Consider the following 71,273-nt stretch of genomic DNA (forward strand, 5'->3'; position numbering starts at 1 on the left):
ACACTAAAGGAATTATCAGTTGTAACTATACATGCAACTCAGCGCCAGGCAAACTTTGAAGCATTTTGAATATATTCATTTTCTACTTCGACTAATTGGGTTATTAGCTACTCAAACTGAAAGTCTAAGTGGACGCTGGACAGATTATCAATCAAATGTAATTAATAGCAATCAGCATACCCCAACCACAGCAAAATCATCTCGGTCTGAGACAAAGCAAAGTTATGTGATGTTAGAGTTTCGGACGCTTGTGAAGAAAAACCAGACACTTACACGGCATTAAATCAGGACTACAGAAAATCATACTAAAAAGCATGATACGCACTGGCAGTAACGCCCCTTGAGGGAAGCACTCTTAAGAGTACAACCACTCCAAAAGGTAACTGCAAAAATAGGGAGAGGAGGACAGAAGGGTTGTGAGTCTCTCCCTTCTTGTACAAACCAAATACTTCCAAAGCATCTAAAGAGCTCTGCTCTCACAGGCCGTTCCTTGGAGCTGATGTTATCACTTTCTGGCTTTTGCAACTGACAAAATTATTCCAAAACCAAGCTGCGCAGGACTTACCGGAGGAATTGCTAGGTGTTTTCTGCTTCCATTTCAGCCACAAGTTTCTGTCTCACATTTTAACAGACATCGGATGAGTCGGGTGTTTTCTCGGTCAGTTTTGTAAACCATCCTGAAAATTTGAAAAGTTTGAATTTGAAAAGCTTGCTGCTTAGGAAGAACCTCGGTCCTCAAATATTTGAGCCCATGTGCAACCTAAAGTACTGAACAGTCTCCCTAAAACCACGACAACGAACAGGGCTTAGAGCACCCTCTGTCAGCGTTTGCTGGTTCAAACATAGAAGTGAAACAGAGAAGTTAAATACAGTTCATTGACTGAACTGTCAAAAAAGGGACATATTAAGAAGAGCACACCCTAAATATCTGGTAAATACAGTCCCCCTTTTAAGGCAGATTCACCTCTCATTAATTTTAAACTATAGTTTAAATTCTCAGTTAACTGTTTGCAGTGGAAAGATTGAACTCCTGATACTCATGATGAAATTCCCTTATTTAATTTATACGTATATTTAAAAATACGTGCATAAGAATGTTTAAGGTGAAGGTCTAAGACTCAACAGCCGCCCTGCCAGTTACACATCTGGGGAACGGTGGGGTTAGTCTATTTAATAACTAAAGGAATAAAGCTAACTGTGACCCTTGTCAGTTTGAAAAAGTTAAAGATTTTTCATTTGCCATAAATCTGAGAGAGCATACCAACTACATGAATTTGTCTTTAAAAAAAAAAATAAAATCCTTTTACAATTCTAGCTAGAAAAATCCCAAACTGTGCAAACTGTAATCACAAAGCCGAGTGTATGTGCTGTCACATGCACAATACATATGATCCGTTAGACTTAAATGCAATTGTAGGAACACTCGGAACATAACAGTGATACTGGATGGGACCAAAGGTCCATCTTTCCCAGGATTCTGTTTTGGAGCACGGCCAAAAGATGATGTTCAGGGAAAAGGGTAAGAATAGCTCAAGTATCAGAAATTTGCAGCTCAGGGATCTCCTAAATCAAATTAATAGTTTTCATATTTAATAACCTTCATGGATTTTTCTTTCATGCTTTAGCCTTAGGTGTGTGCTACAACACAAGTTTAAAAAGCACAGATGCAGACATGCAATTTTAGACTCAAAATCAAATGCTGCAAGTGAGTGCAGAAAAGAATCTAGTGTTCCAGTGAAGTTCACTGCACATAATGGAAAATTCAGCAACTCCACTCTTGGCTGTCAGTCAAAACTCCTCCTCCTCTACGTTCTGCCTTTTAATTTCTGAAATAGCAACTGAACAGGAGCATTTAAACCCATCTTCAGCAAAAATCAGGAAATACAAACAACAAAAAAATAATCCTGGAGGTTTTACAGTCACAGAAGTCTCAGACTCTTCTATTAATCTCTCCTTTTTGAATGTCTGACTACCCATTAGACTGGTAATTACCCATTACCCATCTGACTACCATTGGACGCTGTCAGTTCACCAGGGCTCTTCTTGGGCCGAAGCACGCAGCCGTAATATTCCTCACTCCTTAAAGACCAAAACTGCTCGGGAGAACAACCCTTTAGAAAAACAGTGGGACGAGTATTTTACAACACCCCTGAGAAGCAGGAAAAGCTCCCCGATGGGGAGTTAATCACAACAGGAGTCACACGTAAGTATCTGTAGAGGGCAAAGCTGCGGGTGGAGCCCTGGGCTCTCCGTACTCACCTGCAAGAAAGCCCAGCAGGAATCAGCCCAGCAGCCCGCGGCAGCCCAGCCACGTGCAGAGGGTGCCCCTGCTCCTGGCCATATGGGCACCGGTGGCCGTCAGCTCTGCAACCTGCACAGAGGGCAGGCAAGCAGCTGCCTTCCTCCTCCTCCTCCTCCTCCTCCTCCTCCTCCTCCTCCTCCCTCCCACAGCCTCAGGGCTGCCCCGGCTTCAGCGATTCTCAGCTCTCCTCCTGCCCAACCAGCCGTAGGCCTTGGATGATGATGATTTGATTTTCTGAGTGCAATAAAACACGCCCGTTTCTTTGTCTCACTCCCAAGACAGCTTGTTTGTAGCTGTATGTGTATCTCAGCATCAAATATGCATCTAGCCTGTACACCAAGCAATGCATAAGGGCTAATTTCTCCTAATTATCAGGACTTTCTGGTTTTGAAAGTTCCTGTTTTAGGCTTAATCACAATCAGTATTTGTTCCAGTGGAAGCGGCCAAGAGATGAAATGGAGGAAGGGAAAAGTTGTTTTCTCTTTACCAAGGAAGCACTGAATTGCTCCCCTTTGTAATCCGTGGTTACATTCATCCTTGGCAAGTGATGAATACTTAGAGCAGGTCAGAATATAATTGAGATTAGCCAATGGAGCCACTTCAGACGTCATCCAATTTGCTACTGGGAGAAGCTGCAAAATTATTTCTTGCATTTTCTAGCTTTTTGCATTTTGGATTACAAGGTTTTTAGGATTAAGTTTCCCTTGTCTAATTCAGCCAAATCCAGCACCCCATGGGAAAGGACACATCTTCAGCCCAGGGAAGAGTCAAGATACCTTCACAGAATCATAGAATCATCGTGTTTTGTACAAACTTACCCTGGCCCTGCACATCACTCCCTGCTGGTGAGTTCCTGCACAGCTACACGGAAGCCAAGCCTGATCTTTCTGGAACTGAGGACCTGCCCATTTGAGACCAGTTATCTGGCTGAAGGGAGGACAGCTTTTCTGGGAGCCTGGACATGCTCTGAGTTCTTACCACTCACTCCAAAAAGAGTCCAAATTAGATACATCTTGCCAAAGAAATGGCAGTGCTCCGAGTATCAAAACTCTCTTAAATAGACTAGGTTGAGCTGAAAATATTCAGAAACAGCTGAAAAGACTGGTTAACGTCCTAATTACTTCATTAAGGTTTTTCAGAGATCAGAGAAGAATTACACCACTTGGGCATTCTGCACCAGTCACAGACACTGTCTTAAGCGTACATCTGGATGGTTTTGTTCAGACCCCCCATGCCCCCCAGGTGCCCGTACAGAACAGATATGGCCCTCTGGAGGTAGATGAGGAGGGAACTAAGGATACTGATAAAGCCCCATCCAGGGAGTCGCCAAAGCAGCCAGCTCCACGCATTAAGACTGCTGCTGTGAAGAGCAGGAGGAGGGCAATAGTCATAGGGGGGTCCATTCTGAGGGGAACTGAGGGTCCCGTATGCAGGCCGGACCCTTCCCACAGGGAGCTCTGCTGCCTCCCTGGGGCCCGTGTTAAGGATACAGCCAGGAAGCTTCCTGGCCTGATACGGCCCTCCGATTATTACCCTCTTTTGATCGTACAGGCAGACAGTGAGGAGCTGGAGACCAGAAGTCTGAGGGCAATGAAGAAAGATTTCATGGCCTTGGGACGGCTTGTCAAGGGTTCGGGAGCACAAACTGTGTTCTCCTCTGCCCTTCCAGTTGTGGGGACTGATGAACGGGTGAACAAGAAAATCGGACGGATCAACACCTGGCTCCGAAACTGGTGCTACGAGCAGGGCTTTGGGTTCAGTGATCATAGTTTGATCTGCAGGACGCCGGGCCTGCTCGCTAAGAATGGGAAAACCCTATCCCAAAAGGGGAAAAGGGCACTAGGCTGAGAGTTAGCAAGGCTCATGGACAGGGCTTTAAACTAGAAATGAAGGGGGAAGGGGATAAAACCAGGCCCACTAGTAATGATCCTAGGGATAAGGGGCCAAGGATGGGGGTGAAAGCGGTAGCCCACGTCAAGTGCATCTACATGAATGCACGTAGCATGGGCAACAAACAGGACGAGCTGGAAGCCGTTGTGCATCAGGACAGCTATGAGGTAGTTGCCATCACGGAAACGTGGTGGGATGACTGTCACGACTGGCATGCTGCGATGGATGGCTATAAGCTCTTCAGAAGGGACAGGCAAGGAAGGAGAGGTGGGGGCGTGGCTCTGTACATTAGGGAATGTTTTGATTGTATAGAGCTAGATTCCAGTGATGGTAAAGTCGAGTGTTTATGGGTAAGGATGAAGGGGAAGGGAAATAAGGGAGATGCTGTGCTGGGAGTATGCTACAGAACACCCAACCAGGATGCAGAGACAGATGAAGTATTCTATAAGCAGCTGGCTGAAGTCTTGCAATCGCCAGCCCTTGTTCTGGTTGGGGACTTCAGCCGGCCGGGTATCTGCTGGAAATATAACACAGCAGAGAGCAGGCAGGCTAGGAGGTTCCTCGAGTGCACGGAAGATAACTTCCTGACACAACTGGTAGGTGAGCCTACCAGGGGAGGTGCCTTGCTAGACCTACTGTTGATAAACACAGAAGGACTAGTGGGAGATGTGGTGGTCGGAGGTCGTCTTGGGTTTAGTGATCATGAAATGGTCAAGTTTTCAATTCGTAGTGATGTAAGGAGGGGGGTTAGCAAAACCTCCACCTTGGGCTTCCGGAGGGCGGACTTTGACTTGTTCAGGACACTGGTTGAGAGAGTCCCTTGGGAGACAGTCTTGAAGGGCAAAGGGGTCCAGGAAGGCTGGACGCTCTTCAAGAAGGAAATCTTAAAGGCCCAGGAGCAGGCTGTCCCCAAGTGTCACAAGTCTATAGGGCAGGGAAAATGGCCAGTCTGGATGAACAAGGAACTTCTGATGGGACTTAGGAATAAAAGGAGGGTTTACCACCTTTGGAAGAAGGGACAGGCAACTCAGGAGTAGTACAGAGATCTCGTTAGGTTATACAGAGAGAAAATTAGGAAGGCAAAAGCCCAGCTGGAGCTCAACTTGGCCGCTAACATTAAAGACAACAAAAATAGCTTTTATAAATACATCAACAGAAAGAAAGCCAGGGAGAATCTCCATCCCTTACTGGATGCTGGGGGGAAAGTTGCAACCAAAGACGAGGAGAAGGCTGAGATACTTAACGCCTTCTTCACCTCTGTCTTCAATAGTCAGACCAGCTGTCCCCAGGGTGCTCAGCCTCCTGAGCTGGAAGATAAGGATGGAGAGCAGAACAGCCCACCCATAATCCAGGAGGAAGCAGTCAATGATCTGCTTCTGTACCTAGACATACATAAGTCTATGGGGCCGGATGGGATTCACCCAAGAGTACTCAGGGAGCTGGCAGGAGAGCTCACCAAGCCTCTCTCCATCATTTATCAACAATCCTGGTCAACAGGGGAGGTGCCAGATAATTCGAGGGTGGCTAACGTGACGCCCATCTACAAGAAGGGTCAGAAGGAGGATCCGGGGAACTACAGGCCTATCAGCCTGACCTCGGTACCAGGAAAGATCATGGAGAGGATCACCTTGAGTGAGCTCTCACGGCAAGTGCAGGGCAGCCAAGGGATCAGGGCCAGCCAGCATGGGTTTAGGAAGGGGAAGTCCTGCTTAACCAACCTGATCTCCTTCTATGACCATGTCACCCGCCTTCTGGATGCAGGGAAGGCAGTGGACGTTGTCTATCTGGACTTTGGTAAGGCCTTTGACGCCGTCCCCCACAGCATTCTCCTGGAGAAGCTGGTGAATCATGGCATAGACAAGTTTACTCTTTGCTGGGTAAAAACTGGCTGGATGGCCGTGCCCAGAGAGTCGTGATTAATGGGGTGAAATCCTCTTGGCGGCCGGTCACCAGTGGTGTCCCTCAGGGCTCAGTTTTGGGGACAGTTTTGTTTAATATCTTTATCGATGATCTGGATGAGGGGATTGAGTGCACCCTCAGTAAGTTTGCAGATGACACCAAACTAGGTGGGAGTGTTGATCTGCTGGAGGGTAGGAAGGCTCTACAGAGGGCCCTGGACAGGATGGATCGATGGGCCACGGCCAACTGTAGGAGGTTTAATAAGGCCAAGTGCCGGGTCCTGCATTTCGGTCACAACAACCCCAAGCAGCGCTACAGGCTTGGGGCAGAGTGGCTGGAAAGCTGCCTGGCAGAAAAGGACCTGGGCGTGCTGGTGGAGCCAGCTTAATGTGAGCAAGCAGTGTGCCCAGGTGGCCAAGAAGGCCAACAGCATCCTGGCGTGTATCAGGAACAGCGTGGCCAGTAGGAGCAGGGAAGTGATGGTGCCTCTGTACCCGGCACTGGTGAGGCCTCACCTCGAGTGCTGTGTTCAGTTCTGGGCTCCTCTGTACAAGAAGGACATTGAGGTGCTGGAGCGTGTCCAGAGGAGAGCGACCAGGCTGGTGAGGGGTCTGGAGACCAGGTCATCTGAGGAGAGGCTGAGGGAGCTGGGCATGTTTAGCTTGGAGAAGAGGAGGCTGAGGGGAGACCTCATTGCCCTCTACAACTCCCTGAAAGGAGGGTGGAGAGAGGTGGGTGTTGGCCTCTTCTCCCAGGGGAATAATGACAGGACCAGAGGAAATGGTCTGAAGTTGTGGCAGCGGAGGTTTAGACTAGATATTCGGAAGAATTACTTTACTGCAAGAGTGGTCAGGCACTGGGACAGCCTGCCCAGGGAGGGGGTTGAGTCACCATCCCCAGAGGTATTTAAGAAACGTCTAGATGTGGCACTTCATCTGAAGGGCAGAGATTGTAGGTTGTTTGGTTGGACTCGATGATCTTAGGGGTCCTTTCCAACCATGAAGATTCTGTGATTCTGTGAAATGATAAGCATGTCCAGGTCTGTGATTTTTTTTTCCTGTCATTTCCCAACTGCTCATAAGCCATCACAAATTCTGAACAGCAAGGACTTTCACACCAACATATCACTTGACATGTACAAACCAGATGGAATTCCGCCTACAGAATTTATAAAGAACGAGCATATTGGTGTATTATTAGCATTTATATAGCACCACAGGTGTATGACTGGCACACAATAGACAGTAAAGTGACAAGGGCTTTTGCAGATTACTATCTAAATCAGACCTCACATGATGATAACATCAGTGGAGGAAGAAGGTAAGAATAGCAACAGTGAGAAAGTATAAAATGTATTTATTTCTATGCCTACATCTTTTTAAAATGATAAGGGCATCAGCTATGCTGAGGTTAAACAATAGCAGCAACCAAGCAGCTTCTACCACTTAAAATACAGTGCTAGTACTCTTAGTTATTGGTTGTGGCATGTTCTTACATTCCATGGATTGACCACCAGTGGAATATATTATGTTCTGTCTAAAGGCAAGTATAACACACAGTATAAATCTATGCCTTGAATTATGCGCCCTCCACAACAGGACAGGGGCAGGAAATAACATAAAAAGCTCATGTGTTGAGATAAAGACAGGGACATCAATTGCCAATTACCATCACGCTCTTCGTCAGGCGTAGAACGTCACATATGTATTGCTTGAACAGATTACTAAACAACTGCGCAATCAACTGTTTTAAAGCAAGCTGCTCTCCTTCTCACAAATTGTTGTAGGCCTACTCCAGTGTTGAATAAAGCCACATTCTGAAAACTCCTACTTTCATAAATTGGAAATTTGGGGTTCTTTCCAGCCCTGAATTCTTGAAACATTTATTCTTCTCTCTTAGCTGAATAAGGGATTACTTGCTGCTCCTTCCATGAACCTGCTGTAGCAGGTCCAGAGGAGGCCACGAAGATGATCAGAGGGCTGGAGCCCCTCTGCTGTGAGGACAGGCAGAGAGAGCTGGGGTGGTCAGCCTGGAGAAGAGAAGGCTCTGGGGAGACCTTACTGTGGCCTTTCAGTACTTAAAGGGGGCTTATAAGAAAGACGGGGCCAGACTTTTTAGTAAGGCCTGCTGTGATAGGACAAGGGGTAATGGCTTTAAACTAAAAGAGGGTAGATTTAGACTAGATACAAGGAAGAAATTTTTCACGATGAGGGTGGTGAAACACTGGCCGAGGTTGCCCAGAGAGGTGGTGGGTGCCCCATCCCTGGAAACATTTAAAGTCAGGTGGGACGGGGCTCTGAGCGACCTGATCTAGGTGAAGATGTTCCTGCTCACTGCAGGGCATTTAGACTAGATGATCTCTAATGTCCCTTCCAACCCAAACTATTCTATTCTATTCTATTCTATTCTATTCTATTCTATTCTATTCTATTCTATTCTATTCTATTCTAGAGTCAGCTTGATCTACTGTGGAGGCCAGTGCAAGGAATGACATTACTACACAAGAATTTTTGTTGTCCCTCTTGGATCATATCTATTTTATAGATAGATATTTGAAATTGCTTACTGATACATTGCAAAAGTACCCCTGAGCTATCTCATCTACACACTTCCTAGGAAGATGAGAAAAACAGGATATAAAGGCTAAATAAATACCATTCACCCAGGCAAAACCGAAGCTTTGGCCTGATAACAGAGTTTATAGATGCTGCTGGCTTCCCTTTTGGAAGGGGGAACAGGATGGAGCAATCCAGACGCTTCTTAAAGAATGTGGGGAGAGAGCAGCTAGAATTAATTTTTCCAAAAGAAGGGAGGAGGAATAAAGCCACTTCCTCCTATTCTGGCCTCCATTTTCCTCAGTGCCCGGGCTGTAAGTGGGGGTTCTCTTTAGCATTGCTTTGCTGCTCCTTTCTTGTCCCTCTCTTTTTGTTCCTGTACCTCCTTTGTTTTCTCCCCTTTGCTGGTACTACCTGTTCCAACATATGCAGCACAAGGAATGCAGCATCTATCCTGCATGTTCACTGTTTTCTGAGGCTTGGGACATGGCCTAAATAACCCACTATACACACTACAAAATCACAAAGCCAACATTGCAGTATCATGTCTTACAAACGCTCCTCAGAATAACTGGAGCCAGAGAAAAAGGAGCCTGACACGGTGAGATCTGAAGTACAGCATGCCTGGTATGGAAAGTCACCTCTGTGAGGAGGTGGAAGAAGCTGCTCCAAACCAAACCTCACCTCATTCTTCGCTGTCAATGAGCATCTCACTTAGCAGCCCAGGAGAGAGCTCGGAGCTGTAAAGACCATCAGTATCCCGTAAGACTCATCTCTCTCTCAGTCACTTCCCGACCAAGTCGAAACCACATCCATCAGCCACCCTATTCTTTCACAGGGCTTTTTTCCTGCTAGAACTAAGGTATTATCCGTGTGGGATGCTGCTAAGACTGCTTCTCTGACAATAGCTGGGTATTTTCTTCAATGCTGAAAATACCAACCTTAGCCTAAATTTAATCAAAGTTAATACTTGAGGCTGATGGGAGATAAAACCAGTTCTAAGTAGGCACAAAAATTATGTAAGACAAGCACTGTGAAAAGATTACTAGGAAAAGAGACTTCTTTTTTCTGACCAGGTGACAAAACTGAAAAAAGGTCCAAAACACAAACTCCTGAACATACAGTACTTCTTCAAATTAATATCACTATTAAAATTAGCAAGAAAATGATGATTTACTGCATAGGCCTTATATTGAGCTCCAGAAGGGTGAGAACTGCATATGTTGAGAGTGAAAACAAGAGTGAGGTTCATCTGAAGACAGCAGAACTTGAAGATAGCTACATATATTCCACTTAGTTTAAAAAAAAAAAAAAAAGTATCCCTGGTAAACTCAAAAAGCTCCAGAAATGGCGAAGATGCACATGCCAAATGCAAAACTAGCACGCTTCCGTGGAATGCATAATTACGTTAGGCAGCCAATTAGCAAAACCAGCAACAGTACATAAAAATACGTAATACACAGAACGAGGGCTTGCAAACTGTAGGTTGTAGCTGCTCAGCCACTGGGCCCCAAAGGTTATTATCTGCAGCAGGAAAGATATGCTGCTGTTGTGCTGCTTGACCTATTGTTTGACTAAAGGTTGAACCTGTGGCTTGAGAGATCAAAGGGCCCTGGTTTGTGGGAAAGGCAGCTCTTGCAGGAAAAATGGTAAAAGGGGAATGCTCAACCACAATTTCAAATCAGTAGATTCCTTCTGACTCTGCCAGTTGCACAGTCCCCCCAGAACTCTCTCACGGCCTCTGCCGTCTATCTGACTACCAGATTAAAAGGGTAGTCGATTTTGATGCTTTGAGTTGGAGCCTCTGTTATCTTGAACTTCAAGAGTCCATTATCAGATTCCAGCTAAAATGAAGTTTACATTGCTGGCAGCTGACAAATTCAGTAACATCCAAGATGATGCTGGACAAGCTAAGGATAAGAATCATAGGGGCTGTCTCAAGAGAAGTCAGCTCCAAGTGTCAGACTTCTCAGAATGGAGATCAGAAAAGCTTTGTGCTGGCAAGTGAGGGGTAAACACTCCCACCGATAGCATGGAGTGTAACGTCTTTGACTCAAATCCCTTTGATAAACGACTGGGTTAGGTCTTGGGGGAAGAGCTGGACTGAGTCCATCCGAGGATCTTCTTCTCTCAAAGTATTAAACAAAGCTCCATTTGCTTTTAAAATCCAACTGCTACAGATTGTGGTTTGCACTGAACAAGGATGGGTCAAAAAGCAGGCACAAATCTGGGAAAAGTCACTGGGCAATTTGAATCCCACCTTACCAAAACATCACGTAAGCCATGGTGTTACAGCCAAACTTACGGGTGCTTCCTCTCTCTGGACCAGTTAGCCCTGAATTTTGTGTGCACAGGAGAACAGACTCAATAGGAGAGAGAGAACGTCTGTCCCCGTACCCTACTGCCTGCAGTGGTTAGGGGACAGCCCACTGATTATTTTCTTTTAAATGGGTGTTGCTGTGGTTTAAGAGCGTAACTATCTCTACATTTTTTGCGGTGCTGGATCCTAACATTGTATATTATCTGCCAGCTATTGCCAAAAAGGGCCCTAAATAAACTTAAAGGAAACAATGCTATGGTTAGGCCAGAGAGTAAAAAATTATGTCTTCTGGACTGAGAGAAAAAGTTGCTGAGGAAGCTTACAGGTCATTTAGGGAAAGATCTCAACAGTTTTGCAGACTGGTGCTTCAGTTCTGGATACTTCTTCCTCAGCAATAGAAAAATATTATTTTTGTATCCCACCTGGTCAACAGAAGCTGTTTATCGCTGCCCCCCTCTGCATGGTGGATGCGTGTTATCATTCCCTTGATTGCTGCAGACAAAATCCTCTAGGTTAGCTGAAGATCTAAACCGACGATCTAAACTAACCTGACCAATTTTTTCAGAGGTGGATTTTCCATTGGCAAAAGGAGCAGTGGAACAGCCAGAAGCAATGGCAATGTCTCCCATCAGCACAAGTAGATTTGGGGGAAGACATGTCTCCGTGGTTTTACCCCAATCGCTTTCATAAAAATGTGAAAATAACTGAGCAGTAACTGTGGGTGTAAGAGCACTTCCCACTATCTAGAAAACTGGATTATTTTATGAGAAAGATCAACAGTTAAGTAAAACAATGACTTAATTTGTAACTTGCCTAAAGCGTTTTAATGTAAAGAGTACAAATATTTATGAATAAATGAGGTTTTATAGAAAAGAAAATATCTACCATGACATTGAAATCCATTAGATCGTGGGACCCTCTTCTAAGGCATGGCGGAGGCCTCAGCTGAAATGACAGATTCAAACTACCCAAAATATTTGCTGTGCAAGAGGTTAGTAATCCTGTAGTGGCAGAGTGGCAGATGAAGAGATCTGATTTTTTGATTCTTCTCTGTCTGATCTCGGTCGTCCCATTGTAGTCTTTTGAGCAGACTGTCATAAGAGTAAGCTGCACACCCAAATCAGAAATATAGACCCTACTAAGATGCTAATAATTTCTTATCCTTTCAAACTAAGGACATGACAAATTTTCTTTGCTTCTCATTGTCTTCGTATTAAAAATACCTTGATACAGACGAGGTATAGCAGGGGTAGATTTTGGGTAAAAGAATAAAAGTAGGTCTTCTTCTCGAAAGACATGATTTGTGAGATGATTATACGTCTGACAAGAGGTATCACCTTGTTTTTCCCCCAGTGACTAGAAGGCTTCTTGCTTAGTTTTATTTGCAAACAGCTGCAAGACTCAGCATGTGAAGAGAAGAACGTCATGGATGAGTATTCTGGGCTGGCTGCCCAAAACTTGTTATGATCATTACACATCTCTCACACAGTATGTGACGGTTTTCCCATCTTCATACGTGATTCTTTGTGTAAAAGGAGAGCTGAAAGGGCTATCTATAATTACACAACTCCAAGGCAAATAATAAAAAGTCAACAACAAAATTAGAAACCGATAGAAACATGAAATGACTTCTGGTTTCCTAACGCACTATGAGTAGTGCTATAATAATTGAGCTAGAAAAATTCTGAAAATAAATCCAGTAGTTAGCAATTCGTAAAATATGAAGCTGAGAGAAAACATGAAACTTTTGCACTCTCACTTCAGAGGTTATCCAAAGCCTGATCTCTCTGAATGGAGTACATTACCTCGTTAACATTGCCAAATGCATTCCGCTTGGGCTTATTATTTGCAAAGAAAAAGATTTTTTGGATTATGTGTTCTTTGTAATAATCTGCATAGTGTTTTTAAATGCTCCATTTTCAAGGCTTCTGCGAACTGTCATACGTAGTCTTCGTTGATGATTACGTTGTTGATATTTATGCTACTTCTTTCAGTGTCCCTGCTGCTGCCTGTACAGTGAAGGCTGCAATGGAAATCTGCCTCTTAACTTCTTCCCAGGCTTCATGTTGGTCAGCTTTGTTTTTAATGTCAAACATGGCATCATAGATCCCTGGGAATGATTCTCCTGCATACTTGTTATGGCTGCTTGGAGCAAAGATGACATGTCTGTGGGGAAGTTGGGGGAAAAAAATAACAATATTCTACATTAGGAAAATAAAACATATTATTTTCTGAATAAAACTAATCTGTTTCTGTATCATCAGTTAAATTCTTGACACTGAAGATCTAAATAAATAAGATTATTGTAGCAATAGTACCTACAATCTATGAAGCAAGAAAATAACATAAGCTAAATTATTCCATGTGAATTCCAGAACTTTATAGATAAGAAGAGTTGAGATAGAAGTTGACTAATGTATTCTCCTTTCCCTCATTTTAGATGAAATAGAGAGATAAAAAACCAGCCAGCTTCTTTTCTCACAGATATACACAATCTCCAACAGATACAGGCACGCTTTGAGGTAGGAAAGCTGATGCTTTAACAGAAGACTGTTCTCAACAGATTTTTAATCAGAAGCTACGAGGGGAACAAGGACTTTACATCGTAGAGTTCTCTTTCTACAGTTATTTTTTAGTGGAACTTTTCAGTGGAAAGATTCCTGTTCTGAATTATGCAGAGTGGTAGGAGGGCCAAAAAGCTAGACTTGGCTTGACTATTCTGCCTCTCAAACAACATTTACTTCTTGAACTGGATGAGAGAACTACTGAATTCACTTCACTGCTGTTGAAGTACTGCCCTCTACACTGTATTTGCTAGCATGACTGTTCTGCTACAATCAATCAAATTGTAGATACTTCAATTATACCCTATTTCACTTTCAAATCGTAGTAACGATCCTTTACCACTGAAATGACTTGAACTGAGTCCGGGGTGAAACTTTTAGATCTGTTTAGAAGCCCACAGAAATCAGTGGTAATAGGTTTACTGATCTGAATAGGCTTCCAACAAGACTTTTCCTCATTCTGCATAGTGTACCTCACTGAAGTTTTCCCTAATGTTGTCTTCCCTTTTCAATTTTATTTGTCCTGTTTAATCTACTTTTACCACGTTGAATAAAATCATTACAATTCCATTTAGAGACCTGTAAATCTTAAAGGAATTCTTATATGGTACTCAAGGCGGAAAGTGAAAAATAAGCCCTTCTTACCTATAGAATGGCCTGCCAGGTAATCCAAGGGGATCAATAAAAGCCCTTTCTAGAAACATGAGCTGATCATTTAGCGATCTGACAGCAAGTAGGCTAAAAAGAAAACGGAGGAATATGTTAGCTACAAAGTGTTTGGCCCACTCTCACCCCGTGCCTCCATGTACACAGCTCGGGATTTGTGAAGGACAGTAGATCCAGGATGTTGAACTTAAAGTGTAGGCCACGAGACAGCCCAAGTCAGATAACCTGCAAAACAGAATTATGCTGTTCTGTACTGTGAGACAGTCTGAAAGTCTCTTAAAGCTGTTTTTAAAGGCCAAGGAATAGTGTCAAAGAAGACAGAGACTTTCAGGCATTTTCTCTCATGTTGCACCTTATTCCTTTAGCTCGTTTTCATTAGGATGCTTAGGCAGACCATTCTCTTCTTTTGTACCACAGTTTTCTAAAGAACCTATTTTCCACAAGGCCAACCAGCTGCAAATTACTTCAATAAAATAATTTATTTTTATGTAAAACCACAACATCTGAGAAACAGGAACCTTGTGATGTTAGAATCATCTTTTGAATCATCCAAGAACCGTGTTTTTCCAACGTCAGATTGTAAATTCCCTAGAGCAGAGACCGTCTGTGTGCTTTGAATAGCTCTGAGCATACTACTGATGCTTAACAAATACAAGAACTGTGAAGAAGATTATACTGAATATATGTGGGTTTGGTAGTTTACATCCGAAGGAACTTATTGTAGCACTTCAAAGGCACTCACTAAGGAAAATGGTGACATTTATATCGCTGTAAGCCTGGAGTAACTACCATCAAGGAAACTTTTTCAAGTTTACATTGGTGTAAATGAAAATTGAAACTGGTTCGTTGGATTAAAGCTTAGATTTAGGCCATCCATCAATTAAACCATTTTGAAAATGCCACATACATGTCATATGTCATAAATGTCATATTTTACAGAAGAAATTTTTGTTAACTCATTTATCTTGAAAGTTGCTGCCATTAAAAAGATGGCTTTTATTCTCACTTAGTCTTCCATAAGGGTAAGCGTATGGCTAAATTATATTCTTCCCAAGAAATGTAACATACACATATGGATGTGTATGTTAACGGATAAAGGAATATGTTAATGTTAATGTTAATGTTAATGAATAAAAGGAAATGTGATTTCTCATTCTGGGCATGGCCTACAAAGAATAAATTAACAATTAAGTCAAGTGCCAATTAGACCCTTTGGCATAGGTGGTGCATAGAAATTTTGGGAAAGCTCATCAAAAAGCTTGCCACAACTACAATCACGGTACTTCATTGGTGTATTGTTTTTTTTCATTAAGTATTACCATTATCTTGAAAACTAGAGTGCTGGCAAAGGAAGAGCACAAGTCAACATTTGTTCTTTAATGGTAATCCAGTGACAAAATCCTAGGATGTGTTTCTACTTGGAGGGAGTTACACACCTGAGCTGGCTCTGCTCATGCTAACCAGCATTCTAGGCACATCCATGTACCATCCTGGCACTGCTCCTCAATTAAAACCTGACAAGAATTGACATTAATTACCTTGGACACTTTTCAAAGCTAATATGGCTAGATTCCCAGGCTCTGCAGTGTCTCTGATGTCCAGTAATTCAACATTTCTAGACTTTGTTTCCTAGAGTAACCAGATCCTTAGAGACAGGAACCCGTAAGGACCTATGAAACAAATGACTGACGTCATTTGTCGCCAAGGTTATTGGGGGGACTAAATGCAAGGGAAGACCATGCCCTCTGAGCCCAGAGGACTACATGGAGTATTTTACTGGAAGAAGAAAAAGAGTTAAACTTACTTATTGATATCTATTTGTTGCAGTCTCTCATGAAACCTAGCCGCAACTTCTGTAAAATTCTTCACAGCTGAAAACAGAGCATCTGGAGGGAGCAAGAAGGAAGCATTTAACTTCAAATTCTGAAGAAATCAAATTTCAAAATTCTTCAAATTTCAAAAAGCAAATTCTTCAAATTAAAGCTTTATCTTTCCCTGTGATCATGATCTGCCAATTCTCACTGAATAAAAATCAGATGACCCCCTATTCCTACATTAAAAACTATGTAATTCTGTGAAAATGTGCCTTGGAGACAATAGAAATCAGTATTGTTGTGAATACTGCTTATTGCTTGCTACCTAAAGAATGTACATAAATACCAAAAACTAGAGCATGTATTGCCAGAATCAGACTGTTTGGGTAGGTCTGAGATTTTATAAATCCCCAAACCTATGTTTTATTGGTATGTCCCTCCACACAAACATTTTTGAGAAAGTCTGAGTGTACGTGTCTATGTGTGTGTGCATGCACGCACACGTATCCGATATTGGTCATAAGCAGCCAAGTCCTAAACTGAATAGTATGTAATGTTGCCAATAAAATAAAGGCTTCTCAGGCAGGAGGCATATTGTGAATCCCTATAACATGAAATAATATTTCACATGCCAGCACAAGATCCCTATTGTTGCATAGGGATGAACCATTCCTGCGCGACCAAGCCCCGAGGCAAACTTCTCATGATGCTTGCGCTTCCCATCACATGCCCATAAACTGAAACAAGAGAACTTTTGACTGGAGATAACGAGAATAGTTTTAATCCTGAGAACAGTCAAGGACTGTGGTCCAGAGAGGTTCTGTAGTCTCTGTCCTTGGAGGTTTTCAAGACCAGATGGCATAAAGCTCTGAGCAACCTGGTCTGACCTCACAGCCGACCTGCCTTGGGCAGGTTCACCTAGAGACCTTCTGAGGTTCCTTCTAACATGTTATTATCCTATGATCAGTGTTGCACAGAGAACTACCCAACGCTTTTTTTTCAGGGACCAAGACAAAGATATTTTGTTGGCAACACTGGTGAACCGTGCACAGATCAAGAACATTCGACTCTAAGCGTTGGCAGTGGCATAGTCTCTAGACAGGCACGCTAGTGACAAAATATTCAAATTTCAAATTATTAGAGGGTGTGGCTCTTGTTTTATTTTCTGTTCATGCAGCACAAGGTAAATACCAGGTCACGACTAAGACATACATTGAGATAGAACATTGGTAGCATTAACAGAGGAAGAGTGTGATGAAAGACTGTACGTACCAAAGGATACATTGTATGTTGCCAGTTCCTCTTCATGGTTCCTTGACAAATTATAGATGATGTGAGCATAGGTGCTCACAGCTGATGCATAATCTCTACAGTCAAACGGAAGCACAACGGAGTTGGCCAATTCAAACACCAGCCCTCCCCGTACCTGAGCTACTGTCAGATGATTCTTGAAACTGGGATCATAAAACCTCTCCACAATTTCATAGGTTTCATAGACACTGTGGTAAACTGGATAGCTGCTATATTTTTCTACATTCTGAAACAAACCCAAACAAAACCATTACTCAGTTGTAACTTCCGCTTTGCTTGAAAACCTTTGCTGTGGGATTCAAGGCACTGTAGAGTTAAGTTTCAGGTCGCACTAATCCTATGCAGCCACTACAGACAGTCAAATGAGAAGAACTGCGCAGTGGTGGCTCTCTTAGATATCAACCTGTGGGAGATGAACAGTCATTTGGAGATGCCCCTCTCCACTGACCATGTGCAGAGCCTAAGAAGATAGCTAAGAACAGACACATAACCTTTAACCGGCTAAACAGAGGTGAGACTGCCCTGCCTCTCTTTGCTTGGATCTCAACAGTCGTTTCTCTTTGTGCCTTTGAATATGCCTCTTCAGAGGAAAAGGCCACATTGAGTAGATTGCTCCTCAAACATTTCTCAATTAGCCTCACCTCACAGTATGCTCCAGAGTCAAACCCATACTTTCCATAAAACACAAACCATTTTGAATTCAAAGCTCCATAAGTTATTACAAATCATTCAAAAGTCATCATAAGCCATTCATAAGCCTTCAAGAACCACAGGTAATTTTGAGCACATCCATGTACCCCGAGCAAAGTTCCTTTTGTCTGACTGACACCAAGTTGACCATTCCTATTTATTAAATATTTGTGTTGTAGTAGCACAGAGTTCTACTAATGAACTGGGACTCTACTCTGACACACTAAACTGAACTACTCCAAAAAGCTGGCAGTCTAAATGGCTCAATTACAGGTGACGTTATTCAGGCAGTTACAGGGGGGAGACAAAATTACTTAAGACACAGACTTACCCAATTTTTACTGTAGCGTGCTCTGCCTGAAGCAATGCCAAGACGTTGAAAAAAGACTTCAAAGTCATTGCCAGAACCCAGTTTATTTATTCTTTTAACAAGAAAGAGGAAAATTCCTTGAGCGACAATACTTAAAGTATAATTTTAGTTCACTTCCTAGTACTGTGGTAATTATTTATTCTGCAGTCGCAGTCACTAGTCTTTCCCTAGCACTCTCGTTTTATCAATATACCACGAATTGCCTGTGACCCCTACATTACATGCACCTCACCAACTGCATTCTCGGAGGAGCAGAGTCATCATTCTCAGGGGCAGAGAAATCAAACTCTCAAAAAAAGAATTTAACTCACTGTCTTTAATCATTGAGAAGACCCAATGACCTTCCTCTTATTGAACTTCCACTATCCGAAGCTCTCAACTCAGAGAAAACACAACTGTACTGGCATGGCTCCACGGAATAGAATCAGTCTTTGAGCTTCCATAGAGAAACTCTGGTAATTTTGAAGGACAGTGTTGTAAAACCTGTCTGATGTGCTCCCCAGCCACCCAAACTCAGAGGTGTTCCAGGAGGCTGGAGGCGAGTGCAAGGGAAAGCTGCTGTGATTAGCACCTTGTGTGCCTGCCGCTGGGTTGTGCATACAACCCTTATTTGTCTAAATCTCTGTAAACTACATAAGCACTTTACTTTTCATACATAAAGCTTCCTGTTCGTGCTACAAAGGCAGGTTCACAAAACTGTAGTACAATAGCGTATCAGCTGCAATCAATAAAACCCTGAAATTTTTACCAGCTGAGGATCACACCATTTCTTTTAGGAGCTCAGTTTTTCAAGTGGTATTTCTTTAAAAACCACACTCTGCAAGTTACAGTAACTTTTGGCATATCGTTTATTTTCTTTTGTCACTGACCTGGGGACGTCTTTGTATTCTCTTGATGGATTTTTTTTATACCAGCTCTCATAAAGAGTTTTTCCCTCAAACCCCTCATCAGGACTTGGTATCTAGAAAAAGTTTATTGTAAAAAAAGACAAAGGGTACAATTTCAAATGTTACCAATAATCAGGTAAAGTATACGGCTTAGGGCAATTAATAAGTCACAGTCTTAAGTCCCTTAACCTTTCTGCATTTCCACTGTAACATTTCAAATGCATAGCATTTTTCAGAGGAATAGTTTATTGGCTAAAAATAGGTAATTTTCAATGGAAGAAAACACAGGGAAATCAAAACATTTCAAGTCAATATCTACATTCTGATATTTCTTCATGAGATTTTCAGCCATTTAATTTAAATATCCAACATTAAAAAAAACCTCTCAAAACCAAAACTTTTTGTTTCACTTTGCCAGGAAATATCAAACAATTTTGTCTTGGTTTGATTCAAAATTGTTTCTACCATTTTAATTCACAAAAATTATTTTCATGGGTGCAGCAGTAACCTTAGAAGGGTAAAGCGTATAGTGCTTGGTGTTAATGTCATCATAGCTGCTACAGAGCTATCCATACCATAACCATCCTAAAGTTCATTCCTATCACCCTAACTACCTTCCAGATTACTGAGCAGGTTAAACAACGTGGGTATTTTATTTTTTCATCTTTCCTTTTTATTGGTCAGCTGCTGAGGTTTTATTATCTTTAATCTATTAAAGATTATTAATATCTATTCTATTATTAATATCTAAATCTACTATCTAAGAATCCGCAATAGAAATAAAAAATCAAACTAACATATTTGGTGTTTTGGTCATGAAGCTAACTGTTCATAGAACAGCGTTAACACTTTTTGCCACAGATTAACCTTGGATGGGATCACACAGGACCTCCTTCCCGATCAGCATTCTCTTCAGACATCAGCCACCAACAAGCTGCAATTACGCGCATTCTTCAGCCTTTGTCGCTGCTTCCCAGCTCCAGGATGGGTTATGAAACCATGTATACTGGTATTTAGGCCAACATTTGGTGCCCAAACTAAGACTTTGCTGACCTGACTTTCTGACTGTTCTGAATACCTGCACTTAGCACAGGTTACCACGGGAACTGCAGGTGATCTGCTCTTCTGCAGTTCAGGGCAGAAATATCTTTATCTGAGCACCTAATTTCAACAGAGTTAAATTTTATTTGTTGCTTTTCAATTGCCAGCAAATTATTACACTGAATTACTACATATCCTTTACCATTTACCATTACCATTTACCACCTACCATCCTGTACCAGTACAATGGCAGCTTCCAAGAGACAACAAATTAACAACCTTGGAAAAGACAGATGACTGAACATATACAAGCAGATGAAGACAGATCTAGTAGATTCACAGAATATATACAGTAGCTGAATGTACATTATATATATGTATATAAAACACCAACACAGAAAACTAATTAAATGTTCATGCTTTAATGCAGATGAACAGAAAAAAAAACCAACCAGAACTAAAAAGCCTTTTAGTGCCAGCCTCTAAGACTCACTCTCGAAGCAAGGAACATCTTACATCTAAGACGGTGAGGTTATTTCCTGAGAAAGGTCCCTACCTTTTAATTTTGTGTGCCACAAAAATATGTGTGAGAGCATTGTGTTCAGAGCCAGTGAAGCACATTGATCAAACCTGTCACATTATGCTAAAAACAACACTGTGGCAAGCCTTATTTCTTCCCCTGCCTAAAGGGAGTCAGAATCTCTCACTGCCATGGGCACCGTAGTAGTTGGACTGGGCAGCCAGGTTTGTGCTTGTTTCTGTCATCTGGCTCATGGCATTTTTTTATTCTTTTGTTCTTAGAAAGAATACTTTGATAGGAGGAGTGGAAAAATCCCCTAATCCTGAATAACTAATAATTTAAAGGTGTAAACTTGAAATCCCTTTGCTGCCCCTGGGAAAAAGCTCCAGTCACTTAACTATTGACTTACAAGGGGTACTGCAGTCAGAAAAGAAAGAAACATCTGACACTGTATTTTATACACAGAGCCCCATCCAGTAAGTGAGCACTGAACATGCTGGCTAGAAATTTCAAGCGGTATTACCTCTTTAGTAAGACTGTACACCAGTCTGTACATCAGTGGTGTGCAATCCACTCGTAGGGTGTAGTTTCCTGAAAAAAAGGAAAAATCATTTATTTGAAGAAGCAAGTTCTACTGATGCCATTATTTGTTAATAAGAAAGTGACTAGAGAACTACACTCTCTACAAGGAACAAGCTGATTCTCCCCGTAGAAGAGTTCTGGGATCTTGGCAGTGCATTTGGATTGGTGAAGATGAATTACAGCCCAGCTTTTGGGGCAACCTTAAGAGCTTTTCTTATGTCCCTATGTTTATTACGCATGTTCTAAGAGGAGAACCTGACTCTAAAGAGTTCCACAGAAATGCTGACAGGGATTCAACAGTTCTTGTCCCTCCCCATGACTTCCCAAATAGTGTAGCTACTGTAATGGACTTCTCCCCTGAAGCACCAGGAATATCTGAAGGATACTTTATGATTCTGGATCAGTTTCCCCCCACATCTACTCCCAGACTAATGCAACAACACTATCACATGGAAGCTTTTATGGATCTCCAAGCCAAAGTGCCTCCAAGTCACCTATATATACCATCACTACTCCGGTCAAAAACCAGTCAAAGCTATGTACCTTCGATGGAGGAATCTGCATTGATATACGCCACTCCTCGTGCTTGCAATACTTTGGCATTTTCCTATGAGAAGAAAAAGAGGAAGAAAATGCTGTGGAACACTTTTTTTTCCTAAGAACTATTTTCCCATCCACAGAAGTAAGAGCCGTTTCAGGGAAAGACATCACGTACTGCAGGGAAACATATATTCTTGGTAGTTCAAAAGGAAACTTATGAGTGTGTGTGCGTGAGTGTGTGTGAGTGCGTGTGTGTGTAAGGAAGAGAGAGGGAGGGAGGGACGAAGTGCTGCTTTCTGGTACAGACTTCTCAAGGATCTGCCACAGTGAAAGTTTCTCTTTGAACACTATTGGTTTACCTCAGCCCACTCTGTCGATCCTAACAAGCCAAATTCCTCTGCGTCCCAGCTTGCAAATATCACTGTTCTCCTTGGCCTCCATCCTGCAACAAAAGACCATGAAAACTGTATTCCAGAAATAAAGACTGCTTGTTACATGGTGACTAACATGACAACAAATGTCATTTGGGGGGAGTTCATCTTTTATCCCCATCTGTGGGGAAAGAGGTGTGTTTAAGGAACTTTAACACCAACTTTTTCACTATCTAATCTAATAATGGTTTGCTAATTTTGTAGCAATCTCACTTCTGCTTCAATATTGTGCCAAATAATGTATTCTTTTTCACTTCTCAGCTTTAACGGCAAGAAAATTTTCTAAAATTTAAAACTCTGAACAAGCAAAAATAATTGTTGAAGAAAAGCTTTTCTACTGGTTTTGCTCTGTCCAATTTAGTGGACGCTGCATACCAGTGTCTACTTTGACAGAAAAGTGTCTGACATCTTTTCATATCTATTACTGAACTTCTTCGACCTGTCTCACAAATGCTGGATTTCAAAACTTAAGGAATTCCCTGTAACTTTGACAGATCACCTTCAAAACAAAGATCTTTCACTTGAAGTGAAATCTGCATCCCATTTAAACTCAGGCCAAATGAAACACATTCTATTGCCCTGCCTCTGTAACCGCCCAAAGTTTTCTTTGAGGCTACTGGAATCTTCGTCTTTTGCTCCCTTGCATTCCAAGGGCAGTTTCCCCTAATACCCAATAAGTGGGAGGGAATGGAAAGAAAACTAAATGTCAATAGGTTTTAAGTGCAATGGTTAGGCAAAGAAAGCTCCTTTAGCATAGTACGTGAGCTGTCAGAGCTTCTTTGCGTGGGATGTGAGATAGGGAAATGGCATTTGCACTGACAGCAGCAGAAACTTGGTACAGCTGGCATTTGTTCTTATTCTAATGTAACTAGGCGTGAGGTATTTTTAACCGTTACCTCCTCCTATGTTTGCACAGCTCATTCTCTGCATTCCACAGACACGCTTTATATATTCTTGGGTCTGTCTCCAAACCACAGTCAAGTGCTGAGAGGGTTCTCGATGTTGCCTCGATGAAACTTTGATCAGTCCACCGCTGTATTGCTTTTACAGGGACACTGAAACATCCAGTCTGACCAGCCTCAAATACACAGCCATCAATTGTACTTAAATGTCATATTTATTTCAGTAGCCCCAATTTTGTGTTTTGTCTTCCTTTACGTGTACCTTCTCTTGAGTAGAAGTACCTCACAGATACGGAAGTTGTAACTGGAGCTAATTAACAACTGCAGAGCAGCGTGCTTATTCAAGAGATCAGAGATACAGCTGTTTAATTTTAAGCATGTGCTTAAATCCCAGAGAAATCAATAGGCACTGCTGAGAGCATTGATTTTGGTGTGCTTTATTCTTTCATTACATTACCTTTCCTTTTCAGTTTTCCAAAGCTCCTCACAATCTCGTGAACCACAGCTGCCCCACTCTGAGGATCAATGCCACCAAATACCCACGAGTCGCGGTGGCCTCCCAGGATGACATATCTGTCTAGAGAAATTAATGATGGAGGTTTACCTAGAAAAACTTTTTTCCTGCCATAGAAATGCTAATTGTAAGTAATTTCTAATTTTCCATGTAGGTATCAGGCAACAAAGCTTAACAGTTTATAATAACATGATAGGCAAAAGACATCTTAAATCTCCAAAGACGTTCTTCTGCATTTTCAGCCAGTGCTAAAGAATTTGTCAAACACAATAACTTGATCTCATAAAACCTAAAACCTCTTAAATTCCATGTTACTTCTGTTATTAGAAATACTGCACCTGTCCTCTAAAGATAGAAGCATCTTTCCATATTTTACAATAGTGTGCTTCATAGTGAAGTTGATCCACTAATTATATTATACAGCATGCCAACTCGCAACATTAAGGTGTGCTGAATGCAGTATTTCTCTGAATATATACATTGTCAATCATAAAAAGAGTTGTCCAATCACGATAGAGATGTGATTAATAAGGTGAAAGTCAGACTAGATCTCTGTGCTACCATAACATGGTTAAAGTTGTGTGTCAGGCAACAGGGAAGTGCTGCAGTTACAAGTTAAATGATGTTATCATCATCCTAAGGATGTCTGTATGTCTGGGCTTTCAGACTGTAAAATCACCCTGGTTACAAGAGAGTGTAAGACAGACAAAAAGTCAGTAGTGGTGGATGTGATGTCTTCAGACGGAATGCAAAATCCATTCCCCTGTGTTAGCAGGGAAGAATATCCACTTAAGAATATTCTTTCAATTGCGAAGTCACTTGCCTGAAGACAAATATTTCCATCTTGGTTATGACTCCCCATTGAAAATCAGCATTTACAGTGAAACTGCTGACATACCCTGAACCACACGAAAGCTGGTGCAATAAATATTTCAACTCCAATGATCATGTAGTGCAATATTTCAGAGAAAACTATGTTCTCCATTTCCCCCTTGTAACTATGAAGTGCGTGTAGAGGTCACTGGACGCTCGCATCACACTGAAGACAAATGACTTTACCTGGTTCCACTGTGCCTCTGATGGTACCGATCACATTGTAAATCCTCCTTACTTCGTTGTTGCTATGAATGTGCATTTTCACCTTTCTAGTGCATTGGGAAGAAAACCCAAAGAGAAAATCCACCAGATTAGATAAGAAAACATCTTGACGCCTTTCAAAAGTGTACAATATAAATTGTAAGGAAAGCATTTTGGCCAAATTTATCCTCCGTTAAACCAAAGTAAATCTGAAAAGATTTCAGTGTAGTTTTTTTCTGGATTTATACTTGTGCAATTGAGAACAGCTTTAGCCCTTGAAAGCTATGTATTGTTATTGATGTCAATAGGATTTACAAGGGTAACAGGCTCAGAACTCCAAATTCAAAGATTTTTTGCTAGCAGATAGTTTTTAAATTTGGAGAAGTGAAAGAAAAATGAAAACCATCTAATGTTAGAAAGATAAATAGTTCTCATCATCTAGAGGTTGGTGCAAATTAGAACTGACCCCAGCACAGGCAATATTGATGTGGCAGCTCAGGCAGCAGAAAATCAGACAACCTGAGTTGCAACAAGAGAATTTGTTTGTTTATCTACAACACGGCTGGAGGTGCAACAACTCATCCTCAAGGGCTGTCTGTATATTTTTCAGAAAGAATTTTTCATGTGGTATGACTAAGCCACAGGGAGGTCAAACGGTTCATATGAAGTCAGTACAATAGCTCAGCCAATATTGAAACACCTGGACTTTAGTCCTAGACTGTAATTACTAAATCAGGTTAAAAAAATCGGAAGCAATAAAAATGACATTGTAGTTAAAGCTTTTTTTTCTGGAAAACTTGACTCGTAGGTTAATACTGTTTTATATAAGGCAATAGGTAAGACCGGAAGCTGGACCTACATGAATTTTAAGAAGACAACAAATTCAGTTCTCAAAAAAATAATCAGTTTCATCAAATAGTTTGTCAAAGGTTAGATGCTTTTCAAATGTCACTGGTTAAAGACTATCTGGAAACTAAAGCAGTTCAGTCATATCCCTCCAATCGAGATGTACTTCTACTGAAGCTTTGCCGTGAGTGCAGTTCAGCCAAGGAAATGGTCATAATCAAAGGAATGACGCAAATAACCCCAACTACTCTACCTTTCGTCAAATTCTATTGCTCTACCTGTTCTTCTCTGATCCCAAGCATGCTTTCCTTATGAAACAAAACTGACCTTGTAGAATAATCTGTTGTGAAGGCAGGACCCACACTGTAAGATGCATTCAAATTTCCTTTCCAGCTACTATGCGGCGGTGCGTGTCCTCCCATATTACTATTATGAAAAAAAAATTATCATTATTAGCTACAGACATCTTACAATAGCACCAAACACGAATGAGGAACCAGGAATCACACTTTGTCAGGTCCCATGCACACCAGTCATCGTCTTTGTCTCATACAATTTATACTACAAGTTTCCACAGGAGAATAATCTGTCTTTTTAGCTACATTAATACTAATAAATTAACATAGAGGAATAGTCCTGGCCATTGAGATCAGGCTGGAATGGCCTACAGCTATCCTGTTAGCCTCCAAAGGTTTTGCATACAATCTGCCTCTTGCAAACGCTCCCTGGAATCTCCTGCTACGTTGAACTGGATTTGCTTTCGAATAAGCAGAGAGTAACTTGGGCCATTCTAACCGTTTAACAACATAGACAGTTTCTGTGCCTGGATACTGTTCGATCTGTCAGCACAGACAGAGTTGATGTGTTTCAAAGGTGTCTAAAACTGCAGAAATGTGACCAGTCCAAGCCACCTCTTCTTGTTCCATTGTCAAAGGTGAGATGTTTTTTTCTCAGTTAACAAAACTGGAAATGCAATAATTCAGTGGATCGCAATCACCCATACTTATTCACCTATTCTAAAGGATTTATATTTTTGACACGAACTTGTGAGAAACAAAAATATTAAAAAGTATGTTGGATGTTCTGGTTCTTATTGGGCAAAATATATTTATTGTAAATAAAAGCATGTCCTTTACTGCAAATGCATATTTTAGTCAAGCTTTACTCCACAGAACACTTCAGCATGTCTTTAAGTCCTTGGTTTATTTTCTTACATAAAAATGTGATAGCAGGAATAACCAGAAGTTATGATTTCTCAAGACAAAAGTTAAAAAAAAGACAGTATTTTTAGAGGATTTAGATTTCATTTCTAATTATGAAAACCAATTTCTAGAATTATTTACAAGTTATTGAAGAGAAATATCTAGCTACCTCATATTTATATATATTATTCTGCTCTACCACTACCAGTTGGCAGTGGAAAAAAGAGTTTTTTAACTTATACCTTTATCATTATGAACAGTTATCCTCATAACAGAGATGACCATAAAGCTTTAAAGAAAAGACAGTTTGGACATATATTAGTCCGTAAAAGCTTGGGAGGAAATAGGAAAAACACTAGAACAGTGCTAATGAACATCAGGTATGCAAAGACACAAATATAGTAAAATTCTGCCTCATATAAAAATATCTAGCTTTAATACTTCAGAGGAAACCTGCACTGAGAGACAAGATAGAATTAATTTTTTTTTTACTCCGTATTCAAACAGAGGCATCAAACAGAGCAGAATGATTGCTCATGTGATTTAGATGTAAAATTCCTACACAAATACACACGCAAGATTAAATTCACTTATTGCCCTAAACACTTACGCGCGGTGCTGTTGCCAGCCCAGGCGTTTCCTGCTCTGTACCTCTGCAGTTGACAAAGATGATTATTGCTACATTTTTAGGGGAACGATACACTTGACAACTCAATCACATCTTAGTTTTTTCAGAGAACTTCTTTGGTTTGTTGAGATAATTACGAATTCTAATGCTGCCCGCTGGCAAGCTGGTAGCCTGTCGTCATGTCACTTGCATGTTTTGTAAGCACACTCAGCTACATGTCTACTAAATCCCCCATAACACTCCAGAGTTTCCTCAGTGTCCTTATATTAGTTTGCTAGCATCGCTTCATATTTCTGCAGCACAATACACCTGATGAGAGAAAGCACACGCCTTCATCTAACGGAGGACAGTGTAGATACTGTCCTATCAAACACACACGGCAAGCATTTCCCTGGACAAATGAATGACTTAATTTGCGGTCTTTTTCACAGGATGGGTATCATGCCATCCTCAAAACTTATGCCTTTATTCAAACTGAGAGGCACTTTATAACTTCAGTATACCTGACTGATCATGATATATTGCAAATGATCCTGATATGACATCATTGCAAACGATATCTGATATGTAGTAATAGACAACATGTTTGCCTTCTATGGAGGACCTAATGGGAAACACACACTATTTCAACAGCTACGACAGAAGCACAGTGCAAGTCTTCTCCCTGTCTTTTCAAATACTCTCATAACTTTCAAAAAACAGTCTGCTTAAAATTCTTCATGTCTCCAGTACACTTACCGCAGCAATGACTCAGCATCATGATAGCCAATGGGATGAACTGGAATTTTTGGGAGACCTACAGCACTGTCTTTGTCTAATCGATAGGTGTATTCTGAAAGCAAAAGACAGTTATTTTCATATTTACAACTCTCAGAAGGAATCTGTACAATTCATAGCACAGTCCTAACACTGGAGTCAGGGATAATCATTTCACTTTCCTCAAAGTCAGGCTGACAGTTCTTCAGTGATTTCCTTCTTTATCAACATGTTTTCAGAGAAACACTAAAAATGTTCTCCAATAGTGTCTTCAGTCATGCATTTAGAGCGTTAGGTGAAGGTGATGAACCAGTGGGAAACAGTCATCTTCTCAGGAGCCTCAGCTGCAGCCAGGTGACGAGTCCCAGTATGAAAGATCTCCGCGTTGCCAGTGGGGGCTCTTGTGGAGGGAAAGCAGCCCAAATCCTGCAGAACAGGAAACTACAGAAGCAAAGCAACCTGTGGGCTGTGTAGGCTGGCTCCTTGCTGACTGACTGATGAGAAACAGGAAGAGAAGACTAGGGCTTCAGCTGTCCAACGCTTGTGTCACGATCTCTGGGCTAACTTGGGTATGTCTGTGAAGTTAAGCAGACCAGCACTGCACTGTGTAACTCCCTTAACATACCCTCGCTTTCTCTGATGCACCTTTTGCAGAAGTGGCCTACTGATGTGAAGCCCAATCTGCCTCTTCTGAGCAACAGAAAGACCAAGAAAAAATGTGGTTTTTTCCAAGGGAACGAACATCCCCATTACCTTCCCATCCCTTCCTGAAAGCAGACCCTCAGAGTATGACTTCTTCAGTGTCACTCACCTTTTGCAGGATAACCTGGTGTCAGAGGATCCCCTGCCCCGTTCAGGTTTAACACATTCCCACGCTGGGCTCCTCCGCCTGGAAGGTTCCAGCCGTTTGGATAGGGATCTACTCCTGGGGCGCAGTAGTCAGCAGGGTCAGAGTACAGAATAACTCCCTTGGCACCTGCCAGTTCAGCATTCTTCACCTGCAAAGCACATCTCCGGTCCCTATCCAGTCCTTTATAGCTTCACACAAGAGTTCAAGGGGCAAAAGAAAGTCGTATAAATTACAGTGATTATTCCTCAGGGCCTTTTACAGTGCCTGGGCTAAGTAAAGGGCCCATTACTGTCTCATAGCAAAAATTTCCTGAAAATATATATGTGGATATCAGGTTCCATAAGAAAGTAAAAGGTTTTCTGTTGCTCTGCATTTTAGTTAGGAGATAACTGCATTAACGTGGAACGCATCCTTCACACTACTACTACATAACCTGAGTTTATATTCTGTCATCCAGACAAATACAATCAACTGACTATCGAAAGGTACCCATCAGGGATGGAAAAAGCTGTATCACATGGATGCAATCTTATCTTTCAGTTAGTCATGTATTTACCTTGTTTACCTAAACGATCTCCTGAGATACCTCAGGCTTCAGACTACACAGAAACATTATTATTGGAGAGCTTGAAACTGTCTTTGGCTGTGAACAAGCCTAACTCCAAAGGGGCCTCTTCACGAGGCTTAGGTTTATTACAGCAGAAGCACGGACCTGCACGCTATTTTGGTTTTTAAAAGTGTTCTCACACGACTTTATTATTGTATAATCCTGGCTGGTAGAGAGTGAAAGAAAATATATGTCATTCTGACATCCCAATCTGTTTTGCCACTAGATAAGACAATGATGTATAGTGACTGAGTGACAACTAATCCTCAACAGTTTTAAATTTGCATATTTTAATTCAGAAACACTATAGCTTTTTTTCAGGAAATACAGTACTTGCCTTAATCCTCTATCCTATTCTTGCATACCATTCGGAAGTTGGAAAATCACAGTACAGTTCTCCAGATTTTATACAAGCTACCGAATTCTTCAGTATATAAACAGTCATTAGAAATGAATGAACAGATCATCCCTTTGTGTCAATGAGGGCATGTAATTTCTAAACCACAGGACAACTGCCCCTCTAGATACTAATAACTCTGAGGTGTTTGTATTTAATTTTAATAGAAGATTCATAGCCAGCAATACCTTCTTCAATTTTTAAGTCTTTTCCATTCAGATAGTATCTTTAAGAGTGGTAAACAATTTAGTGAAAATATTGTCTGAGCTAGAGTGTGAGTTACATGTCACTTTTCACTGGTGTGTGTACGTACGTATGTAAACCAGTGAGTTACCCACTTAAAAGCTCACAGGAGATTACCCAAGAGCATATAATAAGAGCTGGCATTCCAGCGAGGAGATTCAGTGTTTGATACCCTTAGGTAACTGAAAAATGCAAACTATAGTCCTGCCACAATTAGGGTCAAACTAATTTTTGTACAAGAGCCAAACACATTTAAATAACTTGAGCATAAGTATGCACATGATTATGTACTTTCCTATCAGGCCATGGAAACATGCAGAAATTTGTAGCTTAAAAATATTTATATGATAGGGACATTGAATAAACACATATAGAATTTAAAATAACCTCCGTATAGTTACAGTCTCTGCCTGGTGTACAGAAACCACTATGAAGAAACATAATATAGGCATCTTAAGGCACAGATGAACCAATAGGGAAGAACAGCCCAGTTCAGAGCTACAGTGCGCTTCCCAAGAATGTTAGTAATATTTTGGAACTCTTTCTAGTATGCAAATACGGAACATTTTCCAACTTATTAACTTTTATCCTATAGATGTATTATATGCGTATTAAATATATACTTTATGTCTTCTAAGAAAGAACCATCTTTGAGCACAGCGCTATGAAAAACCGTTAGGCTAAATTTTCCAGAACACTTTAGTAAGTGTTTCAGTCTCGTGAAATCAACTGAAGGACAGCACAAGTAACGTTTTCACAGAGAGGCATTACCTTATTTCCTCTGAAGATCTTCCCATATCTGGCAATAACAATCTTTCCTGTACAGTTAATTCCCATTTCACGCTCTAGCTTAAAGAAGTCCTCGGTGCGGCCATAATTCACATACACTAACTCACCCTGATCGGAAGAGGTAGAATTTGAAACAAGAATGTCAATGAGCATGTCAAAAGGAGGATGTGATCTAGTAAGAGAATCAGATGGGAACAACGACCTCTGGGACTGGCTCTGGTACGAATTCTTTTTTGATCATGAGACGATTAGGTAGGCAAGTGACTTCTAACGAGTTTATAGACTCCTACCATCCAAAGCTGCCAGACTCTGTCCTTAACGGAGAGTTAAGATAGGACTGCTGAAACAGAAACTTCGAGTAAGCACTCAGAGTGCAGCAATTACTTCTCTTCGTAGTCTGTTTAAGCTGTAGTCCGTCTTGGACAGATGGAGGTAATTCAGACCCAGAGGCCACAGTAAATATTTTATGCAGTAAACTAAATGATGCCAATATCCTATGAAATTCTCAGGACTCGATTATCATTCAATACAGCAGAAGCTACAGGACTGTCAAAATAAATACAACTTGCACATGAAAAAAGTATTCTTCACGATTGTGTTTCAAGCCTGTTATTCAGTACTTGATGCCTGATTCATCTTCCTTAATGTCAGTTACCTAAAGGTTGTGTGCATTGTCTAAGAAGGTCCTGTAGTGCACTCCATAGCCAATGAAGAGCTGGGAAGTCCTCTGAAAACTCACCCTTTCCAGGAGAACTCACCTCAATCCTGTTTCAAACACCTATTTTAGGAAGGAATAAACTGCCCTCTGGATATACCTCTCCTTGATTACACCTGAAAGACTGTTTTAGAGAAAATGCCTATAATAAGCCTCAAAGACTGATTAAGGGAAAATGCCTTTGATACCAGACAACTAAAATTAGGTGACAGGACACTTTTCCTTAGTGCATTTCTCCATATCACCAGAGACCTCCAGAGAGATCTTCAATTTAATTTCAAAAAGGTATAAACTTAAATCTCTTATACCGATAAAAATCGCTGACTAGATATTCAGGCGGTCTCACATTAAGAGCATTCAAATGTTACCATATATAGTCTCATATAACAGATTCTGGTCCTCTGTGTTCAGAGAATAATTCAAAAACACAAGGATTATTCTTGGGGAGGTTTTTCTGAATTTATGGAGTAGTTTTCCTTCTCAGTAAAGTCAAGTATAGCTCTATAGAAGTAGAGCTCTCAAGCTCTAAGTAAGTAAGCAAGTAAGTAAGCAAGCTCTACTTACTTAGAAGTATAGCTCTCAAGAACTTTGATCCATTTCTACCGCTTTCCAGGAAGTTGCCTACTTGCGAGACTACAGTTAGCCTGTGATGCGGGTACTTTACATCCTTCTCCCTTCATTGAACTCGGAGCTTTACGCAGGAATTGTTCGCAAAATTAATGAGGAGAAAGAGAACCTGAACTTGGCAAGTTCCAAATATCTCTCTCCGTAGCTTAGTTCTGGTTTTTTACAGAATGCCTTTTAACACAAAATACATGAACAGGCCTGGGAGAATTCAGAAGAGCCCTGAACGCACTGAGTATTCCCACTGCTGAGCTATATACATGCTCCCTCTTTGCAGCACACGTGCAGACAGCTGCTCACTGGAGAATGCTATTGCTAACAGCGCTAGCTAGGAACCTGGAGCTTTTGTCAAAGTTTTATGCAATAAGGTGAATATAAGCATCACATTTTGAAAAGACAATCTGTCTTTTCTTTTTTTTTTTCAGAAACAATGTTCTTACATCTAATTAAAATAAAATCATTTTCTAAAGAAGAAAGATGCAGCTTTCAGAATTTGTTTTTATTATTTCCATGACTTCACTTTTATTATTTCCCATATCCCATCACTCTCTCTCCAGAAATCAAATAAAGTGGTGAAGTTATTCTGCTTTCTTTGGGGCTATTATGTTATAACACAGTGCCAGAATCCGTGAATTTTACCTTACGTTACTGCAATTCTTGAAATACTCTAAGCTGTCATATCCTAGGGTACAGACTATCTGCTCGGTTCTCCAGCTTCCTTTGAGTATCTGAGGCAAATGAATACAGAATACCTTTTGTTTTCTGGACTTGCGCAGCTTATTAACAAACTTCAGGAAGCACATGACTCTAATACCGGGCTGTGTGAGTAAAAGCCTTGTTAGCAGGTTTCAAAGTCAGATCCAACTTTAAAGCAGAGACTGGACCAGATGACCTCCAGAGGGCCCTGCCAACCTACGTTATTCTATGTATAGAACGTATAGACAGGAAAGATGCTGAGAACAACAACAAAAATTTCTAATCTTACAAAATATTAATTGAAACCACTAATGATCACGGGATAGAAAGCTCCTGTTACACAGGACAGCTTTATAAAAGCAAGCCTGCCAGCTGGTACAAGATAGAAAAGATTAGTGTTAAACTCCAATCACAGCAACACTTTTACCGCCAGCTAGAAATGCTAGCAAAAGCCCTTTTCAAGCATACCGTACACTGTGCAGTTATACCTGTCAGTGTGAGCCTTGGGCAAGCAGCATTTTGAAAATTAGATTGTTCACTTGGCTCCATAAATGTAACAGTCTTATTTGTTCATCAAGATGGGAAACAATGGTGCATAGCCACAGAAATATCAGGAGAAGCTTATAGCAGCTTACAACATTAAATTATTTTATTTTACCATATTTTTTTTAAAAAAGGTAAAAATAAAATCCAGTTCTGTCTCAAACTAGAGAAAAAAAATCAAACACGTATGGGTGCTCAATTTGAACATTGCTCCATTGCAAAACTTCCACGAACATCAGAGCTACGACATTTTTCCTACTGGTGACATGTCAGGTTTTGAACTAAAGCCTAAGACCCAGGAACTTCACGTTATTCTGTACCCCTCTGTGCTATGCTACGCTACACTACGCTATCATATTCCATCTTTTCTATTTCTGTCTCTATTTCTATTTCTACTCCTGTTCCTACTTCTCTTTCTATTTCTCTTCCCACTTCCATTTCTTTTACTATTCTACGGTGTTACCTCAGGCATTCCTTGGGCTGAAAACGCACTGTAGGGTGGCACCACATTTCTAACAGCCTCATATCCTGGAGGAGGAGGTTCAGATAAGGATGTATTGAAAATCTAGTGGCAAAGAAGAAAAGAAAAAAAAGTAAACCAGGCAACATGGAAAAGAAGTACTGCCTATTCAGGCACATTTCACATGCATTTGCAGTTTAAAAGCCTCTAGTTTTAGAACTCCAAATGAGGAGTGGCAACAACTTTCGCTAGCACCGAGCATCCTTTTCAGCATGCAGGCTCAATGTGTGATCTTGCAAATCCCATCTCCACTCTTCACGCAGAATCCTGCTTAAATGAATACAAGGTCCCTTAAGGTGGTCTCAGGACTGCAGAAAAGAGCAGGTTAGATCATAATGGCAAAAAACGCTTGTGTCCTGCTCATCCCTGGAGCTTCTATGAGCACTACAGCTGCTCCGTAATGAAGTGATGTTACTTGTGACAGTCCATCTCGAGGCCTAAACTCTAATCTTCAAGAAACTGAATTTAGCACAATTACCAATACTGTATAATGAATCAATGCAACTAACGATGCTGACCACGGCTGCTTTCCTCTTTCTAAATAACAGAACAATTTTAAAATAATTTCATTACATAAAGTCATTCTCTCACATAATTCTACTTTAATCCATAGATGTCAGTATGCTGTAAGGATCAGGGTAATTATTAGTATTCCTAGCGCATGCATTAAGAAACAAAGATTCAAAATACAAAAGCAAACGGGAACCCCTCGTTTCCATAGCTTTGGACCAGGCCCAACACCACTAGCAGCGCAGAGAGCTTTCCTTCCCAGGCTTCGCAGGTGTATGAAGGTGATTTTGTTCCCTAGCTGCGGAAACTGGTGTTTTCTGTACCTCATTTCCATGCTCATCAGTTATTGAGATGTAGTTGGGCTTGGTGTCATCGGGGTAAGAGAGCAAGACATCATAATGAACCAACTGAACAGAATCCAAACCAAACTCCTTCCACTCAGCTTGGACTTGCTGCGCCAGATGCAGATTCTCCTTTGTTCCTGCTAGGTGAGGAAGCCGTGTAAAATTGCTAGAGAAAAAGAAGCAAGAAGTCAGGATCAGGCATTGCAGCTCATAATCAGAACTCCTCTTAGCCTAGCTGGAAATAAACCCATTAAAGATGATCAGACGTATACAGGCTAAATAAGGACCTACACTCCTCTGTATCCATGAGTCTTACATATCTTATCCATGTCTTATACATAAATTAACAGGTTTCAGTCTGACCTGAGCTACCACAGGTGTTTGTATCTTCCTCGCAGCTGTGGGGTCTTGTCCTCGCTTTGCTCTTTGTCTTCCGGGTGACCTTAAGCCAATCACTCCTATGCATAATGAGACTGACCCTCCTCGTGAAGTGATAAAAGAATTGGGTAGAATTATCTTTGCGTATTTAATTTAGAAATGTGCATAATTAGTCTGATCCCTACTTTTAATTAACTGGATATTCTCCTTGGGTCCTACTATTTTCATTAATTTTGGCACAAATACCAATTCATCTAAAAGTTCACTCTGCGTGTGTCTTGCTGGCAAATAAGAGAGAGTGAGTTCACAGTGGCTTACCAACAAGGAACAGAAAAACTCAACAACTTGTGACTGAAGAGAAAAAGTCATCCCATGTGAATAACAAACAGTGAAAGATAACATAAATAATGAACAGCCCATTGCCTGGAAAAAAAACAAAAACAAAAATTGTCCTGACCATTGTGAAAGCCTAGTGGTAAAATGAGATGAAGAAACTCCCAGGTGAATGAAGTTGTCATCACAATGCCCTCATCTTGTCATTTGACCATGCCATCAACATGCCACAGAAACATGTGTCGCACCAGATGGTGTTAATGAAGGAAATTGGATCTTCAATAAGGAAGGGGTGTAAGGTTGGGAAAAATTTGAATTTTTTAGTTCCAGTGAGAACAAAGACATCAAATAAAGCATTTTGGAAGAACTATACACTTCTGCTTTTGTAACAAATGCTGCTAGATAAAACCATGTTCCTTTGATAACGTAAACATCCAGCACCAACACTGTAGTAAAAGTCCCTGCTACAGTGACAGTACCCTTTTCTGGATGACATACTGAACCAAGAGCACACTTACGTGCTATTGTTAGAGCCAATGGCTGTTTTCTGTATGAGTCTGGAATGTTTAAGTCTCACATTTTCATTAAAATTTGACTTATGGAATAACATTCTCTTACATTATATTCCCATTTAACTGAAGATTGTGTTTTTCTTCATTTCCTCTTCTAATCTGTTGACTGCCTGTACTGGTAGTTCTGAGCAGGGACTAAGTATCTGCCATATTTCACCACAGAACTGGACACAGGACAGTAAATGAAGTACGACATTTCCTGTTGGCATGAAGACAGGGAGTTAAGAGGGCAGAAAGCAGTCCTTTTACAGAGCTGTTTAAGAACAGTTGACTTTTGGGGAGCCAAATCACAGGTTAGGACTGTTAAAAAATCCTAAATCTTCAGGTTTTGATGTTTATATAGTCCAGGACACGGCCGTTATGTAGTAAAGAGAATGTACTTTCCATCTAATTTATTTGCAACAGTTTGTGGCAAGTGCACTTAAAGTGAAACGAGTGGGATTGCCACAATCTTATAAACCAAAAATGTTTTTTCAATTATTTAGTTTTGTAGCAAGACAGAAGTTCATGCTGTTTAATCAGGCTGGTAATTTAAGGCAAACCTGAATTTGTTGATTGCTCCTAAAATAACTGATACTCTAACACTTTCTTTACACAGACAGTAAATTTCTATCCATAAACTATGACTTCTGGTCCATTACTGACTGGAATAAATACAGCTCTTAACAAATACTACACTCTCCTAGGAGAAAAATAATCTCTTTACAAGACCCCTAAAATAAACAAATAATAGTGTATCAGCGTCCTTGTAGTTCAGGCTTCTAAGTTACAGAAACTAAGAAATAAATTACAGTAATTAAACTGTAATAGATTAAAAAAATCTGTATTATCATCTTCCATTGCTTTGAATTTTCAGGAACACATGTTAGCAGCTTTGCTTTTAGGATTTAATAAAAGAAGTAAGGGTACATTTAAAATCAAGTAATTTAAGTACTAAAGGGTAGATGAGATGACAAAATTAGTGGTAAAAAAACACGGTGTCAAAAAAGACTCTAAAGCTTTAAGACTATGAGCTTTATTATGAGCAGTGTAACGTACCGCCAGCTGACTAGCTGGTATCTACTATGTCTGCTCCAGCTATTCATTGCGCAGACAGAAAGAGCCTGGAAACGTATCCTTCTTCATGAAAGTGAGTACAAGGCTGGAACGGCCACGCATTAACACATAAATTTGGTCACAACATGACAAAGTGTGAAGGGAGAGTAGAGAGTAGCAATACAGTATTAAGGCCTAAGCTGTAGGAAGAACCAAAGGCTTCAACACTGGCATGATTTTCTTCTCTCTTACACTGCTGTAATCTGCTGTTTTCTATTTAATCTCTCCTGATTTAAATTCATCCATACAGCCTAATCTGAGGTGAACTTTTTTCCATAAAAATCAATGTAAGATAAACTTTGTTGTAGACTGAAAAAGGACACGTAAGAGAAAAGCTGAACTTCTACATTGTACAAGCACTCACCAAGGGCTGAGCACGAGCTTGGCCAATTTTTAACTACTTTAACCACTGAGACAATCAAAACCACTGTTTTGTCCATCACAGCTCACTGGGACACATGAGATAAAATCTACGTCCGAGAACCTGTACACCCTCGTCTGTCTGGTGGCATCCTTGCACTGCTTCCTGCTTGGATTTTCTTTTCTTTTGACTGATTAGTCTAGATATTGCTTACTAAAGAAACTGCTTGATGTTTTCAGCTTTCATTTCGGCCGTAAACGTTGCCTTCATCTCCTCATAAGGACTCACAGATGTCTTCTTTTCTGTGGGTTTTGCAAACCAGCCTGTACAACACACCAAAACACAATAGTAAGAACACCAGAGCAATCTTACCATGACACACACCATCCCTCTTTGGTTTCACCACAAGATTGTCACTGTGTATTTTACCACTGTTTTTATCTCAGCACAGACAAGCAGCCACAATCTACTGCAGGCTGCACAGCGACGGCAGCAGCAGTTGCCCTCACGTGAAGAGAACTTCTTTACCTAGGTAGATACTGAGGGGAATAAAATACTATATTCATCACAGTTATTTTACTGTACATTCTAAGGAGACTTCTCTTTCTTTAGCACCAGAACATCATTCTGTCAGTCCTATCAGTCAGCTCAGCAGTAAGGCAGCAGCCTTACAAAAAAGCACAGCAACACAGCCAGCCTTTGTAAGGAACAGATGTCTTGTAACTCCTTTCTCACTCTCTGGTCTGTCTGGCTCTTATTCTGGAATTTCTCCCTTACTGTGCAGGCATTACCAGAGTAAGCGATGAGAGGAACACCTGGCTAGGAAGAAAGTGTTTCTGACATCTGTTTTTTGCTTTTAAGTCAGAGTTGGGACATGGTGAGTGCAAACGCAGCGGCGGGTACATGGGCAGTGCAAATCAGCGAACCATCGGGGAGCCGAGGGCGGGTGACAGGCTGGCACCGGCGAGGCACCGGTCACTGGCATAGCGGAAGTGTGCCACATGAAATGTGCCACTTCTCTTTCGGCATGAAGAGAGCGATTCAGTCAGGGCTTCCCGATGGCACGAACCCCAAGGACATACCAAAGGGCGTTTCAAAATACAAGTGGCTCTTTTGTTTTCCTTCCTCCCCTCAGCTGGCCCTGAGCCATCTGCGAACCAAAAGGGAGGGAAAACCTCTTGTGGCAGCAACCCGCAGCCCTGCCTGCTTGGGCCGAGGTGGCACATGAAATTAAAGCCTCTTTCACCCCTCCTGTCAGCGCTCCTCCAGCCCCGTATGTGTCTTCCCGCCGTTCTGGTTTGGGCCCGTGCAGTCTCACGGCAGAGGGCTCTGTCCCCTCCTCACAAACCCAGAGCCTCTTCTGGGCAGAACTACTTTATTTAAAAGGAAATCGAAAACCCAGCCGAAAAAGACACTCTCGACTGAAGACCCCTTCTCTTGCGGAGGAGTCAGGAGTCCCTGGAGGGGTCGGTGGCTGGCCCGGACCGGCCTGAGAGATTATGAGGGAAGGAGGGAGGGAGGGAAGGGGGGAGGGAGGGAGTGTCGGCCGGGCCGAGTACGGACCCACCTCGGGCACCCCTGGCACAAAGCCGCGGGCGCTGGAAGCCGCCTGCTCCTTCCCCCCACCCGGCCCTTCCTCAGCCCGGCTCCGAGCCACCTCCCCCGGCTGGAAGGGCCGAGGGTGGCCGGGAGAGCCCCCCCGCCCCCGATGCGAAGGGGGGTTAAGTCCGCACTGTCCCGATAAGGAACCCGAGGAGGAATAGCCCCGCCGCTGCTCCCAGGACGACAGCCCAGAAGCGGCCGCTAGCTGCCCTGGGGCCGGCCGGCTCCCTGGCAGCGCCGAGCGACGTCCACATGGCTGCCGGCCCCCTCCCCACCGCTCCCGGCACGGCCCGCCCCGCCGGCCGAAGTCCCGCCGTGGCCCGGCCCGCCCCGGAGGCGGGCGGGCGCTGGCCGTTCGTTGCGGCCAGCTCCGCGGCTCCCGCGTGAGCCCTGAGCCGCCCGTGAGGGCTCTGCTGTCCGCCGCCGCCCAGGGGCAAGGCCGTCCCGCCATCGCCGGCAATGTTGGAGTCCGCCCGGCTGCCGCAGCCGCTGCCCGGGGGGTTGCCGCTCTCTCGATGGACTCTGTCAGTCGATCCCAGCGCGCCCAACCCCCTGCTGCCCTCCCCCTCTTTCTCTCCTGCTCCTCGACACCGTGCCACCCCCTATTTCTTTTAACTTGCTACAGAGTGCGGTGAGGAGGGAAAGCGATGGTTCCCGGGCCTGGCTCTCCCTGCCTGTTCCACACAGAGCAGTGCTGTGCCCTCCGCCACAGGGCACACCCCAGACCCGGCAGCACCAGCAGGGCGAACGTGAGGGGAAACAAAAGCTAAAAGCTGCGGTAAATGATTTAATCGCAAACAGGATTCCAATTAGAATTGATAATTTATTAAAGGAACAAAGGCAAGCAAACAGCGCTGGCTGTGCCGGGAGTCTCTGCCCAACCGAGACACACACCTTACAGACGCCATTTTTGGTTTCTCTCTCCTATACTAATACGTATTCATAACTGTCTCTAAAATGGTTGGCCCTTGCCAAAAATGGGTGTATCCCCCCTCTTACAGGTCACTATGCAGATAACAACAGGACCGGGTTAAGTTGGTGTTCTAGAATGTTCGCCAGGTGGCTCCTGCAAAACACAGACAGGATAGACACACCGTCTCGTCTGCGGCCATACAGACAAAACAATCAAAGGTCACACTTCACCCTGTGGCCCTAACACTGTTCCACGCTGACACGAATCAGTTAAGCACATTTCACAAAAGCCATCATTTTGAGAGATTTATTCTAAGGAATATTGTACCCCAATACCCAGCACTCTCTGAAAGGCAATAAGGACCCTTCGGACGGGTATGCGCCCCTGTGGAGGTGGGTTGACTACCACCCATTTCTGTGCTCTGTGTTTCTTTCCAGTGTACACAGGTACAATCCCAAAGAGCACGGGTGCACCCCAGCTGCTGGGTTGAGAACAAGCCTGAAACTTCGTACGCTCCTGACTTTGCCGGAGTCTTTTTTTCCACCTCGTAAAATCTCCACTGTATAGTTTTGGAAAAACCTCTCCATTCAGTCGGGTCATCGCATTTGGGAGGAGGTCCGTGATCAGAGGGAAATTGTGCATACAGAGGTGACCTCCTGGGCTCTGCATGGATTTTTATCCTCAGGGGCCTGGCTGAGGTACCAGCTAGGGAGACAGCTGATGTTTAGGTCATAAAGTCTGCAGTTCTCTTGTGTCCATGTCCACATATAGTATGTGCAGCCTGTTTCAACAGCAAGTGCCAGCACTTTACAGGACTGCTCCGATTGCACGACGCTACTTGCTGATGCAGACAAAACCTAAGACTAGGATGAATTCCAGACACTGGACTTTGACCTCATCTGCAGAGCCCATTGCACAAGGAAACTGTAGTACAAGACCACTAGATGAGCCCTGTGGAAAGCAGAAGTGTTGGTTGCAAGGAGCAATACACCAGTGACACAGCAGCAGCATGCTTCAAAATTCTGTAAGATACAAAATGCCTCCAAATGACCAGATAGATACTAAAATAAAATGCCAGTATTTGTGATATTAGTCCCGTGTCCTCCTCCCTGTTGTGCAGAAGCCCTGCTTTTAATGGTTCTCTGAGCGGGGTATTCTGCCACGTCACATCACGCCCAGATGCCTGCCAGGTTGCCCTCAGTGTGCTGGCTGTTGTAGATACCATTCTGGAATGGCCAGCTGTCCCCTATAATATATAGGGAACTTAAGTTTGGAACCGAGCACAGTGAAAGGTTGTACCCCTACCCAGCAGTCTACTTTCCTCCCCCATTCTGTACCTGAAGGGGCATAATGTGCCCGTGTTCACTACTCCACCACTACTTATTGATGGAAGCTGAAATCCATGCGATGTTTAAATTAAGTGGGCTGAAGAATGGAACATGTCTTCTGGTATTCCTAAAAAGATTAATATGGCCAGGGCACCTTTGGGCACAAGAACTTGGAAGAACGCATGGATCAGCTAATTTCTGTTTGAAGCACTTGGAAATTAAGTTAATGAAGCACCATGGGGCTTTTGCATGAGCAAAAGCATATAGCTTTTGATTAATATTCCAGAGGGATGTAATCAACCCCAGTGGCTTATGGCCACGCTTACTCAAGTGAAATAAGAGAGACAGAAAGGAACGGTCAGGAAACGGAGATGGGAATATTGTCAAAAGTTTGGTGCTGTTGAATACTCTGGAACTAATTGACCTGCCCACACCACTTAGAAGCTCTGAATTACTGCTTTGAGACATTTTATATATAGGCTTCCAGTGTGCCTGTTGCTTGGACGGGACATTATGACCCTTAAATACAAAATAGCAGCAGCCAAAGGGCATAAGAAAGCTTTATTCAAGAACAAATTGCAGTCATGATAAATGCATAAAATGTTATACTTGTTCCTATACAGAATCTTATCGGTCACTTTGCAGCTAAAGCCATTTCACTAAACCAAAAATGTTCAATACACCAAAACTACGAAAAATTAATATTTCTCCTCTCCCTGTGCTTGATCGGAAGATCTTCTACTAATCACAGTATTTTAAGGCTTTTTTCTTATCTCTGAGCTGTGAGGAACAGACAAAAAAAATTTTTTTTTTCAATTCGTCCACCTGAAGAAACAAACTCACTGGTTTTTGAGATGCAAATCTTAGGCAATGTTTTGGTTAGGATTATCCTTTTGCATACCATTTATCACGACAGTTTTCCTTAGGTCCAACTGAAGCCAATTTAGTGTGACTTAGGTAGGATCTGTACTGGCAAGGTGTTGAGGAACTTATCTGTATGTCAAGGTGCTGTTCAAACACAGATACAATAAGATCAACTTCTGTGGTACTTTCTTTTGATATACCTGCAGGATTACTACTTTAGTCTTTGCTAGTCCTCCAGCCTGTGAAAATGTTGTCACATTAATTTTCTGCAAATAAGGCTTACAAATATTTCGGGGGAGGGTTCTTGATGTACCTACTAAATGCATGCTGTAAATTTACTCAGGTTTGGGATTTGGGGAAGGGTGGGGCAAAGTTGTCTCAGTGGCAGCTTTTGCAGTAGCCTTTCATTCTCTGAGTCACAAAGCTAGTTTGATAGGTGATCGGGACAGGAGCTTTCCAACTCTTTCGGTTAGAGGATAAAGCAAAGGTGAAACCAGTTATGTCACTTACAGCCCACCGGAGGAACAGCCAGTTTAGTGTGGAGATAACACTACTGTAGTGTCTGAGAACATCTTTTCTAGCTTGTCAAATAAAGGTGTGTTTGCTTACAGCTGCCAGTCGTTGTTACAATTTTAACTGTGAAAGAGCGGACGCTCCAAGGCACAGAGTTCTGCTGTGGAACTGGTGACAGGCTGGCCGAGAGCTTACGTGCCAGGGTTTGAGGGGAGGCCAACAAGGGGACGTCATGGGGGTCAGCTGCTACTGGCTGCTCTCTCAAGATGAGCAAATGGATGAAGTCTTCTTTAAACAACTAGAAGTCTCATGATTACAGGTCCTTCAGCACGGGAGTGGATAAGCTAGTGAACAGGCGGCCCAAAGACGTGGCATATAAATTCTCAGAGCTTTGAAAAAAGGCTGAACAAAGCCCTGTGCAATGTGATCTAACTTGGACGTTAGCTCTGTTTTGAGCAGGAGTTGCTCTGAATCGACATCCTGGGGTCCCTTCTAACATTTTTCTATGATTCCATGATTCTAATGGAGAGCTGCTTGTGGATTAATATGTGATCTGCTTTGTAAATGTTAAAGTCTATGTTTCTCTATTAGAAATTTGTGATGCAGATAGCGAAATGAAAAGACTTGCCTAGCTCCCAAGGGTTCTGTACGATTAGATCATTTATTTTGAAAAACGTAAAGAAATTCATGAGTTCCAAGACTCTCTTATGCTATAGAACCACTCACCAATTAAATCTGAAGTGTTTCTGATAGAAGTTATTGTTACATGCTTCCTGAGCGAATTAAATTAGATGTATTGTGGTAAACTGTCAATAGAAGAGCAGGAAATGAAACCTAGACGACTTTTCACCTAGAAAACTTTTCTTACCCTTTATTCTAGGTCCATATTTTCAAACTATTCAAAATAACAGCTTCACACTTTTTAGTCATAGAATATAAGGCAGGCAAATAATAAGTAGGTTTATAACTCATGTTTCCCTTTCCCCTGCTATATACTCTTCTCGTATTTCAATAGAAATTGCATAGCTAAAACTTTCTCAAGGTCCTAGAAATCCTGCTGCTTTTGTTTTTCACGTTATTTCAGTGCTTCTGAAATATCCCATTCTGCAAGGTGCCACATATGCTTACGTACTGGAAACAAGACTTGAGCTTTCTTAATATCTCTCTCCCCGTAGGTCTCTGTATAAAGAAGTCAGAATGCTGCCTCTCTACCTACATGAAGCACTGAGCAATGATAAAAGTAAATGTAAACAGCACCTCCCCAATTTTAATGTTTGGTAGTCAAGTTGATTAGCTTTCTGTGTTGGGTTTGTGCCTTGTCCCTATGTTGCGCACTTAGAGATCTGTGGAGTATTTGAATTGTTGTGATAACATTCCTTCAGCTGGGTCTCTGTTGACTATCAAAAAAAGCAGCAGTGGCAGGGCTGCTTTCTGACTGTAATGGCTTCTGGTGCTGAATTGGCCCGTGGAGGAGTCAGACAACCTGAAGACATGGCAAAAGGTGGCCCAGGGAGTATCTGCCCATTTTGTGGCAACAGAATGTTAAATCAGGTCAAGCTGCCCGGTGTTAATGTCACCAAGAGAATATAAATGACCTGTTATTACTGGAAAATTAACTCCACAATGGCTGAACTGCTTTGAGTTTTTCTATGGATCGAGAACAAGTTTTTACAGAAAGGCAATTTCTTCTGTGCCTGTTTTCATCTTTTTCCTTCCCATATCTTTCACATATAGCAAGCACAGATTCTTCTGGTGGTTTAAGCAAAGACTGGGATGCCAACGTGGAAAACAATTTGTCTTTACTGATAGTGAGTCACAGTTAGCCAATATGCATTCTTCAAATTTTACAGATTAGTGCTGTTGCTGTGCTATCATTGTTATATATCTTTGAATCATACAACGGTTTAGGTGGGAACGGGCCTTAAAGATCATCTAGTTCCAACCACCTGCCCTGGGCAGGGACACCTCCCACCAGACCAGGTTGCTCCAAGCTCCGTCCAGCCTGGCCTTGAACACCTCCAGGGATGGGGCACTGACAGCTTCCCTGGGCAACCTGTTCCAGCGCCTCACCACCCTTACAATACAGAAATTCTTCCTGATATCCAATCTAAATCTGCCCTCTTTCAGTTTGAAGCCGTTAGCCCGTGCCCTATCATTACACTCCCTGATAAAGAGTCCCTCCCCATCCTTCCTCTAGGCCCCCTTTAGGGACTGGAAGGCTGCTCTAAGGTCGCCCCGGAGCCTTCTCTTCTCCAGGATGAACATCCCCAGCTCTCTCAGCCTGTCCTCATAGCATAGGCGCTCCAGCCCTCTGATCATCTTCGTGGCCCTCCGCTGGACCCCTTCCAGCAAGTCCACGTCCTTCTTGTGCTGAGGACTCCAGAGCTGGACGCAGTACTCCAGGTGGGGTCTCACCAGAGCGGAGCAGAGGGGCAGAATCACCTCCCTCGACCTGCTGGCCACGCTTCTTTCGATGCAGCCCAGGATGCGTTGGCTTTCAGGGTTGCAAGCGCGCATTGCCTGCTCATGTTGAGCTTCTTGTCCACCAGCACCCCCAAGTCCCTCTCCTCAGGGCTGCTCTCAAGCCATTCTCCGCCCAACCTGTAGGTGTGCCTGGCATTGCCATGACCCAGGTGCAGGCTCTTGCACTTGGCCTGGCTGAACTTCATGACGTTCACACAGGCCCACCTCTCGAGCCTGTCCAGGTCCCTCTGGATGGCGTCCCTTCTCTCCAGTGTGTCGACCGTGCCACACAGCCTGGTGTCGTCAGCAAACTTGCTGAGGGTGCACTCAATCCCACTGTCCATGTCACTGACAAAGACGTTAAACAGCACTGGTCCCCGTACTGACCCCTGAGGAACAGCACTCGTCACCGTGGGCTGCCCAGGCAGGCAGGGACAGCCGGGCATGCCACCGCCGCTCGGCCAGCAAGACACGCCAGCAGCTGCTGCAAGCTGCCGCCTCTGCCACCAGCACCCTCGACTCCTTCTGCCGCGGGCTGGGAACCGGCCAGCAGCACTGCAGCCAGCGGCTGCCTACGGCCGGTCCCACCTGCTGGGGGCATCAACGGTGAGCGGGGCAGACCTGCGAGGGTGAGGACGTTCAGGCCTGCCCAGCAGCTCCCTCCAGCCTACAGCGCAGCAGGGAAGGACGCCGCCCGGGACATCACAAACAAGGTCCTGTGCAAAGTTTTCCCTGCCAGCCATGGACCCAGCCAGCAGCCAGCAGCACCGCGGGACCGTGCACATTGCAAGGCTGCGGCCATGACTGAAAGAACAGACAAGGTGTTGGCAGCCAGCAGCAGCAAGGCCCCCGCGGCTTGTCCCACACTGAGGGGGGCACAGGGGGTCACTGGTGCTGCCAGCAGGGCCCCTGCACCAGCTTCCCTGGGCAGGCACGCGGGGCCAGGACACCAAGGACAAGCAGCACAGCAAGATCCACCTACTTCTCCCATCTTCAGTGAGCAGGCCCCTGCAGCAGAGGCAGAGAGGCAGGCACCTGCCCCATACACACCCCGAGAATATGAGGACAAGGTTCTGCAGGACACACCAGCACCCTCGACCTCTCCTGCTGCGGGCTGGCAAATGGCCAGCAGCACCGCAGCCAGCGGCTGCCTACGGCCAGTCCCACCTGCTCGGGGCATCAACGGTGAGCGGGGCAGACCTGCGAGGGTGAGGAGCTTCAGGCCTGCCCAGCAGCTCCCTCCAGCCTACAGCGCAGCAGGGAAGGACGCCGCCCGGGACATCACAAACAAGGTCCTGTGCAAAGTTTTCCCTGCCAGCCATGGACCCAGCCAGCAGCCAGCAGCACCGCGGGACCGTGCACATTGCAAGGCTGCGGCCATGACTGAAAGAACAGACAAGGTGTTGGCAGCCAACAGCAGCAAGGCCAGCTCCCTCCAGCCTACAGAGGAGCTATAAAGGACACAGCCCGGTGCCTCACGAGTGAGGTCCTGGCCAAGGTTTTCCTTGGAAGCGGGGGACCCAGCCAGCAGCCAGCAGCACCACGGGGAAGGGCTGAGGCCATGACACCAACATCAGACAAGGTGTTAGCGGCCAATGGAGGCAAGGCTTTTGCAGAGGATCCAGCCATCCTGTCCATCAAGACAGAGTCCCTGGAGGAGCTGGAGAGGAGCTGCCTGGCCCGCACCAGGCGCAGCCTGGCCCAACTCAGCAATGCCACCCTGCAGTGGCAGCAGGACAGCCCGGAGGAAAAGCCAGGGGCCTTGGCCGAGGAGCAGGAGAAGTGCAAAGACAGCAGTGACAAGGAGCTGTCCCAAGGGGAAGACATCAGCATCCACACCATCTGGGTCAACGCCTCCGTCCCGGAGCTCTTCCAGGACACCCACGCTGGTCCCCAGGAGGAGTCCGGCCGGCCCAGCCGCCTGGGCACAGGGGTGGCAGGAGACATAGCTGGAGACCTGCAGAGCGCGTCTCCTGCCCTGGCTGGTCCCACGGATGCTGAGCCGGCAGCTTGTGCCCTGGCCGGAACTCCTGAGCAAGAGGGGCACCGCACGCCTCTGGCTCCCATGGCAGAAGAGGAGGCAAAGGCAACCGCTTCTCCCATCCTCAGCGAGCAGGCCCCTGCAGCAGAAGTAGAGAGCTGGGCACCTGCCCCATACACCCCCCCAGGCTATAAGGACGAGGCTTTAGAGGACACAATCCTGAGCATGGTGAGAGAGGCTCTCATCAATTCTGTGCCTGTGAGCCAGCGCTCGCAGGCACCTGCCCCATACACCCCCCAGAGTACAAGTACGAGGCTCTGCAGGAGACAGCCCTGCTCAGGTGAGAGAGGCTCTCATCAATTCTGTGCTTGTGAGCCAGGAAAAACTGGCAAAACGCAAGGCTGCAGCAACAGCAGCAACACCACCTGCAGCACCACAGGACAGCGAGTCTGCCTCGGCTGCAGAGCCTCGGGGAGAGGCCAGCGCAGCCCCTCTCATCCCTTTGGCACGTGAGCATGGAGAAAACATGGCTTCTCCCACGTCGGAAGACCACTACGATGAAGCGGCTGCTTCAGTGCCTGAAATCCCTCTGGCAGAAGCCGGCGCTCCGCACTTTGCCCCAGCAGCACAGGCAGAGAGCCAGGCACCTGCCCCGCGCAGCCCCACAGCCTACGAGGCTCTGCAGGACATGGCCCTGTGCATGGTGACAAAGGCTGTGGTCAGTGCTATGGCTGTCATCCAGCACAACCTGGCCCAAAGCACCCAGGCTCTCGGCAGGGACACCTCCCACTAGACCAGGCTGCTCCAAGCTCCGTCCAGCCTGGCCTTGAACACCTCCAGGGATGGGGCACTGACAGCTTCCCTGGGCAACCTGTTCCAGCGCCTCACCACCCTTACAATACAGAAATTCTTCCTGATATCCAATCTAAATCTGCCCTCTTTCAGTTTGAAGCCGTTACCCCGTGCCCTATCATTACACTCCCTGATAAAGAGTCCCTCCCCATCCTTCCTCTAGGCCCCCTTTAGGGACTGGAAGGCTGCTCTAAGGTCGCCCCGGAGCCTTCTCTTCTCCAGGATGAACATCCCCAGCTCTCTCAGCCTGTCCTCATAGCATAGGCGCTCCAGCCCTCTGATCATCTTCGTGGCCCTCCGCTGGACCCCTTCCAGCAAGTCCACGTTCTTCTTGTGCTGAGGACTCCAGAGCTGGACGCAGTACTCCAGGTGGGGTCTCACCAGAGTGGAGCAGAGGGGCAGAATCACCTCCCTCGACCTGCTGGCCACGCTTCTTTCGATGCAGCCCAGGATGCGTTGGCTTTCAGGGTTGCAAGCGCGCATTGCCTGCTCATGTTGAGCTTCTTGTCCACCAGCACCCCCAAGTCCCTCTCCTCAGGGCTGCTCTCAAGCCATTCTCCGCCCAACCTGTAGGTGTGCCTGGCATTGCCATGACCCAGGTGCAGGCTCTTGCACTTGGCCTGGCTGAACTTCATGACGTTCACACAGGCCCACCTCTCGAGCCTGTCCAGGTCCCTCTGGATGGCGTCCCTTCTCTCCAGTGTGTCGACCGTGCCACACAGCCTGGTGTCGTCAGCAAACTTGCTGAGGGTGCACTCAATCCCACTGTCCATGTCACTGACAAAGACGTTAAACAGCACTGGTCCCCGTACTGACCCCTGAGGAACAGCACTCGTCACCGTGGGCTGCCCAGGCAGGCAGGGACAGCCGGGCATGCCACCGCCGCTCGGCCAGCAAGACACGCCAGCAGCTGCTGCAAGCTGCCGCCTCTGCCACCAGCACCCTCGACTCCTTCTGCCGCGGGCTGGGAACCGGCCAGCAGCACTGCAGCCAGCGGCTGCCTACGGCCGGTCCCACCTGCTGGGGGCATCAACGGTGAGCGGGGCAGACCTGCGAGGGTGAGGACGTTCAGGCCTGCCCAGCAGCTCCCTCCAGCCTACAGCGCAGCAGGGAAGGACGCCGCCCGGGACATCACAAACAAGGTCCTGTGCAAAGTTTTCCCTGCCAGCCATGGACCCAGCCAGCAGCCAGCAGCACCGCGGGACCGTGCACATTGCAAGGCTGCGGCCATGACTGAAAGAACAGACAAGGTGTTGGCAGCCAGCAGCAGCAAGGCCCCCGCGGCTTGTCCCACACTGAGGGGGGCACAGGGGGTCACTGGTGCTGCCAGCAGGGCCCCTGCACCAGCTTCCCTGGGCAGGCACGCGGGGCCAGGACACCAAGGACAAGCAGCACAGCAAGATCCACCTACTTCTCCCATCTTCAGTGAGCAGGCCCCTGCAGCAGAGGCAGAGAGGCAGGCACCTGCCCCATACACACCCCGAGAATATGAGGACAAGGTTCTGCAGGACACACCAGCACCCTCGACCTCTCCTGCCGCGGGCTGGCAAATGGCCAGCAGCACCGCAGCCAGCGGCTGCCTACGGCCAGTCCCACCTGCTCGGGGCATCAACGGTGAGCGGGGCAGACCTGCGAGGGTGAGGAGCTTCAGGCCTGCCCAGCAGCTCCCTCCAGCCTACAGCGCAGCAGGGAAGGACGCCGCCCGGAACATCACAAACAAGGTCCTGTGCAAAGTTTTCCCTGCCAGCCATGGACCCAGCCAGCAGCCAGCAGCACCGCGGGACCGTGCACATTGCAAGGCTGCGGCCATGACTGAAAGAACAGACAAGGTGTTGGCAGCCAACAGCAGCAAGGCCAGCTCCCTCCAGCCTACAGAGGAGCTATAAAGGACACAGCCCGGTGCCTCACGAGTGAGGTCCTGGCCAAGGTTTTCCTTGGAAGCGGGGGACCCAGCCAGCAGCCAGCAGCACCACGGGGAAGGGCTGAGGCCATGACACCAACATCAGACAAGGTGTTAGCGGCCAATGGAGGCAAGGCTTTTGCAGAGGATCCAGCCATCCTGTCCATCAAGACAGAGTCCCTGGAGGAGCTGGAGAGGAGCTGCCTGGCCCGCACCAGGCGCAGCCTGGCCCAACTCAGCAATGCCACCCTGCAGTGGCAGCAGGACAGCCCGGAGGAAAAGCCAGGGGCCTTGGCCGAGGAGCAGGAGAAGTGCAAAGACAGCAGTGACAAGGAGCTGTCCCAAGGGGAAGACATCAGCATCCACACCATCTGGGTCAACGCCTCCGTCCCGGAGCTCTTCCAGGACACCCACGCTGGTCCCCAGGAGGAGTCCGGCCGGCCCAGCCGCCTGGGCACAGGGGTGGCAGGAGACATAGCTGGAGACCTGCAGAGCGCGTCTCCTGCCCTGGCTGGTCCCACGGATGCTGAGCCGGCAGCTTGTGCCCTGGCCGGAACTCCTGAGCAAGAGGGGCACCGCACGCCTCTGGCTCCCATGGCAGAAGAGGAGGCAAAGGCAACCGCTTCTCCCATCCTCAGCGAGCAGGCCCCTGCAGCAGAAGTAGAGAGCTGGGCACCTGCCCCATACACCCCCCCAGACTATAAGGACGAGGCTTTAGAGGACACAATCCTGAGCATGGTGAGAGAGGCTCTCATCAATTCTGTGCCTGTGAGCCAGCGCTCGCAGGCACCTGCCCCATACACCCCCCCAGAGTACAAGTACGAGGCTCTGCAGGACACAGCCCTGCTCAGGTGAGAGAGGCTCTCATCAATTCTGTGCTTGTGAGCCAGGAAAAACTGGCAAAACGCAAGGCTGCAGCAACAGCAGCAACACCACCTGCAGCACCACAGGACAGCGAGTCTGCCTCGGCTGCAGAGCCTCGGGGAGAGGCCAGCGCAGCCCCTCTCATCCCTTTGGCACGTGAGCATGGAGAAAACATGGCTTCTCCCACGTCGGAAGACCACTACGATGAAGCGGCTGCTTCAGTGCCTGAAATCCCTCTGGCAGAAGCCGGCGCTCCGCACTTTGCCCCAGCAGCACAGGCAGAGAGCCAGGCACCTGCCCCGCGCAGCCCCACAGCCTACGAGGCTCTGCAGGACATGGCCCTGTGCATGGTGACAAAGGCTGTGGTCAGTGCTATGGCTGTCATCCAGCACAACCTGGCCCAAAGCACCCAGGCTCTCGGCAGGGACACCTCCCACTAGACCAGGCTGCTCCAAGCTCCGTCCAGCCTGGCCTTGAACACCTCCAGGGATGGGGCACTGACAGCTTCCCTGGGCAACCTGTTCCAGCGCCTCACCACCCTTACAATACAGAAATTCTTCCTGATATCCAATCTAAATCTGCCCTCTTTCAGTTTGAAGCCGTTAGCCCGTGCCCTATCATTACACTCCCTGATAAAGAGTCCCTCCCCATCCTTCCTCTAGGCCCCCTTTAGGGACTGGAAGGCTGCTCTAAGGTCGCCCCGGAGCCTTCTCTTCTCCAGGATGAACATCCCCAGCTCTCTCAGCCTGTCCTCATAGCATAGGCGCTCCAGCCCTCTGATCATCTTCGTGGCCCTCCGCTGGACCCCTTCCAGCAAGTCCACGTCCTTCTTGTGCTGAGGACTCCAGAGCTGGACGCAGTACTCCAGGTGGGGTCTCACCAGAGCGGAGCAGAGGGGCAGAATCACCTCCCTCGACCTGCTGGCCACGCTTCTTTCGATGCAGCCCAGGATGCGTTGGCTTTCGGGGTTGCAAGCGCGCATTGCCTGCTCATGTTGAGCTTCTTGTCCACCAGCACCCCCAAGTCCCTCTCCTCAGGGCTGCTCTCAAGCCATTCTCTGCCCAACCTGTAGGTGTGCCTGGCATTGCCATGACCCAGGTGCAGGCTCTTGCACTTGGCCTGGCTGAACTTCATGACGTTCACACAGGCCCACCTCTCGAGCCTGTCCAGGTCCCTCTGGATGGCGTCCCTTCTCTCCAGTGTGTCGACCGTGCCACACAGCCTGGTGTCGTCAGCAAACTTGCTGAGGGTGCACTCAATCCCACTGTCCATGTCACTGACAAAGATGTTAAACAGCACTGGTCCCCGTACTGACCCCTGAGGAACAGCACTCGTCACCGTGGGCTGCCCAGGCAGGCAGGGACAGCCGGGCATGCCACCGCCGCTCGGCCAGCAAGACACGCCAGCAGCTGCTGCAAGCTGCCGCCTCTGCCACCAGCACCCTCGACTCCTTCTGCCGCGGGCTGGGAACGGGCCAGCAGCACTGCAGCCAGCGGCTGCCTACGGCCGGTCCCACCTGCTGGGGGCATCAACGGTGAGCGGGGCAGACCTGCGAGGGTGAGGACGTTCAGGCCTGCCCAGCAGCTCCCTCCAGCCTACAGAGGAGCAGAGAAGGACGCCGCCCGGGACATCACAAACAAGGTCCTGTGCAAAGTTTTCCCTGCCAGCCATGGACCCAGCCAGCAGCCAGCAGCACCGCGGGACCGTGCACATTGCAAGGCTGCGGCCATGACTGAAAGAACAGACAAGGTGTTGGCAGCCAACAGCAGCAAGGCCCCCGCGGCTTGTCCCACACTGAGGGGGGCACAGGGGGTCACTGGTGCTGCCAGCAGGGCCCCTGCACCAGCTTCCCTGGGCAGGCACGCGGGGCCAGGACACCAAGGACAAGCAGCACAGCAAGATCCACCTACTTCTCCCATCTTCAGTGAGCAGGCCCCTGCAGCAGAGGCAGAGAGGCAGGCACCTGCCCCATACACACCCCGAGAATATGAGGACAAGGTTCTGCAGGACACACCAGCACCCTCGACCTCTCCTGCCGCGGGCTGGCAAATGGCCAGCAGCACCGCAGCCAGCGGCTGCCTACGGCCAGTCCCACCTGCTCGGGGCATCAACGGTGAGCGGGGCAGACATTCGAGGGTGAGGAGCTTCAGGCCTGCCCAGCAGCTCCCTCCAGCCTACAGCGCAGCAGGGAAGGACGCCGCCCGGGACATCACAAACAAGGTCCTGTGCAAAGTTTTCCCTGCCAGCCATGGACCCAGCCAGCAGCCAGCAGCACCGCGGGACCGTGCACATTGCAAGGCTGCGGCCATGACTGAAACAACAGACAAGGTGTTGGCAGCCAACAGCAGCAAGGCCAGCTCCCTCCAGCCTACAGAGGAGCTATAAAGGACACAGCCCGGTGCCTCACGAGTGAGGTCCTGGCCAAGGTTTTCCTTGGAAGCGGGGGACCCAGCCAGCAGCCAGCAGCACCACGGGGAAGGGCTGAGGCCATGACACCAACATCAGACAAGGTGTTAGCGGCCAATGGAGGCAAGGCTTTTGCAGAGGATCCAGCCATCCTGTCCATCAAGACAGAGTCCCTGGAGGAGCTGGAGAGGAGCTGCCTGGCCCGCACCAGGCGCAGCCTGGCCCAACTCAGCAATGCCACCCTGCAGTGGCAGCAGGACAGCCCGGAGGAAAAGCCAGGGGCCTTGGCCGAGGAGCAGGAGAAGTGCAAAGACAGCAGTGACAAGGAGCTGTCCCAAGGGGAAGACATCAGCATCCACACCATCTGGGTCAACGCCTCCGTCCCGGAGCTCTTCCAGGACACCCACGCTGGTCCCCAGGAGGAGTCCGGCCGGCCCAGCCGCCTGGGCACAGGGGTGGCAGGAGACATAGCTGGAGACCTGCAGAGCGCGTCTCCTGCCCTGGCTGGTCCCACGGATGCTGAGCCGGCAGCTTGTGCCCTGGCCGGAACTCCTGAGCAAGAGGGGCACCGCACGCCTCTGGCTCCCATGGCAGAAGAGGAGGCAAAGGCAACCGCTTCTCCCATCCTCAGCGAGCAGGCCCCTGCAGCAGAAGTAGAGAGCTGGGCACCTGCCCCATACACCCCCCCAGACTATAAGGACGAGGCTTTAGAGGACACAATCCTGAGCATGGTGAGAGAGGCTCTCATCAATTCTGTGCCTGTGAGCCAGCGCTCGCAGGCACCTGCCCCATACACCCCCCCAGAGTACAAGTACGAGGCTCTGCAGGACACAGCCCTGCTCAGGTGAGAGAGGCTCTCATCAATTCTGTGCTTGTGAGCCAGGAAAAACTGGCAAAACGCAAGGCTGCAGCAACAGCAGCAACACCACCTGCAGCACCACAGGACAGCGAGTCTGCCTCGGCTGCAGAGCCTCGGGGAGAGGCCAGCGCAGCCCCTCTCATCCCTTTGGCACGTGAGCATGGAGAAAACATGGCTTCTCCCACGTCGGAAGACCACTACGATGAAGCGGCTGCTTCAGTGCCTGAAATCCCTCTGGCAGAAGCCGGCGCTCCGCACTTTGCCCCAGCAGCACAGGCAGAGAGCCAGGCACCTGCCCCGCGCAGCCCCACAGCCTACGAGGCTCTGCAGGACATGGCCCTGTGCATGGTGACAAAGGCTGTGGTCAGTGCTATGGCTGTCATCCAGCACAACCTGGCCCAAAGCACCCAGGCTCTCGGCAGGGACACCTCCCACTAGACCAGGCTGCTCCAAGCTCCGTCCAGCCTGGCCTTGAACACCTCCAGGGATGGGGCACTGACAGCTTCCCTGGGCAACCTGTTCCAGCGCCTCACCACCCTTACAATACAGAAATTCTTCCTGATATCCAATCTAAATCTGCCCTCTTTCAGTTTGAAGCCGTTAGCCCGTGCCCTATCATTACACTCCCTGATAAAGAGTCCCTCCCCATCCTTCCTCTAGGCCCCCTTTAGGGACTGGAAGGCTGCTCTAAGGTCGCCCCGGAGCCTTCTCTTCTCCAGGATGAACATCCCCAGCTCTCTCAGCCTGTCCTCATAGCATAGGCGCTCCAGCCCTCTGATCATCTTCGTGGCCCTCCGCTGGACCCCTTCCAGCAAGTCCACGTCCTTCTTGTGCTGAGGACTCCAGAGCTGGACGCAGTACTCCAGGTGGGGTCTCACCAGAGCGGAGCAGAGGGGCAGAATCACCTCCCTCGACCTGCTGGCCACGCTTCTTTCGATGCAGCCCAGGATGCGTTGGCTTTCAGGGTTGCAAGCGCGCATTGCCTGCTCATGTTGAGCTTCTTGTCCACCAGCACCCCCAAGTCCCTCTCCTCAGGGCTGCTCTCAAGCCATTCTCCGCCCAACCTGTAGGTGTGCCTGGCATTGCCATGACCCAGGTGCAGGCTCTTGCACTTGGCCTGGCTGAACTTCATGACGTTCACACAGGCCCACCTCTCGAGCCTGTCCAGGTCCCTCTGGATGGAGTCCCTTCTCTCCAGTGTGTCGACCGTGCCACACAGCCTGGTGTCGTCAGCAAACTTGCTGAGGGTGCACTCAATCCCACTGTCCATGTCACTGACAAAGACGTTAAACAGCACTGGTCCCCGTACTGACCCCTGAGGAACAGCACTCGTCACCGTGGGCTGCCCAGGCAGGCAGGGACAGCCGGGCATGCCACCGCCGCTCGGCCAGCAAGACACGCCAGCAGCTGCTGCAAGCTGCCGCCTCTGCCACCAGCACCCTCGACTCCTTCTGCCGCGGGCTGGGAACCGGCCAGCAGCACTGCAGCCAGCGGCTGCCTACGGCCGGTCCCACCTGCTGGGGGCATCAACGGTGAGCGGGGCAGACCTGCGAGGGTGAGGACGTTCAGGCCTGCCCAGCAGCTCCCTCCAGCCTACAGAGGAGCAGAGAAGGACGCCGCCCGGGACATCACAAACAAGGTCCTGTGCAAAGTTTTCCCTGCCAGCCATGGACCCAGCCAGCAGCCAGCAGCACCGCGGGACCGTGCACATTGCAAGGCTGCGGCCATGACTGAAAGAACAGACAAGGTGTTGGCAGCCAGCAGCAGCAAGGCCCCCGCGGCTTGTCCCACACTGAGGGGGGCACAGGGGGTCACTGGTGCTGCCAGCAGGGCCCCTGCACCAGCTTCCCTGGGCAGGCACGCGGGGCCAGGACACCAAGGACAAGCAGCACAGCAAGATCCACCTACTTCTCCCATCTTCAGTGAGCAGGCCCCTGCAGCAGAGGCAGAGAGGCAGGCACCTGCCCCATACACACCCCGAGAATATGAGGACAAGGTTCTGCAGGACACACCAGCACCCTCGACCTCTCCTGCCGCGGGCTGGCAAATGGCCAGCAGCACCGCAGCCAGCGGCTGCCTACGGCCAGTCCCACCTGCTCGGGGCATCAACGGTGAGCGGGGCAGACATTCGAGGGTGAGGAGCTTCAGGCCTGCCCAGCAGCTCCCTCCAGCCTACAGCGCAGCAGGGAAGGACGCCGCCCGGGACATCACAAACAAGGTCCTGTGCAAAGTTTTCCCTGCCAGCCATGGACCCAGCCAGCAGCCAGCAGCACCGCGGGACCGTGCACATTGCAAGGCTGCGGCCATGACTGAAACAACAGACAAGGTGTTGGCAGCCAACAGCAGCAAGGCCAGCTCCCTCCAGCCTACAGAGGAGCTATAAAGGACACAGCCCGGTGCCTCACGAGTGAGGTCCTGGCCAAGGTTTTCCTTGGAAGCGGGGGACCCAGCCAGCAGCCAGCAGCACCACGGGGAAGGGCTGAGGCCATGACACCAACATCAGACAAGGTGTTAGCGGCCAATGGAGGCAAGGCTTTTGCAGAGGATCCAGCCATCCTGTCCATCAAGACAGAGTCCCTGGAGGAGCTGGAGAGGAGCTGCCTGGCCCGCACCAGGCGCAGCCTGGCCCAACTCAGCAATGCCACCCTGCAGTGGCAGCAGGACAGCCCGGAGGAAAAGCCAGGGGCCTTGGCCGAGGAGCAGGAGAAGTGCAAAGACAGCAGTGACAAGGAGCTGTCCCAAGGGGAAGACATCAGCATCCACACCATCTGGGTCAACGCCTCCGTCCCGGAGCTCTTCCAGAACACCCACGCTGGTCCCCAGGAGGAGTCCGGCCGGCCCAGCCGCCTGGGCACAGGGGTGGCAGGAGACATAGCTGGAGACCTGCAGAGCGCGTCTCCTGCCCTGGCTGGTCCCACGGATGCTGAGCCGGCAGCTTGTGCCCTGGCCGGAACTCCTGAGCAAGAGGGGCACCGCACGCCTCTGGCTCCCATGGCAGAAGAGGAGGCAAAGGCAACCGCTTCTCCCATCCTCAGCGAGCAGGCCCCTGCAGCAGAAGTAGAGAGCTGGGCACCTGCCCCATACACCCCCCCAGACTATAAGGACGAGGCTTTAGAGGACACAATCCTGAGCATGGTGAGAGAGGCTCTCATCAATTCTGTGCCTGTGAGCCAGCGCTCGCAGGCACCTGCCCCATACACCCCCCCAGAGTACAAGTACGAGGCTCTGCAGGACACAGCCCTGCTCAGGTGAGAGAGGCTCTCATCAATTCTGTGCTTGTGAGCCAGGAAAAACTGGCAAAACGCAAGGCTGCAGCAACAGCAGCAACACCACCTGCAGCACCACAGGACAGCGAGTCTGCCTCGGCTGCAGAGCCTCGGGGAGAGGCCAGCGCAGCCCCTCTCATCCCTTTGGCACGTGAGCATGGAGAAAACATGGCTTCTCCCACGTCGGAAGACCACTACGATGAAGCGGCTGCTTCAGTGCCTGAAATCCCTCTGGCAGAAGCCGGCGCTCCGCACTTTGCCCCAGCAGCACAGGCAGAGAGCCAGGCACCTGCCCCGCGCAGCCCCACAGCCTACGAGGCTCTGCAGGACATGGCCCTGTGCATGGTGACAAAGGCTGTGGTCAGTGCTATGGCTGTCATCCAGCACAACCTGGCCCAAAGCACCCAGGCTCTCGGCAGGGACACCTCCCACTAGACCAGGCTGCTCCAAGCTCCGTCCAGCCTGGCCTTGAACACCTCCAGGGATGGGGCACTGACAGCTTCCCTGGGCAACCTGTTCCAGCGCCTCACCACCCTTACAATACAGAAATTCTTCCTGATATCCAATCTAAATCTGCCCTCTTTCAGTTTGAAGCCGTTAGCCCGTGCCCTATCATTACACTCCCTGATAAAGAGTCCCTCCCCATCCTTCCTCTAGGCCCCCTTTAGGGACTGGAAGGCTGCTCTAAGGTCGCCCCGGAGCCTTCTCTTCTCCAGGATGAACATCCCCAGCTCTCTCAGCCTGTCCTCATAGCATAGGCGCTCCAGCCCTCTGATCATCTTCATGGCCCTCCGCTGGACCCCTTCCAGCAAGTCCACGTCCTTCTTGTGCTGAGGACTCCAGAGCTGGACGCAGTACTCCAGGTGGGGTCTCACCAGAGCGGAGCAGAGGGGCAGAATCACCTCCCTCGACCTGCTGGCCACGCTTCTTTCGATGCAGCCCAGGATGCGTTGGCTTTCAGGGTTGCAAGCGCGCATTGCCTGCTCATGTTGAGCTTCTTGTCCACCAGCACCCCCAAGTCCCTCTCCTCAGGGCTGCTCTCAAGCCATTCTCCGCCCAACCTGTAGGTGTGCCTGGCATTGCCATGACCCAGGTGCAGGCTCTTGCACTTGGCCTGGCTGAACTTCATGACGTTCACACAGGCCCACCTCTCGAGCCTGTCCAGGTCCCTCTGGATGGCGTCCCTTCTCTCCAGTGTGTCGACCGTGCCACACAGCCTGGTGTCGTCAGCAAACTTGCTGAGGGTGCACTCAATCCCACTGTCCATGTCACTGACAAAGACGTTAAACAGCACTGGTCCCCGTACTGACCCCTGAGGAACAGCACTCGTCACCGTGGGCTGCCCAGGCAGGCAGGGACAGCCGGGCATGCCACCGCCGCTCGGCCAGCAAGACACGCCAGCAGCTGCTGCAAGCTGCCGCCTCTGCCACCAGCACCCTCGACTCCTTCTGCCGCGGGCTGGGAACCGGCCAGCAGCACTGCAGCCAGCGGCTGCCTACGGCCGGTCCCACCTGCTGGGGGCATCAACGGTGAGCGGGGCAGACCTGCGAGGGTGAGGACGTTCAGGCCTGCCCAGCAGCTCCCTCCAGCCTACAGAGGAGCAGAGAAGGACGCCGCCCGGGACATCACAAACAAGGTCCTGTGCAAAGTTTTCCCTGCCAGCCATGGACCCAGCCAGCAGCCAGCAGCACCGCGGGACCGTGCACATTGCAAGGCTGCGGCCATGACTGAAAGAACAGACAAGGTGTTGGCAGCCAACAGCAGCAAGGCCCCCGCGGCTTGTCCCACACTGAGGGGGGCACAGGGGGTCACTGGTGCTGCCAGCAGGGCCCCTGCACCAGCTTCCCTGGGCAGGCACGCGGGGCCAGGACACCAAGGACAAGCAGCACAGCAAGATCCACCTACTTCTCCCATCTTCAGTGAGCAGGCCCCTGCAGCAGAGGCAGAGAGGCAGGCACCTGCCCCATACACACCCCGAGAATATGAGGACAAGGTTCTGCAGGACACACCAGCACCCTCGACCTCTCCTGCCGCGGGCTGGCAAATGGCCAGCAGCACCGCAGCCAGCGGCTGCCTATGGCCAGTCCCACCTGCTCGGGGCATCAACGGTGAGCGGGGCAGACCTGCGAGGGTGAGGAGCTTCAGGCCTGCCCAGCAGCTCCCTCCAGCCTACAGCGCAGCAGGGAAGGACGCCGCCCGGGACATCACAAACAAGGTCCTGTGCAAAGTTTTCCCTGCCAGCCATGGACCCAGCCAGCAGCCAGCAGCACCGCGGGACCGTGCACATTGCAAGGCTGCGGCCATGACTGAAAGAACAGACAAGGTGTTGGCAGCCAACAGCAGCAAGGCCAGCTCCCTCCAGCCTACAGAGGAGCTATAAAGGACACAGCCCGGTGCCTCACGAGTGAGGTCCTGGCCAAGGTTTTCCTTGGAAGCGGGGGACCCAGCCAGCAGCCAGCAGCACCACGGGGAAGGGCTGAGGCCATGACACCAACATCAGACAAGGTGTTAGCGGCCAATGGAGGCAAGGCTTTTGCAGAGGATCCAGCCATCCTGTCCATCAAGACAGAGTCCCTGGAGGAGCTGGAGAGGAGCTGCCTGGCCCGCACCAGGCGCAGCCTGGCCCAACTCAGCAATGCCACCCTGCAGTGGCAGCAGGACAGCCCGGAGGAAAAGCCAGGGGCCTTGGCCGAGGAGCAGGAGAAGTGCAAAGACAGCAGTGACAAGGAGCTGTCCCAAGGGGAAGACATCAGCATCCACACCATCTGGGTCAACGCCTCCGTCCCGGAGCTCTTCCAGGACACCCACGCTGGTCCCCAGGAGGAGTCCGGCCGGCCCAGCCGCCTGGGCACAGGGGTGGCAGGAGACATAGCTGGAGACCTGCAGAGCGCGTCTCCTGCCCTGGCTGGTCCCACGGATGCTGAGCCGGCAGCTTGTGCCCTGGCCGGAACTCCTGAGCAAGAGGGGCACCGCACGCCTCTGGCTCCCATGGCAGAAGAGGAGGCAAAGGCAACCGCTTCTCCCATCCTCAGCGAGCAGGCCCCTGCAGCAGAAGTAGAGAGCTGGGCACCTGCCCCATACACCCCCCCAGACTATAAGGACGAGGCTTTAGAGGACACAATCCTGAGCATGGTGAGAGAGGCTCTCATCAATTCTGTGCCTGTGAGCCAGCGCTCGCAGGCACCTGCCCCATACACCCCCCAGAGTACAAGTACGAGGCTCTGCAGGACACAGCCCTGCTCAGGTGAGAGAGGCTCTCATCAATTCTGTGCTTGTGAGCCAGGAAAAACTGGCAAAACGCAAGGCTGCAGCAACAGCAGCAACACCACCTGCAGCACCACAGGACAGCGAGTCTGCCTCGGCTGCAGAGCCTCGGGGAGAGGCCAGCGCAGCCCCTCTCATCCCTTTGGCACGTGAGCATGGAGAAAACATGGCTTCTCCCACGTCGGAAGACCACTACGATGAAGCGGCTGCTTCAGTGCCTGAAATCCCTCTGGCAGAAGCCGGCGCTCCGCACTTTGCCCCAGCAGCACAGGCAGAGAGCCAGGCACCTGCCCCGCGCAGCCCCACAGCCTACGAGGCTCTGCAGGACATGGCCCTGTGCATGGTGACAAAGGCTGTGGTCAGTGCTATGGCTGTCATCCAGCACAACCTGGCCCAAAGCACCCAGGCTCTCGGCAGGGACACCTCCCACTAGACCAGGCTGCTCCAAGCTCCGTCCAGCCTGGCCTTGAACACCTCCAGGGATGGGGCACTGACAGCTTCCCTGGGCAACCTGTTCCAGCGCCTCACCACCCTTACAATACAGAAATTCTTCCTGATATCCAATCTAAATCTGCCCTCTTTCAGTTTGAAGCCGTTAGCCCGTGCCCTATCATTACACTCCCTGATAAAGAGTCCCTCCCCATCCTTCCTCTAGGCCCCCTTTAGGGACTGGAAGGCTGCTCTAAGGTCGCCCCGGAGCCTTCTCTTCTCCAGGATGAACATCCCCAGCTCTCTCAGCCTGTCCTCATAGCATAGGCGCTCCAGCCCTCTGATCATCTTCGTGGCCCTCCGCTGGACCCCTTCCAGCAAGTCCACGTCCTTCTTGTGCTGAGGACTCCAGAGCTGGACGCAGTACTCCAGGTGGGGTCTCACCAGAGCGGAGCAGAGGGGCAGAATCACCTCCCTCGACCTGCTGGCCACGCTTCTTTCGATGCAGCCCAGGATGCGTTGGCTTTCAGGGTTGCAAGCGCGCATTGCCTGCTCATGTTGAGCTTCTTGTCCACCAGCACCCCCAAGTCCCTCTCCTCAGGGCTGCTCTCAAGCCATTCTCCGCCCAACCTGTAGGTGTGCCTGGCATTGCCATGACCCAGGTGCAGGCTCTTGCACTTGGCCTGGCTGAACTTCATGACGTTCACACAGGCCCACCTCTCGAGCCTGTCCAGGTCCCTCTGGATGGCGTCCCTTCTCTCCAGTGTGTCGACCGTGCCACACAGCCTGGTGTCGTCAGCAAACTTGCTGAGGGTGCACTCAATCCCACTGTCCATGTCACTGACAAAGACGTTAAACAGCACTGGTCCCCGTACTGACCCCTGAGGAACAGCACTCGTCACCGTGGGCTGCCCAGGCAGGCAGGGACAGCCGGGCATGCCACCGCCGCTCGGCCAGCAAGACACGCCAGCAGCTGCTGCAAGCTGCCGCCTCTGCCACCAGCACCCTCGACTCCTTCTGCCGCGCGCTGGGAACCGGCCAGCAGCACTGCAGCCAGCGGCTGCCTACGGCCGGTCCCACCTGCTGGGGGCATCAACGGTGAGCGGGGCAGACCTGCGAGGGTGAGGACGTTCAGGCCTGCCCAGCAGCTCCCTCCAGCCTACAGAGGAGCAGAGAAGGACGCCGCCCGGGACATCACAAACAAGGTCCTGTGCAAAGTTTTCCCTGCCAGCCATGGACCCAGCCAGCAGCCAGCAGCACCGCGGGACCGTGCACATTGCAAGGCTGCGGCCATGACTGAAAGAACAGACAAGGTGTTGGCAGCCAACAGCAGCAAGGCCCCCGCGGCTTGTCCCACACTGAGGGGGGCACAGGGGGTCACTGGTGCTGCCAGCAGGGCCCCTGCACCAGCTTCCCTGGGCAGGCACGCGGGGCCAGGACACCAAGGACAAGCAGCACAGCAAGATCCACCTACTTCTCCCATCTTCAGTGAGCAGGCCCCTGCAGCAGAGGCAGAGAGGCAGGCACCTGCCCCATACACACCCCGAGAATATGAGGACAAGGTTCTGCAGGACACACCAGCACCCTCGACCTCTCCTGCCACGGGCTGGCAAATGGCCAGCAGCACCGCAGCCAGCGGCTGCCTACGGCCAGTCCCACCTGCTCGGGGCATCAACGGTGAGCGGGGCAGACCTGCGAGGGTGAGGAGCTTCAGGCCTGCCCAGCAGCTCCCTCCAGCCTACAGCGCAGCAGGGAAGGACGCCGCCCGGGACATCACAAACAAGGTCCTGTGCAAAGTTTTCCCTGCCAGCCATGGACCCAGCCAGCAGCCAGCAGCACCGCGGGACCGTGCACATTGCAAGGCTGCGGCCATGACTGAAAGAACAGACAAGGTGTTGGCAGCCAACAGCAGCAAGGCCAGCTCCCTCCAGCCTACAGAGGAGCTATAAAGGACACAGCCCGGTGCCTCACGAGTGAGGTCCTGGCCAAGGTTTTCCTTGGAAGCGGGGGACCCAGCCAGCAGCCAGCAGCACCACGGGGAAGGGCTGAGGCCATGACACCAACATCAGACAAGGTGTTAGCGGCCAATGGAGGCAAGGCTTTTGCAGAGGATCCAGCCATCCTGTCCATCAAGACAGAGTCCCTGGAGGAGCTGGAGAGGAGCTGCCTGGCCCGCACCAGGCGCAGCCTGGCCCAACTCAGCAATGCCACCCTGCAGTGGCAGCAGGACAGCCCGGAGGAAAAGCCAGGGGCCTTGGCCGAGGAGCAGGAGAAGTGCAAAGACAGCAGTGACAAGGAGCTGTCCCAAGGGGAAGGCATCAGCATCCACACCATCTGGGTCAACGCCTCCGTCCCGGAGCTCTTCCAGGACACCCACGCTGGTCCCCAGGAGGAGTCCGGCCGGCCCAGCCGCCTGGGCACAGGGGTGGCAGGAGACATAGCTGGAGACCTGCAGAGCGCGTCTCCTGCCCTGGCTGGTCCCACGGATGCTGAGCCGGCAGCTTGTGCCCTGGCCGGAACTCCTGAGCAAGAGGGGCACCGCACGCCTCTGGCTCCCATGGCAGAAGAGGAGGCAAAGGCAACCGCTTCTCCCATCCTCAGCGAGCAGGCCCCTGCAGCAGAAGTAGAGAGCTGGGCACCTGCCCCATACACCCCCCCAGACTATAAGGACGAGGCTTTAGAGGACACAATCCTGAGCATGGTGAGAGAGGCTCTCATCAATTCTGTGCCTGTGAGCCAGCGCTCGCAGGCACCTGCCCCATACACCCCCCAGAGTACAAGTACGAGGCTCTGCAGGACACAGCCCTGCTCAGGTGAGAGAGGCTCTCATCAATTCTGTGCTTGTGAGCCAGGAAAAACTGGCAAAACGCAAGGCTGCAGCAACAGCAGCAACACCACCTGCAGCACCACAGGACAGCGAGTCTGCCTCGGCTGCAGAGCCTCGGGGAGAGGCCAGCGCAGCCCCTCTCATCCCTTTGGCACGTGAGCATGGAGAAAACATGGCTTCTCCCACGTCGGAAGACCACTACGATGAAGCGGCTGCTTCAGTGCCTGAAATCCCTCTGGCAGAAGCCGGCGCTCCGCACTTTGCCCCAGCAGCACAGGCAGAGAGCCAGGCACCTGCCCCGCGCAGCCCCACAGCCTACGAGGCTCTGCAGGACATGGCCCTGTGCATGGTGACAAAGGCTGTGGTCAGTGCTATGGCTGTCATCCAGCACAACCTGGCCCAAAGCACCCAGGCTCTCGGCAGGGACACCTCCCACTAGACCAGGCTGCTCCAAGCTCCGTCCAGCCTGGCCTTGAACACCTCCAGGGATGGGGCACTGACAGCTTCCCTGGGCAACCTGTTCCAGCGCCTCACCACCCTTACAATACAGAAATTCTTCCTGATATCCAATCTAAATCTGCCCTCTTTCAGTTTGAAGCCGTTAGCCCGTGCCCTATCATTACACTCCCTGATAAAGAGTCCCTCCCCATCCTTCCTCTAGGCCCCCTTTAGGGACTGGAAGGCTGCTCTAAGGTCGCCCCGGAGCCTTCTCTTCTCCAGGATGAACATCCCCAGCTCTCTCAGCCTGTCCTCATAGCATAGGCGCTCCAGCCCTCTGATCATCTTCGTGGCCCTCCGCTGGACCCCTTCCAGCAAGTCCACGTCCTTCTTGTGCTGAGGACTCCAGAGCTGGACGCAGTACTCCAGGTGGGGTCTCACCAGAGCGGAGCAGAGGGGCAGAATCACCTCCCTCGACCTGCTGGCCACGCTTCTTTCGATGCAGCCCAGGATGCCTTGGCTTTCAGGGTTGCAAGCGCGCATTGCCTGCTCATGTTGAGCTTCTTGTCCACCAGCACCCCCAAGTCCCTCTCCTCAGGGCTGCTCTCAAGCCATTCTCCGCCCAACCTGTAGGTGTGCCTGGCATTGCCATGACCCAGGTGCAGGCTCTTGCACTTGGCCTGGCTGAACTTCATGACGTTCACACAGGCCCACCTCTCGAGCCTGTCCAGGTCCCTCTGGATGGCGTCCCTTCTCTCCAGTGTGTCGACCGTGCCACACAGCCTGGTGTCGTCAGCAAACTTGCTGAGGGTGCACTCAATCCCACTGTCCATGTCACTGACAAAGACGTTAAACAGCACTGGTCCCCGTACTGACCCCTGAGGAACAGCACTCGTCACCGTGGGCTGCCCAGGCAGGCAGGGACAGCCGGGCATGCCACCGCCGCTCGGCCAGCAAGACACGCCAGCAGCTGCTGCAAGCTGCCGCCTCTGCCACCAGCACCCTCGACTCCTTCTGCCGCGGGCTGGGAACCGGCCAGCAGCACTGCAGCCAGCGGCTGCCTACGGCCGGTCCCACCTGCTGGGGGCATCAACGGTGAGCGGGGCAGACCTGCGAGGGTGAGGACGTTCAGGCCTGCCCAGCAGCTCCCTCCAGCCTACAGCGCAGCAGGGAAGGACGCCGCCCGGGACATCACAAACAAGGTCCTGTGCAAAGTTTTCCCTGCCAGCCATGGACCCAGCCAGCAGCCAGCAGCACCGCGGGACCGTGCACATTGCAAGGCTGCGGCCATGACTGAAAGAACAGACAAGGTGTTGGCAGCCAACAGCAGCAAGGCCCCCGCGGCTTGTCCCACACTGAGGGGGGCACAGGGGGTCACTGGTGCTGCCAGCAGGGCCCCTGCACCAGCTTCCCTGGGCAGGCACGCGGGGCCAGGACACCAAGGACAAGCAGCACAGCAAGATCCACCTACTTCTCCCATCTTCAGTGAGCAGGCCCCTGCAGCAGAGGCAGAGAGGCAGGCACCTGCCCCATACACACCCCGAGAATATGAGGACAAGGTTCTGCAGGACACACCAGCACCCTCGACCTCTCCTGCCGTGGGCTGGCAAATGGCCAGCAGCACTGCAGCCAGCGGCTGCCTACGGCCAGTCCCACCTGCTCGGGGCATCAACGGTGAGCGGGGCAGACCTGCGAGGGTGAGGAGCTTCAGGCCTGCCCAGCAGCTCCCTCCAGCCTACAGCGCAGCAGGGAAGGACGCCGCCCGGGACATCACAAACAAGGTCCTGTGCAAAGTTTTCCCTGCCAGCCATGGACCCAGCCAGCAGCCAGCAGCACCGCGGGACCGTGCACATTGCAAGGCTGCGGCCATGACTGAAACAACAGAGAAGGTGTTGGCAGCCAACAGCAGCAAGGCCAGCTCCCTCCAGCCTACAGAGGAGCTATAAAGGACACAGCCCGGTGCCTCACGAGTGAGGTCCTGGCCAAGGTTTTCCTTGGAAGCGGGGGACCCAGCCAGCAGCCAGCAGCACCACGGGGAAGGGCTGAGGCCACGACACCAACATCAGACAAGGTGTTAGCGGCCAATGGAGGCAAGGCTTTTGCAGAGGATCCAGCCATCCTGTCCATCAAGACAGAGTCCCTGGAGGAGCTGGAGAGGAGCTGCCTGGCCCGCACCAGGCGCAGCCTGGCCCAACTCAGCAATGCCACCCTGCAGTGGCAGCAGGACAGCCCGGAGGAAAAGCCAGGGGCCTTGGCCGAGGAGCAGGAGAAGTGCAAAGACAGCAGTGACAAGGAGCTGTCCCAAGGGGAAGACATCAGCATCCACACCATCTGGGTCAACGCCTCCGTCCCGGAGCTCTTCCAGGACACCCACGCTGGTCCCCAGGAGGAGTCCGGCCGGCCCAGCCGCCTGGGCACAGGGGTGGCAGGAGACATAGCTGGAGACCTGCAGAGCGCGTCTCCTGCCCTGGCTGGTCCCACGGATGCTGAGCCGGCAGCTTGTGCCCTGGCCGGAACTCCTGAGCAAGAGGGGCACCGCACGCCTCTGGCTCCCATGGCAGAAGAGGAGGCAAAGGCAACCGCTTCTCCCATCCTCAGCGAGCAGGCCCCTGCAGCAGAAGTAGAGAGCTGGGCACCTGCCCCATACACCCCCCCAGACTATAAGGACGAGGCTTTAGAGGACACAATCCTGAGCATGGTGAGACAGGCTCTCATCAATTCTGTGCCTGTGAGCCAGCGCTCGCAGGCACCTGCCCCATACACCCCCCCAGAGTACAAGTACGAGGCTCTGCAGGAGACAGCCCTGAGCATGGTGAGAGAGGCTCTCATCAATTCTGTGCCTGTGAGCCAGCGCTCGCAGGCACCTGCCCCATACACCCCCCCAGAGTACAAGTACGAGGCTCTGCAGGAGACAGCCCTGAGCATGGTGAGAGAGGCTCTCATCAATTCTGTGCTTGTGAGCCAGGAAAAACTGGCAAAACGCAAGGCTGCAGCAACAGCAGCAACACCACCTGCAGCACCACAGGACAGCGAGTCTGCCTCGGCTGCAGAGCCTCGGGGAGAGGCCAGCGCAGCCCCTCTCATCCCTTTGGCACGTGAGCATGGAGAAAACATGGCTTCTCCCACGTCGGAAGACCACTACGATGAAGCGGCTGCTTCAGTGCCTGAAATCCCTCTGGCAGAAGCCGGCGCTCCGCACTTTGCCCCAGCAGCACAGGCAGAGAGCCAGGCACCTGCCCCGCGCAGCCCCACAGCCTACGAGGCTCTGCAGGACATGGCCCTGTGCATGGTGACAAAGGCTGTGGTCAGTGCTATGGCTGTCATCCAGCACAACCTGGCCCAAAGCACCCAGGCTCTCGGCAGGGACACCTCCCACTAGACCAGGCTGCTCCAAGCTCCGTCCAGCCTGGCCTTGAACACCTCCAGGGATGGGGCACTGACAGCTTCCCTGGGCAACCTGTTCCAGCGCCTCACCACCCTTACAATACAGAAATTCTTCCTGATATCCAATCTAAATCTGCCCTCTTTCAGTTTGAAGCCGTTAGCCCGTGCCCTATCATTACACTCCCTGATAAAGAGTCCCTCCCCATCCTTCCTCTAGGCCCCCTTTAGGGACTGGAAGGCTGCTCTAAGGTCGCCCCGGAGCCTTCTCTTCTCCAGGATGAACATCCCCAGCTCTCTCAGCCTGTCCTCATAGCATAGGCGCTCCAGCCCTCTGATCATCTTCGTGGCCCTCCGCTGGACCCCTTCCAGCAAGTCCACGTCCTTCTTGTGCTGAGGACTCCAGAGCTGGACGCAGTACTCCAGGTGGGGTCTCACCAGAGCGGAGCAGAGGGGCAGAATCACCTCCCTCGACCTGCTGGCCACGCTTCTTTCGATGCAGCCCAGGATGCGTTGGCTTTCAGGGTTGCAAGCGCGCATTGCCTGCTCATGTTGAGCTTCTTGTCCACCAGCACCCCCAAGTCCCTCTCCTCAGGGCTGCTCTCAAGCCATTCTCCGCCCAACCTGTAGGTGTGCCTGGCATTGCCATGACCCAGGTGCAGGCTCTTGCACTTGGCCTGGCTGAACTTCATGACGTTCACACAGGCCCACCTCTCGAGCCTGTCCAGGTCCCTCTGGATGGCGTCCCTTCTCTCCAGTGTGTCGACCGTGCCACACAGCCTGGTGTCGTCAGCAAACTTGCTGAGGGTGCACTCAATCCCACTGTCCATGTCACTGACAAAGACGTTAAACAGCACTGGTCCCCGTACTGACCCCTGAGGAACAGCACTCGTCACCGTGGGCTGCCCAGGCAGGCAGGGACAGCCGGGCATGCCACTGCCGCTCGGCCAGCAAGACACGCCAGCAGCTGCTGCAAGCTGCCGCCTCTGCCACCAGCACCCTCGACTCCTTCTGCCGCGGGCTGGGAACCGGCCAGCAGCACTGCAGCCAGCGGCTGCCTACGGCCGGTCCCACCTGCTGGGGGCATCAACGGTGAGCGGGGCAGACCTGCGAGGGTGAGGACGTTCAGGCCTGCCCAGCAGCTCCCTCCAGCCTACAGCGCAGCAGGGAAGGACGCCGCCCGGGACATCACAAACAAGGTCCTGTGCAAAGTTTTCCCTGCCAGCCATGGACCCAGCCAGCAGCCAGCAGCACCGCGGGACCGTGCACATTGCAAGGCTGCGGCCATGACTGAAAGAACAGACAAGGTGTTGGCAGCCAACAGCAGCAAGGCCCCCGCGGCTTGTCCCACACTGAGGGGGGCACAGGGGGTCACTGGTGCTGCCAGCAGGGCCCCTGCACCAGCTTCCCTGGGCAGGCACGCGGGGCCAGGACACCAAGGACAAGCAGCACAGCAAGATCCACCTACTTCTCCCATCTTCAGTGAGCAGGCCCCTGCAGCAGAGGCAGAGAGGCAGGCACCTGCCCCATACACACCCCGAGAATATGAGGACAAGGTTCTGCAGGACACACCAGCACCCTCGACCTCTCCTGCCGCGGGCTGGCAAATGGCCAGCAGCACCGCAGCCAGCGGCTGCCTACGGCCAGTCCCACCTGCTCGGGGCATCAACGGTGAGCGGGGCAGACATTCGAGGGTGAGGAGCTTCAGGCCTGCCCAGCAGCTCCCTCCAGCCTACAGCGCAGCAGGGAAGGACGCCGCCCGGGACATCACAAACAAGGTCCTGTGCAAAGTTTTCCCTGCCAGCCATGGACCCAGCCAGCAGCCAGCAGCACCGCGGGACCGTGCACATTGCAAGGCTGCGGCCATGACTGAAACAACAGACAAGGTGTTGGCAGCCAACAGCAGCAAGGCCAGCTCCCTCCAGCCTACAGAGGAGCTATAAAGGACACAGCCCGGTGCCTCACGAGTGAGGTCCTGGCCAAGGTTTTCCTTGGAAGCGGGGGACCCAGCCAGCAGCCAGCAGCACCACGGGGAAGGGCTGAGGCCATGACACCAACATCAGACAAGGTGTTAGCGGCCAATGGAGGCAAGGCTTTTGCAGAGGATCCAGCCATCCTGTCCATCAAGACAGAGTCCCTGGAGGAGCTGGAGAGGAGCTGCCTGGCCCGCACCAGGCGCAGCCTGGCCCAACTCAGCAATGCCACCCTGCAGTGGCAGCAGGACAGCCCGGAGGAAAAGCCAGGGGCCTTGGCCGAGGAGCAGGAGAAGTGCAAAGACAGCAGTGACAAGGAGCTGTCCCAAGGGGAAGACATCAGCATCCACACCATCTGGGTCAACGCCTCCGTCCCGGAGCTCTTCCAGGACACCCACGCTGGTCCCCAGGAGGAGTCCGGCCGGCCCAGCCGCCTGGGCACAGGGGTGGCAGGAGACATAGCTGGAGACCTGCAGAGCGCGTCTCCTGCCCTGGCTGGTCCCACGGATGCTGAGCCGGCAGCTTGTGCCCTGGCCGGAACTCCTGAGCAAGAGGGGCACCGCACGCCTCTGGCTCCCATGGCAGAAGAGGAGGCAAAGGCAACCGCTTCTCCCATCCTCAGCGAGCAGGCCCCTGCAGCAGAAGTAGAGAGCTGGGCACCTGCCCCATACACCCCCCCAGGCTATAAGGACGAGGCTTTAGAGGACACAATCCTGAGCATGGTGAGAGAGGCTCTCATCAATTCTGTGCCTGTGAGCCAGCGCTTGCGGGCACCTGCCCCATACACCCCCCAGAGTACAAGTACGAGGCTCTGCAGGAGACAGCCCTGAGCATGGTGAGAGAGGCTCTCATCAATTCTGTGCTTGTGAGCCAGGAAAAACTGGCAAAACGCAAGGCTGCAGCAACAGCAGCAACACCACCTGCAGCACCACAGGACAGCGAGTCTGCCTCGGCTGCAGAGCCTCGGGGAGAGGCCAGCGCAGCCCCTCTCATCCCTTTGGCACGTGAGCATGGAGAAAACATGGCTTCTCCCACGTCGGAAGACCACTACGATGAAGCGGCTGCTTCAGTGCCTGAAATCCCTCTGGCAGAAGCCGGCGCTCCGCACTTTGCCCCAGCAGCACAGGCAGAGAGCCAGGCACCTGCCCCGCGCAGCCCCACAGCCTACGAGGCTCTGCAGGACATGGCCCTGTGCATGGTGACAAAGGCTGTGGTCAGTGCTATGGCTGTCATCCAGCACAACCTGGCCCAAAGCACCCAGGCTCT

General features: G+C 49.5%; 1 protein-coding gene and 1 pseudogene across 2 annotated transcripts; both read right to left on the reverse strand.

Moving 5' to 3' along the window:
- The window catches only part of LOC134511272 (N-acetylated-alpha-linked acidic dipeptidase 2-like), a 25,624-nt pseudogene extending 23,283 nt beyond the window's left edge, over positions 1-2,341 (reverse strand).
- Positions 2,342-11,784: 9,443 nt separating this feature from the next.
- On the reverse strand, positions 11,785-39,765 carry LOC134511324 (putative N-acetylated-alpha-linked acidic dipeptidase). 2 transcript variants are annotated; one of them, XM_063325091.1, is made up of 19 exons: positions 39,625-39,765; positions 38,099-38,209; positions 35,125-35,311; positions 34,235-34,336; positions 31,176-31,301; positions 29,119-29,305; positions 28,290-28,383; positions 26,049-26,147; positions 24,858-24,943; positions 23,742-23,861; positions 22,311-22,393; positions 21,955-22,018; positions 21,353-21,420; positions 19,251-19,342; positions 18,343-18,433; positions 17,283-17,547; positions 16,001-16,082; positions 14,176-14,268; positions 11,785-13,132 (listed from the first exon to the last, which is right to left on the reverse strand). In XM_063325091.1, exons 1-19 carry the CDS (start codon positions 39,738-39,740, stop codon positions 12,943-12,945), a joined length of 2,256 nt encoding a protein of 751 aa, XP_063181161.1. In that variant the 5' UTR covers positions 39,741-39,765; the 3' UTR covers positions 11,785-12,942. The 2 variants fall into 2 exon arrangements, with proteins under 2 accessions (XP_063181161.1, XP_063181153.1); XM_063325083.1 differs by lacking the exon at positions 39,625-39,765 and having other exon boundaries at positions 38,099-38,271.
- Between the last annotated feature and the right edge of the window lie 31,508 nt (positions 39,766-71,273).

The sequence above is a fragment of the Chroicocephalus ridibundus genome, chromosome 1 (genome assembly GCF_963924245.1).
Source record: "Chroicocephalus ridibundus chromosome 1, bChrRid1.1, whole genome shotgun sequence".
Taxonomy (NCBI): Eukaryota; Metazoa; Chordata; class Aves; order Charadriiformes; family Laridae; genus Chroicocephalus; species Chroicocephalus ridibundus.

What these genes read in the sequence shown, in the direction of transcription:
- LOC134511324 (XM_063325091.1), bottom strand. Translation starts at nt 39,740, where the DNA reads ATGTGGACGTCGCTCGGCGCTGCCAGGGAGCCGGCCGGCCCCAGGGCA. An exon ending in TGTACAGTCTTACTAAAGAG is followed by an intron (nt 19,343 to 21,352) that starts GTAATACCGCTT and finishes AACTTTTTCTAG; the next exon opens with ATACCAAGTCCTGATGAGGG. An exon ending in AACATACAATGTATCCTTTG is followed by an intron (nt 16,083 to 17,282) that starts GTACGTACAGTC and finishes TGCTCCCTCCAG; the next exon opens with ATGCTCTGTTTTCAGCTGTG.